We start from the raw sequence: 66,803 nt of genomic DNA, 5'->3' as shown, positions 1-66,803 counted from the left end.
ATTAATGTCCTCTGAAATGCTTCTTTCACAAGTTCCCTCTCTTGATCATCAAAAACTCACTGACTGAGTGGAATTAACCATTTGACAGATGATGAAGCTAAAGCAACGCAGACCTAAGGTCACAAGGTAGGTGGCGTGGAGCCTGGTCCAGGCCTTCTCTTGCTCACATCCTTCCTGCTACCTCTGTGTGTCAGGCGGGGCCCCTCTTGGGGGTGGGTGGGAGTGCTGAGCTTTTAAAAACATCTCTGTGATTCTAGGCTCCCTGGTCCCTGCTACAGGAGCAGGCCAGAGTCTCCTGGGTTCTAAACATATTCTGATTTAAAAGGCATCTGTGGAATTCTAAATTAACCAGAATGGCTATGTTTTCCCATGGCTTTCAGGAAAGAGGGAAAGAAAAAAAAAACCTTATAGTAAAATTAGAAAATCCAAAACTGTAAAAAATAAGAGCTAGCCTCCATACCTCAGGGCTAGAATACTGCTCTTATTAGAGGCTGACGGTAAGAGATACAAGACTCTGGTTCCTTGGGGTCTTGGAGAGCACATTGGCAGAGCAATTGAGGTATAGAACAACATAGTTACAGCTGTTACTATGGAACTAAATTTTTATTAGAATTGCCCTTTCAGTTTTTGTTGATGTGGTAGGACTCGGCTCAGGTCTCCCCATAATGGACATCTCGGCTAAGCCTGTATGGAGGGGGCAAAAGATTGGTGCAGATTTATTTTCTTTATGAGAGGAGGGGAGAATTTTAATCTCACTCTTCTCAGATAGTTACTACTGATCATGATTCTACTTTTTTCCTTGGTCACTAGGAAGCTCCAAGCTAACATTTGGCTCACTCCTTCCCTAAATCATTGCTTATTTCTTTTTTTGCCTTTATTCTGTGATTTTTTTTTTTTCATATTCTCCATCCTGTTATTGTCCAAGCCAGACGAAGTCACCCCTTATCTGACCCCTGTAGTATTTTATTTGGGGATTTATGCCTTTATGCCCTGGTCATGACTACTATTTGTCTTACCTCCTCTAATGAACTTGAGGACAGTGATCATGCCTGTCTTTCTGTGTATATTCCAAAATAGGCAGATTGCATCTAAAATACATCATTAAGATCTACAGTAACTTGCTGAATGAATATTGATTGGCCAACTAGGTCTTTGTAAAAGGCAGTCTAGTGACATGAAGAAAAGGATCCAGGAGTCCTTCCTTTGACAATCAGAGCATCTTAACTCATCAGTCACATTTCCCTTTTCACTTTTGCTGCCAGTCACTTTAAGGTAATTCAGCGTCCAACTGTCATAGCGTTGTCCAGGGAGAAGGACGGGACTGTGATAGAGACAGCCATGTAACTTACAAGGCACAAGAGAAATCCTGATTTCTTGGTCCTGGTTGTTGGGAAGGTTCTTCACAGGCCTGCCCAGGGCTTCTGAAGTCCCTCCACTGTTGTTCTGACTGTGCAGGTTTTTGTGTCTGCCTCCTCTGAGCCACCACCCAGTCTGTGAGCCCCTTGAGGGCAGGGACTCCACCTCCACTGCTTGCAGCCCGAGGCCCTGGTCCTGGCTGACCGGGCAGCCATTGCTCGGGGAGGATGTTTGCACAAAGCCAGGAGCTACGTCCAGAGGATGAAGCCGGCGGAGTTCTGGTATTGTTGCTGCAGCTGGTGTTGTGAATCAGGCCGACGAGCAGCGCATCCTCTTACCCGGCTATTTCACGACACCAGGGTTGCATCATACCCATCCTCTCCAGGCGAGCCTCGTGGGACCCGGGGCAGACACGGACGTGGGGATGAGGTGGGAGGGGGTGCAGGGTGTGTGTGTGATGGTCCCTTTAGCCCCTGGAGCTCAGTCTGATGACTCCTCAGGAGCACCTCAGAAGTTTTTCAAAAATCCTGATGCTCCTTCTTCATCCCCTACTACACACCAGGCCCGCAGCCTTGCCGGCGTGTACCACAACATTCATGCTTGTTAGAGGTCTCTGTAGGATGTACAAGGCCATGCGCTGCCAGTGGGCCCCAACGCTCGACCTGGGGTGCTTGTCTGTTCTTGCCTGACTGTGCTGTAGCCCCTCTCAGCCCACCCTCCTCCCCTACCCTATTTCTTTCTGTGCTCTGTCTATACTGCCCACCTCATTGGGGCCACTGGCTGATTTCTAGGAACAGATAGGATCCTGCTATTCCAAGGTCAGACTCCTTACCCTGGCCCCCAAGGCCCTTCACACCAGGTTTCCAGACTCAGAAGTGATACCACCATTTCCCCCAGAATCCTCCTGCATCCCTTCTCTTGAACCCCTTGCAGGACACAAGTCCTGCACTGATTCTGTCAGAATATATCTAAACTCCCAATGCTGCCCACCACCCAGCCACTCCACAGCCACTCCCTGGCCTGGCTACCACCATCGCCTACCTGTGAGGGCCCCTGATTAGCCTTGTCTTGCCCTTCAGTCCCTGAGTCCCTTCTCCAAATAATAGGTAAAGTGATCTTTGGAAAATACAAATCTGACCATCACATGATAGAATGTAAGACTTCTATATGGATACAAGACCTTCATTAGGGGGGCCCTATCTCCTTGGTCCCTCATGTCATACAGGCCTCCTTGCCCTCTTGAAACTCAACCACAACCCTGCCCCAGGGCCTTTGCACATGCTTTCCCCCCTCTATTTGGAACCCCAGTGCTCATACCTGCTTGTATAACAGTGGTTCTTTCTCATTGTTGGAGCTCAGCTCAAATTTTTCATTCTCAGAAAGCCCTGCATGGCCCTCAAAAAAACACAAAAACCCCAAGACATTGTTAACACTTATCGCTAAATGTATTATATAATGATGGCTTGTTTATTTATTGTCTATCTCTTCCACTAGAATGTGAGCTCCAGGAGGGCAGGGCCTCTTGTCTTGTTCCCTATGGTGACTCTCTTGCTTTTCACAGGGCTTGGTATGCAGTAGGCACTCAATAAATGTGTGTGAATGAAGAAACTATCAGATCCCTTTCAGTCTCCTATCACACTACTTTTTTTTTTTGACAAGATGATGAATTTTCTTTATTTTTTTATCTGACTTTTCTTCATTTTTTTTATTTTAACATTTATCATTTTTTACATTTTTTAGACAATATTTGCTTCCCCCCACCCCCTCAGATTGAGTCCCCATAGAGTTTCATTCCCCAAGGCACCCGTGCACCATCACCACAGTCCCCTGTGCTCCTCCCTCCCTCCCTCTCACCCCTCTCCTTCCTCCTCCCCTGCAGGATGTCTCTGGTTTATAATTGTCTGGTTTTGCTTTGTTGTGTTTTGAACTGTTATTATTATTATTTTCTTACACAGATATCTTATTTGGTTCCCCTATATTCCTGTTATAAGTGAAACCATCAGCTATTTTTCTACTTCTTCTCTGCTCCTTTCCCCCCACCCCCATGGCATTGGATGTACCATTCCCACCTGCCCCTTCCCTGCCATGACCATGCCCTTCCCAAACTTCATGCCTGGCTCCATCCTAGCCTACCCATCTCCCTTCCCAGATCCCCTCCCTTTCCTGGGTAGCCCTTGATCTCCTGGCTATTTGCCAGGCCAGACTGAGATCCCCGTGCCTAGGGTACAGTAAATTCATAGATGCTGCTGTGGCCATTAACTCAGGAATCCTGAGACTCAGAGGTTGGGCAGGCCCTGCCGTCCTCTCCTTCGAGTCTAGGGTTTTCACATCTATGGAGTTTTCTGACCACTGAGACTTTCAGTTCCTTTACTGCCCTGTTCTCCACCTTTTGAGAACCGGGAAAGACCCAGTGCCCTGTCACTGAGTGCAGCCAGGGCCTGACATGGATGGTGAGCTGCACTTCACATCAGTGTCATTTCCATTTTGCTGCTGCAGAAGCTGAGGCTGAGGCCTCAAAGGTCAGGTGACTTGCTCCATGTCTCACAGAAACTGATAGTTGAGATGCAAGCCTAAGACTCCCTGAGGCCAAACACAGGCTTTGTTCTGGGTATACCCGTTACCATTTCCATGGTGCCAGATCTCATTGCTGAGGGGCTCTGGGGGCCCCCTAGAAGCCAGTAGCAATTGTGTGTGCCCAGTACTGGCTTCCCATCAAGAAGAGTGCCTCTGCAAGCATTCCTCAAATTGATGGAATCCCATCTAAGTGCAAGAATCCTCTCTTGGAGCCCTGGGCTTCGGGATAAAGTGCTCTGGCAGTCCCTATTGATGCACCTTTTGAGGTCTTTCTTAAATCCTCCTCTCCCACCCCCCAGAGATGCACAGGGTCAGGAAAGGCTTCTAGAAGCAACAGCCTCTGTAGGACTGGAAGGGACCTTGGAGCTGACCCAGGCCTGGCAACTGCAGAGGAAGGAGGAAGTGACTGGCCCAAGGTCACCCTGCAACTTCGGGCCCTAAATCTGGCCCTGACCTCAGTGCATTTGGAAACCAACCCGGGCCCCCTCAGACTCCTTCCTCTCCTAAGATCTTAATCAGGAATTTTCCACCTCAGCTCCAGGGTCAGGGTGTGTAGGAATGGTGTGAGGGGTGTGAGGCAGCTGTGATTTTCTTCAGTTGAGTGGCTGGTCAGAGGGTGATAAGATCTGCCCCAAGGCCTCATAAGGGAATCAGTAACTCACAGGCCTCCCCACCAGACCAGACAGCAGGTGGGGGCTGCAGGGAGGGGGAGCTTTGACCATGATGGGCCTGGCCTGCAGACCTCACCTTGGAGCCTCTGCCCTATTGGCAGCTAGTGTGGCAGCACTGGGTCTCCAGGGAAGGTGGCAGGCAAACCGGGGGAGATTAAGAGGAGCCCTGAGAAGATTTGATTTTTTTTAATTAGCACATATAGTGAATATATAAACTTTGCAAAAAGGTAAACAGTGATCCTTACTATTAGGGTTATCGTCAAGGTCCTTAGTCACTGCCATGCCTGTCTGAGGTGGCAGAGCCCTAGGTAGCAGCCCCTTCCACACACCCCAACCCAGGGTAGTTCTGTCCCCAGTTTCTATGTCAGTCACTCTTTGCCCTCTGAACCCCAGTTTAAGCACCCCCATCTTGGAGGGCGATTCCCTAACATGGTCAGTATTTCCACCTGCCCCTCTGCCTGGCCCTTCAGCTGGACCCCCCTGGACAGGAGCTGCAGGGACCAGGTGAGCCAGTCCTTTCTGTGAGTCCTCAACCCACCAGTGCTGACCAGGTCTAGAACCCCAGAACACCCCGCATCTGGAGCTGGTGCTCTGCGGACCTCTGTAGGCTCTGAGAGGCCAGGGGTGGGGGGTGAGAAAATGTGTCCTTCCGCGTCCTTCCCTGGAGTGGCTGGAGCCTGAGCAAAAGCCGCGCTCAGACGCTGGAGTTGGTGGTCTTGTGGCCTCCCTCTGTCTCCTGCTTCCCAGGGGGGCAACTCATCCTCCAAGAGTCAGGTCAGGGGTATCTCCCATCCCTGACTTGTCCCCACCACTTGCCCTCCCCCCAGGGCCTCCCGGCCATGGCTGCCCCCACCACAGAGCTGGGCAGGCTGTGTCCGTTGTCCCCACAGCTCAGCGGCACTGGCCCCCCATTGTCCCTAGAGATCTGGCAGGTGGGTGGTCAATCAAGCTTTGTTGGGTGAATGACTGAAAGGTGCAAGACTCTGCAGGGGTGACAGAGGGGTCAGTGTGAGGCCTTGTCACCTGTGGGGAGAAGGGGAGGAAGCAGGGCGGGCCAGAGGGATCGGTAGGCTGCGGAGTAGACACAAAACCTCAGCCAATCTGGGAGCTCTGGGGCAGCGGAGGCCCTACAGTGTTGGGGGCAGGACACCAGGACCTTACACCCAACCCCAATCTGGTCAGTCATGGATATGGGTCCCCTGGGGGGAAAGGTGACACAGGCCAGGTGGTCGCCCTGGGGACTGACGCTGAGAACCCTCACCACTGTGGCTCCCAGGCGCCCACCACACTAGCCGTCTCCCCAGCCCCCCCCCCCCCCGTCTGGCCCCCTATGGCTCCAACTGCAACCCTATGTGGCAACTACTTAGATGCCTCTGGTAACAGTGTGGCTCCCCAGGCCCTCAGTGTGCACTCCCGGCAGGGCCTCAGAGGCCCTGACAGAGCTACCTAGCCCAGTGCTGTGGTGGGGCCTGGGCCCCTGGGTCCCCCCGGACCTGGGGTGCCCTGTCTGGGCTGGTCTGGGGAAGACACCCCATGTCCTGTAGGCAGAGCCCTGGGAGGCTCTGGGGTGAGTGTATGGAGGGGGGGCCCTGTCGCCCACAGTCCTCGGTGACTCAGCACACCTGGCTCCTGCTGAGCTCTCCGGGGCGGGTCTGTGTCCACCATGGCTTGTGTACACTGAGATGTCTCTGGAGGGACATGGGAGGCAGGGAGTCAAGCATCTGAGTGAGAGAGACCACTCTCTTATACACATGTGTATCCTTTACCATGTCAACCCACTCATCTCTTCAAAAACTCTAAAGAAAGAAAGTAAATACCATAAAATAAAATGAGAGGTTTTGAAGTCAGAGGGTCTTTGAGGGTACCAGCCATCGCGATGGTCCCTCACAGGGTCCGAAGGGTCCTCTCTGGACACTGTGCCTGCCAGGGCCAGGGGTGCAGTGCCCCGCTGCTTAGCTCTATGTGGGGCACAGAGGCAGCCCAGCCCTCCCTCTTCAAGGCGGGGAGGCTCTGTCATCCGTGTGGGAAGGGCCTCCGTGCACGTGTCCGCAACTCTCACCCTGTCCGGGACCTTGCTTGCCAGCTCCGGGCGGTTTGGGCCAACCTCCTTGGCCCCTCTGCTGTGGGCCCAGCCTATAAAGCCACCCTGAGTGTCCCCACCGACCCTGGCCCCTCCCCTGCCACCCAGACTGCAATGGCGGAGCAGCTGGGCTCGGAGCTGCCTGGGGACCCTGCTCTGTGCAGCGGGCGCTTCACCATCAGCACTTTGCTCGGGGGTGAAGAGCCCCCTCCACCAGCAGCCTATGACAGCAGCCACCCCAGCCACCTGACCCATGGCAGCACCTTGTACATGCGCACCTTTGGCTACAACACCATCGACGTGGTGCCCGCCTACGAGCACTATGCCAACAGCGCCCTGCCCGGTGAGCCCCGCAAGGTCCGGCCCACGCTGGCCGATCTGCACTCCTTCCTGAAGGTAAGCACCGTCTTAGGAGACTTGCCCCTGCTTGGCTGTGTGACCTTGACCCAGTGACCTAACTTCTCTGAGCCTTGATTCTGTTATCTGAGACATGGGGACAAGAGTCTTCTTTATAAGTCAAGAGGCACAAATAAAATGTGGGTGTGGAAGCTTTAAAGCTCTGGACACAGGTTGTAATGTCTATTGTACAGTCACTGGCATCCCAAAGACATGAGCTCCCGGTCACGGGAGATATAAACAGACGTTCACACAACTGGAAGAGTTGGGGAGAGAAGGGGCGAGGAAAACCTGTATCACGAAGGGGGTTCACTGGGTTTGCTATCTGGGAGGCTGGACTGTGGAGAGTGTGGGCTGGGCAGGCCCAGGAGCTGGACTGCCTTGACCCCTGCCGGCCTGACCCAAGGCCCTGGGCTCCCAGCAGGAAGGCAGTCACCTGCAGCACGCGCTGGCCTTTGACAGCCGGCCCAGCCATGAGATGACTGATGGGCTGGTGGAGGACGAGGGAGCCGCCAGCAGTGAGAAGACCCCTGGAGAGCCTGTGCGCTTTGGCTGGGTCAAGGGGGTGATGGTGAGTGGGGGTGATGGGTGTTGGTATCCAGGGATGGGAGTGGGGAGACAGAGCTCCTTCCAGGCTCAGTGTTGACTCTTAGACCTTAGAGACCAGGGCAGACCCAAGGCCTAGCTGGGGCCTTGATTTTCCCATCTCATAAGAGACCTCAAATTTTCTCTGGTTTTGTGTTTCCTGACCTCCATATACCCCTGGACTGAGACCTGGCTCTGGAGCAGATCTCTACTCAGCTACTCACTAGTTCCATGAACTTGGGAAATATATTTAATCGGTCTGTGTCTCAGTTTCCTCATTTGTGAAGTGAAAGCATTAAATGAAATGAACAGACATAACCTACTAGTTAATTTCTGCCTGGACATTAGAAGGAACTGTTTCTCCAAAAAGCCACCAGGGGGCAGCACTAACACACATCCAAGAAAGTATTTCATTCTCCATGTTGGGAGGGGGTGGTTTGCTGTAGTGAACAGCACAAACAGGTCACCAGACAGTGAAGAATCAAGTGAACCTGGCTTTAGAAGACATCATGGGACTTCACAGAGGGGATCACGGGATCTCAGATAACTCTTAGTCCTGCTCTGGAAGGCAGGAGGCTAGCATCTGACCTAGTGCCTACTGGTTGTGCTTAGTTTCTCCATCTAAACAATGATTCCCTTCTCCATCCCCAGAGGCTCATATCCAAAGTCTGGATCTCCCTCCTGGACTGTGCTGACCAGAGCCTGGCGTGGTCCTGTTCAGTATCTCAGAGCAAGGGAAGGGCCAGCGAAATCTCCCCCCTAATAAATGTCACGTCCCACCCCAACACTTGGCTAGGACCCAAGATCACACCAGCCACTCCCACCTGAGAATTTCAGCCTCAGCTGAAGCCCCTTGACCGGCTTTGCTTTAAACTTGGGAGCTGAAGTCACAGCAATCTGAGCCCTGATTTCTGTTTGCATGTGGCTCAGTGGGCATTTGCTGAGCCCCCTAAATGCCAAGTCTTCTAACAGCTGACCACTGGGGCCAGGATCCTGAGTGTGGAGCGGGTTGAAGGGCGATAATGCTGGCAGCCTGTCCTCAGGCCTCCAAGGAAGGGCAAGAGAATGGATGGGAAGTGCGGTGGGGGCGGGAGAGCCTGGGTATCCCTTCCCTCCCTAGGAATCCAGAGAAGTAAGTAAGGCAAAGAAAGGACCCAGGCATCTCCAGGCATCTCCAGGCATCTCCAAGCCTCCATGCCTGAAGGCACGTAGGACAAGCCCTTGTGCATTTGACCTTTGGGTATCCAGCCCAGCCAGGTGGCCTCTGACCCTCCTCTCCTCCAGATCCGGTGCATGCTCAATATCTGGGGTGTGATTCTCTACCTGCGGCTCCCCTGGATTACAGCCCAGGCAGGCATCGGTGAGTGGGGCTCTGGGGGACAGGGAAGGTGTACACAGTCCTGGTCCTCTGAGCCCCCAGGGACAAAAACTGCAGGCACTGCAGTGACTGAGGATGGGATGGTGTGGCAGGGAGGCAACTGGACTTGGGGTCAGCAGCCCGAGGACTCTCCTGCCTCTGTTTACCCTCCATAAGTCGGTATCTCTTTGAGCCAGTTCCTACAGCAGACCAGCAGGGTTGGGGTACTCTGGGTTAGGTACTTGAACTCTGGGCAGGCCAGGTTTCCAGATCCTAGCTGTCTATTCTGCTGTGTGACCTTGCACAAGTTTCTTAATCTCCCTGAGCCTTGGATTCCTTATCAGTAAAAATGGAGGCAAGCTCATCCAAACCTCATAGGCCCTACTGTGGGGCTTCTATGATGCACCTAAAACACAGCCCAGTATTTGACACCCAGAGGTGCTTATTAAGTAGCTATTACTTAATTTTTTGTTGTGAGAGAAGCATCCTTTCTCTTCCATGCCTGGGATCCTTTATGTGCTGCTGTGTCTGCTCGGCTACTGAGGATGTCAGGAGGTAGAGACCCATTTCTCAGATGAGAAAGCTGAGGTTCCAAGAAGGGAAGTAATTTACATCACGTAGTGAATTTGTTGGCTGATTCGTGTGGCTCCCCACCTGGGAAATGCCCAGCTGAGTTTTGGAGTGACCACATCCCACCCCCACAGTCCTCACCTGGATCATCATCCTGCTCTCTGTGCTGGTGACTTCCATCACGGGCCTCTCCATCTCGGCCATCTCCACCAACGGCAAGGTCAAGTCAGGTGGGCCCCACCCCCGCTACTGTCTGGCCCACCCCACCACCAAGGTCTTCCCTTGCAGGCTCCCCAGCCACCAACCTCCTTCTGGTTCCAAGTAGAGGCTTTGGGAGGTTTCCACACCTCTGGGAGGGCTCCGCTGCTCCAGAGGCCTTCTGGGTCCTGTGGGACCCTCTCCCAGGCTCAGTTTCCACCTGCCCATGCCCACCCCAGCCCATGGCTCTGCTGGTTTCATGGCTTCTGGCTCTGGTCCCCATAGGTGGCACCTACTTCCTCATCTCCCGGAGTCTCGGCCCAGAGCTAGGGGGCTCCATCGGCCTCATCTTTGCATTCGCCAATGCCGTGGGGGTGGCCATGCACACCGTGGGCTTCGCAGAGACTGTGCGGGACCTGCTTCAGGTAAGGCTGCGCGGGGCTTGGGGAGCCAGCCTCACTCTCCTCCACCCCCAGGCTCTGCCTGCCCCTGCCCATCAATAAGCAAGGCCACTGTCCCGTCTGTGTGGGTGACAAAGGCAATCGCATGGAGACATCCCTAGCAGTCCCCTTCAGGTGGCCTTTGGGGTCAAACTGCCCGGGTAGCAACTCCCGGGGTCAAACTGCCCGGGTCAAACTCCGTGGTAGCCGCTTTGGGCATCTGATGGCTGGGAAGGTGTTTGTGTTTTCCTGTGAGAGGGTCACCGTAAATGTCGAATCAGATCGGGGGTGGGCAGGGTGGGAAGGCAGCTGGCCGGTCTCCACCCGCCCCAGGAGTACGGCTCGCCCATCGTGGATCCCGTCAATGACATCCGCATCATCGGCGTGGTGACTGTCACCGTGCTGCTGGCCATCTCCCTGGCGGGCATGGAGTGGGAGTCCAAGGTGAGGGGGCGCGGCAGAGAAGGGAAGAGGGTGGGCGAGCAGGAAAGCAGGAGCTGTGAGGCCTGGGTCCCGTGCCCGGTTCTGCCTCTCCTGATTTGCTGGCCTTGACATTGAAATGTGATCAAGACCCCGAGGAAGACCACTTCCCAGCAGTGCTTCTCTCTCCTGTGACAGTCCAGGGCACGTGGGCTGGGCACTCAGGCAGCTGGGCTCCTTCCTTTCTGTGGCCTCTGTCCCTGGGGTGTGGCCCTCTTCCTCCTGACCCATGACGGCCACCACCAGGTCCACAGTCAGTCAGCGGGAAGGGGAAGTTGGGGACAAGGAGGGAATTCCCTTCCCCTTCTGCTCTCGGCGCTGGTCATGTCCCATCACGAGGGTTTGGTCTCCTGGCTGATAGCCCGGTCGGTCGTTCTGCTCACCCAGCTTCCTCCTCAGTTGTGTTCAGTTGTCTCCCTGGAGACCCCTTCTCAGTCTACCATCCTGACGAAGTAGCCCCCAAACCAGTTCCACCACACCCCCTGTTCTTTTTCCTTATCACCGAGACGAGAGCCTTGCTGTGGCTCCAGCTCCTGGCACAGAGCTGCACCATCATGGGCATCGAATGAGGGAATGAGGGAACAAGGCACCCTGGGTCAGCTCTCCCACTGGGACTCCCATCTGACCTCTCGGATCCTTCATCCCCAGGCCCAGGTGCTCTTCTTCCTTGTTATCATGGTCTCTTTTGCCAACTACTTGGTGGGAACCCTGATCCCCCCATCTGAGGACAAGGCCTCCAAAGGCTTCTTCAGCTACCGGGGTACGTGCATATTGGGGCCCCTGCCCCTAGCTCTGGAGGCAGGGATCATCTGCCTGCCATTCTGTAGTCCCTGGAGGTTGGGACCCTTGATGCCGTGGCCAGGAGGCTGCCAGGCTTGCCAGGCCCTCCAGGAGGCTCTAACTCAGGCCTTGGTTTTCCAGCTGACATCTTTGTCCAGAACTTGGTGCCTGACTGGAGGGGCACGGACGGCAGCTTTTTTGGGATGTTCTCGATCTTCTTTCCCTCGGCCACAGGCATCCTGGCAGGGGCCAACATCTCCGGGGACCTCAAGGTGAGCAGGACACCATCCCTCCCCTTCCTGGCACCTGGCACCTGGCGCCAGAGATTACTGGTACAGACCAGCTAAAATTCAGTCCATCCAATTCAACTCTATCCAGTCCAATCCAATCCAAACCCCTCTTATCCTTCCCTTTCCATCCCTCGTACCCCATGCCTTCTTCAGGCTGTCATTGGCATAGTTGGTCTCTAGGCCTTGGTCCAATAATGAACTGGTCCCTCCCTAGTTCCCGGAACTCTCAGCCTAAGCGGAAGACTAACCCAGCTCGACCTTCCAGAACTCCGAGGCCACGCACATATTTGCTGGCCCAACCTCCTCCCAGGGCCTCCACTCTCTCTTTGCAGCTGATGCAGCAGGCACCTCGGCTTGGCATTCAAAGCCCAAGCCCCACCATGTTGCAGTTCCCATGACCCCTGTCCCCAGCCCTGAGGCTCTGCAGCTTTACCCAGGGGACCCTGTCCCTCCTCCATGCCTCTGCTGTGATCCTACCTGGGACTCCCAACCCTCGTTTCTCTACCTCAAAAAGGTCTGTCCCTCTTCCTCCACTGTTAGGTCTCTCCCGTGACTCCCCAGCATCTGGAGAGCTGAGGCCTCTGTGTCCCGGCTCCCAGCAGAGAGGCTGACATGGGTGAGGTACTCAGTCCATGTGTGCTGAGTGGTCCAGGGTGAAATGCTGCAAATGGGAAGTGTTAAGGCAAAGGGCGGGGAGAGGGAGAGACCCCAGCAAAGACAAGCAGAGTCTGTGGCGGGAGGGGGTGTGCAAGTCGGTGAGCGGCTGGGGCCCCTGCCTGCTGCTGGACTCCGTGACCTCCATCCCCTGCCCCACTTAGAGGGGCTCCTTGGTGCGGTTTCTGAACTAAGAGAAGAACTATGCATTGGAGACAATCCCAGGCCCCTCAGGGTCTAACTGATATGTCCCCAGGCTCAACACGGAGCCCTGAAATCAGAGAGGCCTTGTTTGTCGGACTGCTCGCCCTTCTCTGGGGAGCGGCCCTTGCAGGCCTGGTCTGCCTCCCTGAGGTCCCTGCAGCGGTGAGACTTGTGTTGAGACTGGCCGGTTCCCTCCCAGCTGAGGTACAGATCTTTGCAGCCCAGGGATTTATCGAGAGGCTTCATCCAGCTTCTTAGGTTACCCTGCAGCCCAGGCCCAATGCGCCTGTGCCGGGAACAGGCAGCTGCCTCAGAGCTGGGCACCTGGCACCTAATGGTGCTCAAGTCTTCAGGGGCTCCTGGCCCTTCCTCCGTCTGTCCAGGGTCCTCAGTGGAAGAGTGTCTCTATCTCCTGCTTGTGGGTTCTTGCTATAAAACTTTGTGCAAGGCCCTAAACTTGGGCCTCCGCTTCACCCTCTTCAGCAGGGTGTGATGAGGCCCCCCACAAAGTGCTGAGCACAGAGGCAGCCTGAGGGCTGGCTGCAAGGGGCTGCCCCTCAGCCCCTGATGCCTTCTCCAACACTGTCCTCAGAGCGGCCAAGCTCAGGGAGGGTCAGTGCCGCACACACAGGTGGCAGAGGAGCTGGGCCCTCCTCCCAGGCCCCTGGCCTCAGCTCCCCCTCCAGCTGGGCAGAGCCACCTGCTCCCTTCCTAGGAAGTTATATGACAAGAGTGGAGCATGTGATGTGAGTGTGAGGATTGGCTTTTTCTGTTAGGAAAATACAGCAGAGATTTTTCTCTTAGAGGGGAGGAGAGAGTCGGGGGGCCTCTGTCTATGTTTAGACAGATCAATGGGTGGCTAATGCGATTAACTTGCAGTAAACCCTGCCAGGAGCCTGGCCTGGTCTAGGAGCGCCACGTGAATTAACTCATTCTTTTACCAGCATCCCCGTGAGGGGTGGGAATTTTTTTTTAAACTTTATTTATGCATACAAGAGCTGGGGTACAGGCCAGAGATGCGGGGGGTGAGAGGATCCACCAGACACAGAGTGGGGAGCAGAACAGGCAGATAGACTGAAATCCACTGCTGAGGGGAGCAGCAGGCGAGACAGGAGAGGTCTGCTGCGCCATGTGGGTTCTTCCCTCGTGCTGCAGAGGCTGTGGATTTCTTCATAGTGCAGTGCTTAACCCCTTGTACCACCAGGGAGGCCCCAAGGGGTAGGAATTGACCCCAGTCAGGCTGACCCCCTGGGGGGCCCTGTACACTCACCCCACCCTAACCACCACATCGCAGTTGATGACTGAGCATCTCTGACAAGCGTGGAACTGCTTGGAGTTTCCCTTCTGCTTGGGCTGCCAGGGCCCCAGCTGTGCTCTCAGTTTTGGGCCTGGTGGTATCCTGCCCTCTTCTGTGGGTCCTCGATTTTTAGGTTCCCCTCTCTCTGTGCTAGAAGAGGGCTCTGTGATAGCAAGGTCAGGGGTTGTTGCCCCACCCCCATCTCAGACAAGGGCCCAAGACTAACTGATGCCCTCCCCACTGGGGTCCATCAACTTCTACCTTCTCCATCCCCTCCAGGACCCGGCCGTAGCCATCCCCAAGGGGACACTCATGGCCATTTTCTGGACCACCATCTCCTACCTGGCCATCTCAGCCACCATAGGTAAGTGGCCAGCCCAGACTGCTGGAGGGAGTCAGGGGGTGCAGGGAAACATGACCACCCCAGGCAGGGGAGCCTCAAGCCTTGTCTTTTGGGGCACCACCTCTTCCGGTGGTGACTGCAGGGTGTTTGCAGTAAAGGTAGGGAGGGTCAGACCAGGCACCTCTGGTCCCTTCAAACCTGAGGTTCCAGATTCATGGGTGTGAAAGTCTCGCAGGACAAGTTGCTCCAACTGCAGGAACGATGAGGAGGAGGCTGGTGGTGGGGTGACGTGACTGACTTGCTGCGTGCCCAGCCCTTTCCATGCCTGGTCACATTTAATCTGGATGCTGTCATGTCCACCACTTTATGAAGGAGAGACTCAGAGAAGTTCAGTGACCGGCCCAGGGTCACACAGCCTCTGAGTGGTGGAGCCTGGGTCAGATGGCTGAAGGACATGGCCCAGGTGGCAGCCACTCAGGCCTCCAGCCCCAGGTCTTCACTTTTATGGGGGACATCGTGACTTAGGTCACTTAAACTCCTGCGCCTCCGAAGAAGAGAACGGCAGAAGTCATAGCAAAAACCGCTTCCCAGGGCTGTTTACAGGGCTTAGCCCAGTGCCTGGCATGTCGTCCCCATCACCATCACAGGTGAAGAAGGAGCTGGGCCAGCAGCCCCTCCCCACTGCAGCAGTGGCCAGTATTTGGGGGAGGAGGGAGGAGAGTGGGGTGCCCACAGTGCCCTCCTGCTCCTTAGGCTCCTGCGTGGTTCGAGATGCCTCCGGGGTCCTGAACGACACGGTGACCCCCGGCTCCGGCACCTGCGAGGGCCTGGCCTGCGGCTATGGCTGGAATTTTACAGAGTGCTCCCAGGAGCACAACTGCCGCTATGGTCTCATCAACTACTACCAGGTACTGGGGCTCTGCCAGGACAGCTAGATGCAGGGGCCACCAAGCAGGGGCTGGAACAGGCTCGGGCAGATCTGGTCCACCCCAGTTTAGGAGAAAGGAGTTGGGTTTCAGGTGGGGACCCCTGGACCCAGTCACTACCCACAGTGGGACTAGAGCCCCCCAGTTGGGAGCTCTGGGCCCAACTCCCCATCATGGGGCCCTGAATCTTGCATCCCTGCAGACCATGAGCATGGTGTCTGGTTTTGCACCCCTGATTACGGCCGGCATCTTTGGGGCCACCCTCTCCTCTGCCCTGGCCTGCCTCGTTTCTGCCGCCAAAGTCTTCCAGGTGAGGCAGCAGGGGGTGGGGGTGTTGATACCTAGGAGGCGCATATGCAGGGTCCCTATGTGACTGCTACAAAGACATGGAGGTGTCATGTGACAGGGGCCTCCAAGAAATGGGGGCTAGTTGGGGAGACTCTTGCAGGCCCCTGTAACAGGCAGAAGCAGGCCCCGGACTGGGGACGGGCCTCCTGCTGGTGTGGCAGAGGAGCCAAGCAGGGACAGGAGGTGGTGGCCACAGGGGTGGGGAGGGAACAGGCCCCAGCCAGGGGGTGAGCACAGCACCCTCTGCCCACAGTGCCTGTGTGAGGACCAGCTGTACCCCCTGATCGGCTTCTTCGGGAAAGGCTACGGCAAGAACAAGGAGCCAGTGCGTGGCTACCTGCTGGCCTACGCCATTGCTGTGGCCTTCATCATCATTGGTGAGGACTGCCAGGGCACACAGGGGGCCCTAGCTGGAAGGTATGGGGGGGCATGTGGTGCCTCCCCATGCTCCACCTCCAGACGGGGTGGCTCCCACACTCTGCCAGGCAGGTGGGCCCATCTGTTTCGTTAGAAGGGACCCTGCCAGCTCTCTCCAGTACATTCCCACTTCCCGGCAGCTGGGCATCTCCCCTCTCCCTCCCTGCCCAGGTCTGGATTAGTCCTCAGGAAGCCTTTGGTGCTCAGGACAAGCTGATTGATCCCTCCTTGGGAGCTGATACAAACTGCTGGATCAATATCTCTGTGAAAACTAGAAAAACTTCACATGTCAGACCTTGAACTTCTAGACCCAGTGGGTTTCAAAGTCGGGAATGCCTTAGGAAAAAGACCCCAATGAACCATTTGGATTAGCTTTCTGTCCTGGCTTTGGCACATGCCTGCATGTGACTCTTTGCCTCCCTGGGCCTCAGTTTCCTCATCTGCAAAATGGGACTAAGTGCCACAGAGTGGCAGGAAGAGACCCTCACACATGCATACCTCACACATTCATACACGCACACACTCACATGAGACACACCTCAAGATGCCCTGGTCTGCTTAGTCAAGGAGGCAGAACTCACTGGAGAGAGATGGCCATACCAAGCAGGCCACTGGCCATGGCATGAAGTCCCCAGCCCTGCCCCTGTGCATTGGCCACTTACCTGAAAGGCCTAGTCACTTCCACACAAGGGAGTGGATCCACTTGGATCCTAAAGCAGATAGAGAGGCAGCAGGGCCTCCCGCAGGAAACAGAAATGTCCAGTGAGACCTGGTATTCTATCTCCACCCTTACCCCAACTCAGAACCTGGGTGTCTCTGACTGAGGATTATGATCCCAGATGCTGGTGCAGGGCCCAGTGGTGGTCACGGGAATCTTATACAAAGGCTAGCACATAAATGGTGCTTGTCTTGTTTATCTACTCCCTGCCCCTCACCCTGCAGACCCTGAGATAGGGGTCCATGTGCAAAAGCTTGTCTGTGGGTGCCGGATGGGTCGGTGGCAGGATGGGTGCCAGATGGGGGACAGTGAGCCAGGGAAAGGAAGCAGTCACTGCCTGAGTGGGTTTGCTCTGTGGGCAGGACTGTGATTTGGTCTCAGTGATTTGATGGCTTGTGTCCTGGGTCACATTGCAAAATGTATTTCTAATTGGAATTTGTGGGCCCCCCAAAAGGTGGGATTGCTAAGCCACTGTCCTCGGTCATCCCTTTGCCTGGTGGGATATGTTCTCACACTGTGATCCATGCTCGGTTCACAAAACACTGGTCTTTGTGCTTCACAAAATGATGGGCCCAATTCACAGATGAGAAGGTTGAGATTCGTGAAGGCCTGGTGGGCGGGCAGTAGGCGCCTGGGTGGTGTTGCCTAACAGGCTGTGCTCTCTCTCCCGGGTCCCTGAAGCTGAGCTCAACACCATCGCCCCCATCATCTCCAACTTCTTCTTGTGCTCCTATGCACTCATCAACTTCAGCTGCTTCCACGCCTCCATCACCAACTCGCCTGGTAAGCAAGCCTCACCCCTCCCTGGCGGAGGCCCTGGGGGCTGGGTTGTGGAAGGGGAGTGAAAGGCACAGATGGAGGTGGAAGACCGAGGTCATGTCTCCAGAGTAAACCATGAAAGGGATTGTTCAAATAGTGATGACATAATAACTAGTACAGGGCCTCCCTGGTGGTGCAAGGGGTTGAGTCTCAGCACTGTGAAGCTGTCTGCAGCATGACAGGCCAGGGAGGTGATCTACATGGCACAGCAGACCTATCCTGTTTCTCCCACTGCTCCCCCAGCAGTGTATTTCAGTAGATCCGCCTGTTCTACTCCCCACTCTGTCTCTGGTGAATCCTCTCACACACACACACCACCCCCCCACAGCTCTGGCCTACACCCCAGCTCTTGTATGCATAAACAAATAAATCTTTTTTAAAAAATAATAGCTAGTACATTATGGCACCACCATCAGGGCTCAGCCCCGCAGAGGCCCCAGAGCGCTGAGTGTGCTGCTGGCCTGTGCCCGCCCAGGCTGGAGACCCTCCTTCCGGTACTACAGCAAGTGGGCGGCGCTGTTCGGGGCCATCGTCTCCGTGGTCATCATGTTTCTCCTCACCTGGTGGGCGGCCCTCGTCGCCATCGGCATTGTCCTCTTCCTCCTGCTCTACGTGATCTACAAGAAACCAGGTATTTGGGCTCAGGCGGCCAAGCGCTGGGGGTTGAGCAGACGCTATGGTCTCCCCTGCCACCTGGGGCTCGGGCCGCCCCACTTTCCCCAGAGGCTGCCAGGACTCGCTGGCTTTCAGCTCAGCTACAGGCCTGCACGGGGCTCTGTACTCACAAAGGCTCCCTCTGCCCTCCCCACAGGAGCCCAAGGAGCCCATTGGAAAGTGCCCACCCAGAGGCCACCCTTTACTTGTTTTTTATTATCCCTATTTATTTTTTATTTTTAAATTTTTTTTAAACCATTGATCATTTTTAAACAATATTTGCTTCCCCCACTCCCTCAGGTGTAGTCCCCATAGAGTTTCCTTCACCAGTGCATCCAGTGCACCATCACCTTAGTCCCCTGTGCTCCGCCCTCTGATCCCTCTCCCTCCACCCATGCAGGATGTCTCTGGTTTATAATTGTCCGTTTTTGCTTTGTTGTGTTTTGTACTATCATTAATTTTTTACACTGATGTCTTATTTGGTTCCCCTATATTCCTGCTATAAGTGAAACCATCTGATATTTTTCTTTATCCTTCTGGCTTATTTCTCTGAGCATAATTCCTTCTAGCTCCATCCACGTTGCTGTGAATGGCATGAGTTTATCTTTTTTGATTGCTGAGTAACATTCCATAGTGTATATGTACCACATCTTCTTGATCCAGTCATCTATTTTTGTGCATTTGGGTTGTTTCCAGGTTTTACCTATTGTAAATAGTGCTGTGATAAACATAGGTGCACAGGTGTTCTTTTGAATCACTGTTTTTGGGTCCTTTGGGTAGATCCCCACGAGTAGAATTGCCAGGTCATATGGAAGCTACATTTTTAGTAGAGTGAGGAACCTCCAGACAACTTTCCATAGTGGTTGGACCAGTTTGCACTCCCACCGGCAATGCAGGAGAGTTCCTTTTTCACCACATCCTTGCAACATTTGTTGTTGCTTGTTTTTTTGATATGTGCCATTCTTTTTTTTTTTTTTTTTTAAGGATTTATTTATTTATTTATACAAGCACTGGGTACAGTCAGAAGCGCGGGAGGGTGAGAGGATTCACCAGAGCGGGGAGCAGAACAGACAGACTGACGAAATACACTGCTGATGGGAGCAGCGGGCAGCAGGAGAGGTCTGTCACGCCATGTGGGACCCTCACCCGGCAGCCGGGGATCAAACTGGTGCTACAGAGGCCGTGGGCAGCTTTGCAGCCCAGCGCTCAACCGCTGCGCCACCAGGGAAAACTCGATATGTGCCATTCTTACTGGGAGTCCACCCTCAACTTTTTTTTTTTTTTAAAGATTTATTTATTTATTTTTTATTCAAGAGCTGGGGTACAGGCCAGAGGCACGGGAGGGTGAGAGGATTCACCAGAGACAGATTGGGGAGCAGAACAGGCAGAAAGACTGAAATATACTGCTGAGGGGAGCAGTGGGCATGACAGGAGAGGTCTGCCTCATCATGTGGGATTCTTGCCCACCGGCTGGGATTGAACTTGCACTGCAGAGGCTGCAGGCAGCTTCACAGCATGGCGCTCAACTTGCTGCGCCACTGGCGAGGCCCCACCCTCAACTTTTTAAAAATAGATTTATTTTTATTTATTTATGCATACAAGAACTGGGGTACAGGCCAGAGGTGTGGGGGTGAGAGGATTCATCAGAGACAGAGTGGGGAGCAGAACAGGTGAACTGACTGAAATACACTGCTGAGGGGAGCGGCAGGGAGACAGGAGAGGTCTGCTGTGCCATGTGGGTCAACTCACTGGCTGGAGATCGAACTCATGCTGCAGTGGCTGGCAATAGCTTGATAGCACTGAGACTAAACCCCTGTATGACCAGGGAGGCCCAGCCACACTCTACATTTAATCACACCTCCTGACAGCCAGGACCCTGGACTTGCCCAGGCCCATCCTCCGGTGATTGCTGGGCACACCTAGGCCTGGGGCATGAATGGCAGGTGGGCCAAGTGTGGACACACAGGTGTGGGTGTGTACATGTGTACAGGCAAGGATCCTGGGGTGACAGTCAGGGTGAAGGGTGGTAACAGAACTCCAGGAAAGCCTAGAACTCTGAATTTGCACTCCGCCAACTAGATCCCTGTGAAGGCCTGTTTGCTGGCCAGAGGTCAATGCCTTTGAAATACATAGATGTGGTTGGTGTCCATATTAGGAACAGACCTGCGGCTGCCCACCCCCGAGGTGGCCCTATTCCCATGGGTGCTCAGTTCCCAAAGAAGGTCTAATACCCCCACTCCTGACTATCTGTTTATTCTGGTGATTTCTAATCTTACTCACTCCATCCTCAGAGGTCAACTGGGGCTCCTCAGTACAGGCCGGCTCCTACAACCTGGCCCTGAGCTACTCAGTGGGCCTCAACGAGGTGGAGGACCATATCAAGAACTACCGGTGAGTGACGCCCTGGACCCAGGCAGCCATGGCCCTGCACCAGGAGGCTCCGAGCAGATATAGTGTGGGCACAGCCCCTGCTCAGAGAGGGAGCAGGTGGAGGAGCAGCCTGAACATCGGGCATCTGGACTTGACACTGCCAGAAGCGGACATGCAAGTTGGGTGACCCCCTGTGCCTCAGTTTCCACAGGGGAATGTCCTCTGTGAATGCCAAGGGCTCTCCCAGCTGGTACTGTCATTCCCTGGTGAGGCTGACTGAGAAGAGCCTCTCCTGGACACCCTGCAAAGCTGACCCCCTCCATGGCTTGGAGAATCATGTGCCAATGCTACCCCTCTCCCCCCAGGTTTCAGTGCTCATTATTGGTTCCATTTATGTTGCACTTATGGTGCGGTGCTAATCTCCTCACATAGCCTCACAACAATTCTCCTAACCCCATTCGTAGAGAAGGACATTAGAAACAGCAATGTTAAGTAACTGGCCCTGGGTCACACAGCTGGTCAGTTTCATCAGGTTCCAACTGAGTCTGGTTGTGGCCTTTGACCGTGACCCATAGTTGCCTCTCAACACAGAGGCTGAGTCACCCATCCAGGTGGCACAGAGAGCTTGTAGGTGACAGGCCTCCCCTTCATTCTTCTCAGGCCGTGCTGGGTGGGGCCAGGGCAGAGACACCAGCTGGAACAGGGAGCTGGGCGCTTGCCCATGTGGTGTGTTTAGTGACCTGAAGAGAGGATGAAGGACACCCGATATGGTGGTCACAGGACAATTAATAGGGCCCTGAAAGTGTCCCTTGAGTCATGGGTGGAAGAGGAGGCCCAGGGTGGTTCACCTGTCTGGGAGGGGAAACCTGGGAGGAAATGGAACTCTTTGGGGTGTCTGAGTTTGACATTCAGCCTCACCCTGTCCTGATGGCTGCTGCCCTCTCCCTTCCCCAGCCCCCAGTGCCTTGTGCTCACTGGGCCCCCCAACTTTCGCCCAGCCCTGGTGGACTTTGTGGGCACCTTCACCCGGAACCTCAGCCTGATGATATGTGGCCATGTGCTCATCGTGAGTGCCCCCTGGAGGCGGGGCACAGAATGACTCCTGAAGGAACCACCTGGGCACCTTATCCACCCACGTGAGGGGTGGGGTGGGGGGAAGAGGGGTTACAGCTGCTTCCTCCCCACCACTGCCCTTCCTTCCTCCTCTCCCCTCCTCCCTCCTCCTTTATCCCCACTTTGCCCCCTAAGGAAAACCGCCCCTGGTGCTGCTGAGCCCACAGGGAACCCTTCAGGGCAGGAGGGGGTTGGGTCTCAGGTCAGTAGGAGGGTGACGGTAATTGATGATGTGTCCGCCTGTGGGGCTGTGGCAGTGATGACCCCCACCACACACAGGGACCCCGCAAACAGAGGATGCCTGAGCTCCGGCTCATTGCCAACGGGCACACCAAGTGGTTGAACAAGAGGAAGATCAAGGCCTTCTACTCGGACATCATCGCGGAGGATCTCCGCAGCGGAGTCCAGATCCTCATGCAGGTGCCTGGGGCGGGGGCGAGGGGGTGCCCGCAGGACTGATTACCTGGTGTCACACCTGGAAGGGAGGACGACCTGAAGGTCAAGTTGAAACCCCTTTTGCAGCAGCAATTCTACCCTTTTTGCCTCTCCAAGGGCACTTTCTTGGGGTATCCAGGTCCTGGGGAAGCTGACTTGGGACCCTGTGGGGTGCTGCATGCCTTTGGGCAGTTCTTGGTTTTTTTCAGACAAAATTTATAGATAGCAAAGTGAAAAAAAAGAAGTGTATAGTTTGATAAATGTTTACAGCTACAGACATCACTCAGTGGTATGAAACCACCTAGAAGATCAAGATCTAGAATGTTCTACCACTGCTCAATTTTCTCATCTACATCGTAGGGCACATAGATAGAAAAACAATTGTTAATTCTGAATCAACATATGGAAATTCTTTTCAGTCGTTTTAAATGTTTCACAAAATTAAGAAAAAAGAGCGTACAAGGTCTCTGAGGTTATAAAAATATGCTGGGAGTAGACAGAGGTCATATGCCAAATGTCACTGAATTGTACACTTTAAAATGGTTGCTTTTATGTTATATGAATTTTATCTCAAAAATGTTTCAAAATTGAAAGACACAGAAAGGAGGCACGGATGGGATGACATAGGAATACCCCAATGTTGACATCCCAGACCAGTGGGACAGTCTAGTCATTAGCCTGAGCTTAGAGAAGTCAAAGGGGTAACTTGGGCTATAAAGTCACTGACCTCCAGGGTGTGTCCAGACAGACAGGACTCTGAACTGAGGGATGTATTTCAGAGCCCTCACCACTAGGTGGAGAGAGAGGCTAGAGCTAAATAAGAGCCCCTCTCTGGTCACGGCAAGGAGTCCCTGCAGAGCTTGACCCTGATCACCAGCCCTGCCCCTCAACTGACCCCTCCCCTCTCCCCACTACAGGCTGCAGGTCTCGGGAGAATGAAGCCCAACATTCTGGTGGTTGGGTTCAAGAAGAACTGGCAGTCAGCTCACCCGGCCACGGTGGAAGACTACATAGGCATCCTGCAGTGAGTGAGGGCACCCAGAGGCAAGGCCTAGGGTCTGTGGATTTGGGCTTTGGGGGTTTGCTAGGCCTTGGGAAAATACTATAAGAAGCTGAGTCACTGAGAAATAAACAGACAGAACAAGGGTTCCCCACTCTGATTTATGGGTCATGGACACCAAGATCATCAGGGATCTGGCAGGTAGCACAATGAAGTGAGCCAGATGTGGTACAACAGGGACCAGTGGAGACTGTGGCAAACTGAAGAGCACAGCTGCTCCTTGACTCTGTTCAGTTGTGTCCAGGCAGACATGTAGAATTAGTGTTGCTGGATCTAATTTCTCAGAAAGTTAAAAATGTGGTTTTCAGACGAAAACCTTGTGTCCCTCTATCAACAGCTAAAGACTTGCCAAGAGCCAGCTGTAGAGGTAGTGTCACTGAGCAAGAAATGAAACCAGACCTCCAAGGAAGTGATAAATTTGGGGAATGGGGCTGGGTTCTGAACTCCCTGGAGATTTCAGTTATCTCCTTCAGTTCTTACTGTGTCAGATCTAGAAATTACAAGCCTCAGTTGCTTTTCTGTGTGGAGTAGAGAGAGGTAGTGTGCACTACCAGTTGAAGAACACGAGGCTGATTGCTAGACCCCTGGGAGCTGCTTCTAGTTGCGGACCAGCTGTGTGGCTCTGCGTGGTGCATCTCAGCTGCTTCTAGCAAAGTGACAGCAGGAGGTGGCGAAACACTTACTTTCCAGGTTCTCCACCAACATTCCAAGATGCAAAAATGCCAGGGCCTGAAAGGTAAGCTGCCCCAGAGACATGGAGTTGAAGGAGTATAGGAGGGCAGTGCTTAGCCTGTTAGACTCCTGGGCACTGTGTCAACCAGGCAGTAAATATACTTCTGGGACAGGAATTTTCTAGACATTCCATGTAGACAACTAATTGGTGCTTCATGAACAAGGTGATTCCTTTATGCATGTCTGCCCTGGAGGATTGTTTAATTCTAAGCCAACTGGCCACTTTTTAGTGTGTGATCATGAGCAAGTTCCTCCCCAGACTCAGTTTTTCCATCTGTAGAATGGGGATAATAAGTCCCATCCCCATGCTGTTGGCTGAGTCGTGAGGATTATCCACAGGGCCTGCCGGAAGGCTGGCCTGACCCAGCTTCACCCTGAGTGTGGGTAACCAGGTCCGCAGCACCGCAGGCCATAGAGCCAGAGGAGTCGTGGGGATTTCTGGTTCTGCCTGCACGTTGCACAAGGAGGCCCAGCAGGGAGATAGAGCTGGTCAGAGGCAGGCCAACTCTAGATGTCTGTGGGGCTGGGTCACCTCCCTTGTGGGGTCTGGGGCAGGGAGGAGCATGACCCACCTCCCCTCTTCCCAGCGATGCATTTGATTTCAACTATGGTGTGTGCGTCATGAGGATGCGCGAGGGGCTCAACGTCTCGGATGTGATGCAGGCCCACAGTGAGTATGGCCCCGCCCGCTCGGAACCCCCATCAAAACCAGAACAGGATTCCAAAATATTCTAGAATCCTTTGTTTTTAAGTAATGTTTTTAAGTAATCCTTTGTTTTTGAGGAGAAGAGAGGGAAATTTAGTGGGAATCAAAGGCTACGGGCTCTTAGAGAGTCGGTGTTCAGTGGTTCCTGGAAGTTCATCATGTTTCCAAGTAGGGAAACTGAAGCATAGAAAGAGGAATGACCAGTTTAAAGTCATGTCTCCAGCTGTGGGCAGACTCGGGGCTGGAACTCAGAACTCCTTGACTTCCCATCAGTCACCAGACGGGTTAATAGGTCAAATAGAGAGGAAGAGAGGAAAAGGGGGGAGGAGAAGGCCCAAAAGAAAACACTAAAATACTAGAATATGGACCTCCCTGGTGGCTCAAGGGATTAAGTCGCAGCACTGTGAAGATAACGGCAGCCACTGCAGCTTGAGTTCGATCCCCAGCCAGGGAGCTGACCCACATGGCGCAGCAGACCTCTCATGTCTCCCCGCTGCTTCCCTCAGCAGTGTATTTCAGTGGGTCCACCTGTTCTGCTCCCCACTCTGTCTCTGGTGAATCCTCTCACCCACAACCCCCCACGCCTCTGGCCTACACCCCAGCTCTTGTATACATAAGTAAATAAATCTTTAAAAAAAGAAAACACTAGAATATGAAAACTGGACATCTGAGACCATCATCCAGGCACCAAATAGAGACTTGTTTCACTTTTTAAACTCACGTGAATTTACAGACTTTGAATTAGTAAGAGTAGATGTGTAAATGAAATAACATGTTTGAAAACAAATCTGCAGGGGTGGGGGAGGGGTGGGGACATGGAAAGTGTGAACCTGGTGCTTCTTGACAACAGCACCAGCCAGGACACACCTGGCACAGAGAAGTTGTTCTGGGAATATTTGTGCAACCAGTATTTACAGAGCTGCAACTGTGCTCCTGCTCCACATGGTTCTAGGTTATTCTAGGTGCTGGGGTCGCAGCAGGGAACAAAACAATGGCTGTCCTTGGGGAGCAGATGTTCCATGAGAAATGCAGATACATAATAAGTGGCCCTGTTTGCCATTTCAGATAGCGACAGTGTCCTAAAAAATTCGACAGAGAGCTGTAGTTAGGGAAGGCTTCTCACAGGAGGAGGTCTTTTGCTGAGAAGGGAGCTTTGGGAAAGAGTGCTCCTGTCCCAGGGAACGTCCACCACCACTGAGGCCCGGTTGGGAATGAGCAAGCCTGAGTGAGGAGAAGAAAGAAGCTGGCAGAGGGGGCTGAAGTGTGAAAGGCCAGGTCCAGGGAGCAGGGACAGGTCAGGCAGAGGTAAGAGGTTGGGGACTTCCTTCCTAGTGTAAGCAGAAGTCCGACTGGGGGAATGGGGAGGTGCCCTGGGCTTGGAGGGCCTGGGAAATGAGCTGGCCCCTCTCTTGCAGTTAACCCCGTGTTTGACCCTGCAGAGGACCGCAAGGAAGCCAGCGCCAGCAGGGCCAGGCCGTCTGTCTCAGGCACACGTCAGTCCCCACCCCACTCAGAGGCTGGCGGGGTGGGGGCTGGTGGTGGGCTACTCAGGAACTCGGGCAAAGGCAGGAGGTTTTATCCTTGTGACAGTGGTACCCAGGACCCCATGGGGTCAGATAACTGGGCGTTTGGGTGCGGGGTAAAAGGGGAGCTCGGACAGTATGAAAGACTGTCATTGCCAGCCGTGCTGGAGCCACAGTGGGAACACATTCTGTGGGCTCTGGGCCCGTGTCCTGCCTCCTCCAGGGCCTCTGGCCATGATCAGATGCTTCTGGGGGAGGGGAGAAGATTCTCTTCTTCAGTCCTTTCCCACTTGAGAGGCTGGGGAAACCGACAGTGCAAGAACTGGGAGCATCCTCAAGGCACTTTTGCGGGGCCCAGAGGAAATTTTAGAATATAACCAATGCTCATGAATCCTGGGAAGGAGAAAGTGGGAGGGGTGAGTCCCAGCACTGAGCCACCAGGACCCTGCTCCTGGTTGACCTACCGAGAATTGGAGATTCAGCAGCAGCTGCAGGGCCCTTGGTAGTGGTGGTGGCAGTAGGGGGGCTCCCCCAACTTCTATCTCCCCGCAGCGGGCTGCTCTCCAAAGGCCAGGCGAGAGCCAGCCGGCTCACAGGGCAGCTGGCTTGGTTTCAGCCCAATGCAGGCATTGCCTGTGCGCTGCTCTGGGGTGACCAGCCCCTCTGGCCCTGCAGTGGACCCCGAGGCCCTGGTGCGGGAGGAGCAGGCCAGCACCATCTTCCAGTCGGAGCAGGGCAAGAATACCATCGACATTTACTGGCTGTTCGACGATGGAGGTCAGTCTCCCCAGGGTCTGCCTGGCTCTCCCGGGGCAGCTCCCTCCAGGCCTCTATCTCCCAGGCCCGTCCTTCCTGCCTGCTCTCAACAAGGCCACTGGTGGGACCCCAAAACTCAGAAGAGGAATTAGGGTTCTCAGCCTACCACTGGGCTCAGACTGGCCCCTCTCTTGGCCTCCAGGTTTTCAGTTGTAAAATGGGGGACTTGACAGGGGATATGGAGCCTTCAGACTGGACGGCCTCAAGGTCATAGCACATGACATAGATGGGGAGCTGGGCCGAGGTAGAGGAAAGCTGAGAGAATATTCTTCACTTCTCAAAAAAATATGCTCTCTCATTTTTTTCTTAAGACACACAACTCTCACTTTTATTGTCTGACCTTTGATAGGGTAGAGGCAGAGAGACCTTGTTTCTGCTGTAATCGGACAGGCCCTGTTAGCCTCACTAGCAGAGACCGGGCACTTGCTGTGTGCTTGACACTAAGTGCTTTTCACAGGACAGCATCCCTGGGTAGGCACTATGAGCCCCTTCACAAATAAGGAAACTGAGGCACAAAATGGGGAAGTAACGTGCCTAAGGTTATGCAGTGACGAGTGACAGTTGTGGTCCTTGGCCTCACGTGGGGAGATGAGAGGTTGGAAGACTCCTGCCCACTGCTAAAATTCTCAGTCTCCAGGAAATGCCGGTGATCTAGACTTTCATGTGAAATCCCCTAATTATTAAATACCAGCTCGCTATGGGAAACATCATACAGCTCCAAATGAGCCCCGGCTGAGAGGGTCCTCTGTGCCTCTCCAGTCTAGTCCGGTGTGCTCTATACAGATGGGTAAACTGAGGCCGAAAGAAGGGAAGGGGTTTGCTGGTGGCTGAGCATTTTCCTCTTGACTCATGGGGACCCTCCTTGCCAGGCCTCACCCTCCTCATCCCCTATCTCCTCGGCCGCAAGAAAAGATGGGGCAAATGCAAGATCCGCGTGTTCGTGGGGGGCCAGATCAACAGGATGGACCAGGAGAGAAAGGCGTAAGTGGGGAGTGCTGGCGTGGGGCCCCTGGAAGACCAGGGCCATGCCAGCTCCATCTGAGGGTCCATCTCCTGTTCCCCCTTCCTTCCAATATCCCCGTGGGCCCAGCTCTCTCCAGGTCACAGCAGTGGTGGCAGGGCACTGGGCAGCAGTAGGTTTCTTTCCATTTCAGAAGCTGCCCATACCCTACCCCTCCTTTAGTACCCATGCAGCTGCCCTAGACCTGGCCGGGGTGGGTATGAAAATTTAAAAGCACAGACTTTCTCAAGGAGAAACCTGTGTGAAATGAAGGAGGGAGAAGCTCAGAGCTTCGACTCTCCCAGGGTGACGCTCCCTGAGCTTGTTCCCTGGTGAGAAGGGTGGTGACATTCGTGGCCAGGACACAGGACAACCTTCCACCAAATCTCTTGGTGAGAAGTGACGTTTAATTGTCCTCCAGTCCTGCAGCTGATTCTGCAGGTCTGTCTGCTTGATAACGCAGGCAAATCTCCCCATCTAGGCCTGGCCCGGGGTGGTAGGCAAGGACCCACGGCCAGAATTCAATGACACTGGTTTACTTGGGTTTTAATACTCATCTCTTTCTGGCAAGAGAAAATTCTGATATGAAACTTCCTTTCAAAATGTGTCCGGGTAGGCTGTGAGTGGAAAGGGGAGTAAATAGCAAGGCAGGTTAACAGGTGTGGAGGCAGCAGGAATTCAGCCTGGGCCTAGAGCTGGGCAACTGCTGCTTCAGAGCAAGGTCAAAGGAGGTCAGAGGTCATAGGGTGGAGGGTCGCTGGAGAGTGCAGATGGGCTGGGGCTGGGAACAATGGGTAGTTTCCCCAAGATCATGCAATGAATTAGCCAAAGAGAAAAAAGTCTCTTCATTCTCCTACAGGCAGCGCCTGACTTTTCTGATCTGTAAAAGTTAAAGAAACCGTGAAGCCGAAGGTCACATTGACATCTCAGCTCCTGGCCCAGCTCCCAGGGACGCTGGGCTCAGCAGATTCATTTTAACTCAAGGCCATCAAGGCCTGGGTTGCCAACCATTATAGAAGGTTGTGAAGCTGCCTTTGCCGCCCCCCTGACAGGGCATGTCTCCCACCCTCCTGGCCACCCCGAGGCCAGACCTATTCTGCCTCCTGCCCAGGCCCCACTCAGGTTTGCCAACCCCATGCTGCACACCCAGATGTCTGCCCACAGCCCAGCTTTTTTAATTCCACTCCCACATCCCGGGGCCAGCAGTGGCCGCAGCCTGGTCCTTTAGGCTCATCTCCCTCACCTTCCTATCCCCCGCCCCCTCCTGCTGCAGCCCCGCCCCATGCCTTTGCTCATTTGTACTCCCTTGCATCTTGACAGCCTGTCCTGGGCATCACCGAACTTATGTCCCATCCAGGGATTCTAATGCAATGGGTGGGCTAAGGCCAAGGCGGGTATATTGTTTAGAAGGCTGTGCGGGGTTTCAGTGGGGCCCCCCCTTCCCCTTTGCCCTATCGCCATCTTACCCAGCTTGCACTGCCCAATCAGATTGCCACCTCCTTTGGGGAGATTCCCCAGCTGGCACCTTGTCTCCTGGTGGAAGCATGTCAGGGCCACATGGCTTGCAAGTCCCAGTGCTGTACATAGATCATGTGTGCTGGATTTGTTTCCTCAACTACCCCGTGATGTGCTGCAGCTCCAAGCCCTTCCCTCGCTGCTCGAAGTGTGGTCTGTGGACCAGAGCATCGCACATCATCTGGGAGCTTGTTAGAAATGCAGAGTGCCAGGCTCTACCCCAGACCTGCTGAATCTGAATCTGCTCTTTAACGAGATCCCCAGTAGGGTCCTCCCTATTGGCCTAAGGGTTAAGTCTCAGTGCTATGACCATATCTCTGCTGTGGGCTGAGTTCAATCCCCAGCCACATGGGAACTGACTCACATGGCACAGCAGACCAGTCCTGTATCGTCTGCTGCTCCCCTTAGCAGTGTATTTCAGCAGATCTGCCTGTTCTGCTCCCCACTCTGTCTCTGGTGAATGCTCTCACCACTCCCCTGCACCTCTGGCCTGCACCCCAGTTCTTCTAAGCAAAAAAATATATATATATAAAACCTTTTAAAAAAATCCCAGCCGATCGTGACACATTAGAATGTGAGCTGCTTACCACAGAGGGACCACTAAGTGCTTGGGAAACACTGTCACTTACCCATGTCACCTGCCATCCTCCGACCTACTTTATCAACACTCGCCTATTGCCTGCTCCCCTCTTGAGTTGGAACGTAAACTCCACGAGGGCAGGGTGTGTTTTGCTCACTGCTATGTCTTCAGTGGGCTCTCAAGAAAAATTCATTGCGGGCCTCCCCGGTGGCGCAGCGATTGAGCGCTGGGTTGCGAAGCTGCCCGCGGCCTCTGCGGCGCCGGTTCAATCCCCGGCTGCTCCCCGGCCACCGGAGGAGGGTCCCACATGGCGCGCAGACCTCTCCTGCCGCCCGCTGCTCCCCTCAGCAGTGTACTTCGGTCCTTCTGCCTGCTCTGCTCCCCGCTCTGGCTCTGGTGAATTCTCTCACCATCCCGCGCTTCTGACTGTACCCAGTGCTTGTATAAACAAAAAAAACGAGAGAAAGAGAGAAAGAGAGAAAGAAAGAAAACATGCCTCTATATAAAAAAAAAAGAAAAGAAAAGAAAAAAAGAAAGAAAAATTCATTGCATGAATGAATCCATTTTAAAAAATGTCTTTCAGGATCATTTCTCTGCTGAGCAAGTTCCGACTAGGGTTCCATGAAGTTCATGTTCTCCCCGACATCAACCAGAAGCCCCGGGCTGAGCAGTGAGTGCTCTAAATTCATTTAGTTTCCAAGCAGAAAGGCCCGCGGTGTGTCCTGCCGATTCTGCAGCCCCTTGGCCCCTTTCTCTAGGGGAGCCGCGGCAGGGTGTGCCCTCCTAGCTGCAGGCTCATGGAAAGAAAAAGGAATGGGGAGGGGGGTTGGGGCCATTTATTTTTATTTCATGTTTCCCCTCCTCCTCCCTGCCTCTGGTCCCCGGCATCCAGAGCCCTGGTCTCTGCCAGAAGCCCCTGTGTGGGGGGCCATGCCTGTCCCTGTTCGTGCTGGCCTTAGAGCCAGCATTTTTAGGCCCTTGCTGTTCTGTCACTTGGACAAGAGGCTGATGTCACGTCTCATCCTCAGGGGCCCCTGAAACCCACCCCCTGACCTGGGGACTAAAGGAGTCCCTGGTGTCACTTTCACGAACCCAAGCTGCTGGATACTCACAAATGACTGATTTTACCTACGAAGGGGACTGGTTTCCTAAATTTTCTCTAACCCCAGAGTGTTTTCACAAAGCAGTGGTTCTCCAACCTGCACATGTGTCAGCATCACCCAGGGGACTTGTGAAAACAGCCTGCTGGGTGCTACCCCAAGATTCCATGTCAGTAGGTCTGGGGCAAGGTCTGAAAATCTGCATTTCTAATGCACTCTCAGGTGCTGGCCTGGGCACCCTACTTTGAGAACCACAGTATTACAGACAATCCTTGTCTAGGACGTAACTGGCGTCCGGCCCAGAGCCCGTGTTCAGTGCTTGCTGGGTCTGTGGCTCTGCCCACTGTGTCTTGACCTTCCCTGCAGTGCCAGCTCCACTACAAACTGCCACCTCCTCCAGGCATTGCTTGATTTAAGTACCTAGGAGGGGCCAGCCCATCCCTTCTTGCGGGCCAAGGCGGAGGTTAAAGTAAAGCCCATATCCTGGCTACCTCTGACTCAGTTGGCAGTGGCCCGGGAGGCAGAGCCACCTGCCCCGAAGCACAGGAAATGCGGGGCTGGGGAGCATCTCCTCCTTGGGGCCCAGGCAGAGGCAACCCTGCCCTGGGCGGAGGGGTGCTAGACCCCTGGCTGCAGAAGGAAGGCACCCTCGGCCCCTGAGCTCTGTGAGGAGGGGGGACGTTTGCTGGTTTGTCATGCAGCACAGGTCCTGGTGCAGAGCAGGGCTCAGTAAATATCAGGAGGGTCGGGGCGGGTTGAAGCCAGATCCTGGTCAGGCTCCTGGATACCTATGGAAGTTCAGCTGCGTGCCAGGCTGAGCTCACCACAGAAGCTGCTTTGATGTAAATGGCAGGGTCAAGGTGGGCGTCCCTGGGCACCCACTTCCGATCCCCCCAGGGCCAGCTCACCCCATCTCCTCTGTTCTCTCCATCCCAGCACCAAGCGGTTTGAGGACATGATCGCGCCCTTCCGCCTGAATGATGGCTTCAAAGACGAGGCCACTGTCACCGAGATGAGGAGGGACTGCCCCTGGAAGATCTCGGACGAGGAGATTAACAAGAACAGAGTGAAGGTGCAGTTGAGAGGAGGGCCTTGCTGGGGAGGATGGGACAGGAGTGGCTGCAGCCACTCCATCATCAGAGCCAGGGGTCCATCTGTCCTGAGCTTCTTGATCCCCCTACACCCTACCCTCAGGGTATCCTCAAGCCACAAATGCTGGGACTGGCAGGTGGCCTAGCGGTGGAGCAGAGCCATCCCTAGCATGAAAGCAGATCTCCCTGCCTGTTCTGAGTTCCCCAGAGCTGTGACAATGGCTTTCCGGAAGCCTTCTCTCTTCCCCCAGTTCCTTTTTGCCCTGTGGGAGGGATTCATGAGATGGTACTGAAGGTCAAGGTAGAATTTGTCCAGTGGGTCAACACAGCTGGCTGACCTTCCTCCTAGGCCTATAGACTCCTGCCTCAGATACCCCGTTCCCAGAAGCTTCTGCAAGAATCAAAGGAGGGTAACAGCAGCATGGTGGCCACTGTGATCATTTAAAGGGGTCCCCACAGTCCTGTGTGCTCTGGGTCAGTGGCCCCCTCCCCTGACTGGGGGCAACTGGGTCCTCAGAGGACATCTGGGAGTGTCTGGAGACTTTTCTGGCTGTCACCCCTGGGGATAGAATTTGCTACTGTCACTGAGTGAGCAGATGCCAGGCTGCTGCTGAACAGGCCAGAACCCACCAAACAGTTCTCCCAAGGAAGAATATTCCACCCAAAATGTCAGTAGTGGGAGGTGGAGAATCCCTGATCTAGGTTAACTTACTTCCCCTCAGTTTTCCATTTTCTAAAATGGGGGTTCCATCCACTGTGAAACCCTGAATGCCAATCATTTCCAAATGTGGGAACCTGAGGTAGGAGGGAGCTCCCCACATCCCAGCCTCACACAAACTTAGGGAGCACTCTGATTCATCAGCCCCGAGCTGCTGCCACCCGGGGTTTACCCAGCTCCTTGGAAAATGCTGGGTAAAGTATAGCATCCAAAGAAGACTCTTGCCTGCCCTGCCACGGAGGTGCTGGTACATTCTACCCCTACACCGAATCCACTTTTCTTCCATGCTTTCCACTTGCCAGGCCTCTGTTCAGTGCTTCTGCAAAGTTTACCTCTTTTGAAGCTTTCAATTCTCCTGGGGAGGACATCATACCCACTTTAAAGATGGAGACAGTGAGGCTCAGGAAGGCAACGTGACTTGCTCGGGTTTGCTCTGCTATGAACTGTCAGAGCTGAGCTCCTAACCCAGCTCTGACACCAAGTAAAGTGGTCTCTCCCCCACCCCGTTAGCCTGCTGGCCATGGTTATAAGGTCAGGCAAGGAAAATCCAAGGAGAGCTTCTCAAAGAGGTGAGGCTCCCTTCCTTCTCAGAGGCAGGAGAGTCTAATAATTCAGGCATCCAGTTTGAAATGTTGAAAGAGGCCCCTAAGCTTAGTTAGGGGCTCACTCACCAGGATGTGGGGAGTGACCAGGTGGCTTTTGTTGCCCAGTCCCTCCGGCAGGTGAGACTGAACGAGATTCTGCTGGATTATTCCCGAGACGCTGCCCTCGTCGTCATGTAAGTAGCATGGGATGGGAGGCTGTCGCCAAGGCCAGGAGTGAGCTCTGGAAGGGGCTTGAGGTCTAGCCGGGCCCCACTGAGGACCAGAACCTTGACCAGGAGGCCCAGTGGCCACAGCTCCTGTAAACAGCCCAGGAAGCCTCTCAGCATGTGTGCAGGCCTGCGTCTGCCCCATGACCCTCACCTGTGGCCCCACTTGTAGGACTGCAGGGCCTCAGATGTGATGTCCCGGCCTCATGACTCCTCTTGTTGCTGCTTTTTTCTGGTTTGTCACCTTCCCCTGCCAAACTCGGCTTGGCAAAGGGAGCCCAGCTCATTCCAGAAGAAAAGCCATTCCAGGTTGTTTGGAATCACCCAGCACTTTTTGGCCATCGGCCACCCTCAAGTGACGTTGTTGCCAAGCCCAGGGCAGCAGAGGTCACACTGCCCAGTCCCGCTGTTCCCCAGCTCCATGCGCGAGACCCTCAGCTCCCATGGCTGCTCCCTGTGTCCAGTTACGTGCCTTGCTGGTAGGAATGGGCCAAGGCTGAGTGAATGGAAGGTGACAGTGGCTCAGAGAGGGCCCCAATGTGGCTTTTTCTTGGAGACCAGGAGGAAGAACGTGGTCAGCCAAGCCCCTGACACCCCCTCAGAGGGGGTCCCAGCTCAGGAGGAATGAGGGTGTTTGCTGGCTGAGGCAAACAAGTGGCCTTTCTTACATTTCCCCTGAGGCCTAGCAGCCTGGGAATTCTGCAGGATAAGCAAGAATCCTGATGAACCTGTTTTCTCATACCCTGAAGCCAAGAGTATAATTTTTAGGGCTGTTGAAAATTGTGATTGTGGAATCCCTTGTTGAGAAATTGTTAAGAATGTCATGGTGGTGACAGCAGAGTGTTAACCCCAGCATGGGACCCAGTTTAAGTGAGGAGGGGAGATGGCAGCTGTGGCTGTGCTGCCCACGAAGCTGGCTGGGCTTGGGTCAATGCTACCTGGGGCTTTGAAGGACATCAGTTTTTGCACAGAAAAAGTGCTCCACGGCTCCTTTGATATAGGAACCATGACAAGGAAGGGGGTTGAATTTATCTCCAAACCTCTGGCCAATACCTTGCAGAGAATGAGTGTGCTTAGGGCGAGGCTGGCCTGGCTGTGGACTAGGTCAGAGTACAAGGCAGTGGGAAGGCTTCCCCAGCAAGGGCATCTCCCCAGATCTTTTTTTGTGGGAGGTATCTGGTGGGTGCCCCCTGGGGCATGCATAAGTGCCAAACCACCTCCTCATGATGGCCCCTCTGTTCAGAGAAGCAGGCTGGCTTGGTCTCTGTGGCCTTGGGCAAGTAACTCCACTTCTATGATCCTTCCCCGATTATAGAGAAGACTACGGAGAAGTTATTTTCAAGACTCTTTGATTCCAACAACTTATGATTCTAAGTTTAGTTGCCACTAAAAGGAGTGAGTCTGTCAAGCCCTAAAATGAGAAATTTCACCCTGGAGGTCACCACCTGCTGACACTGCTGCCCTCCCCCAAACTGCCCCCACCTCCTGGGGAAAGGCAAACCCCACCCACAGCCTTTGTGCGATTAGCTGTTACCAACACTGGAGATCCAGGTGCCTTCCTTCGAGAAGACACCTGAACTTGTGGCCCACCCGGAGCGGGCAGCTACAGCTGTTGCCAGGAGGGGCCTGTTGTAGGCCCGCTGCCTTGGGAGGGGACAGCAGCTGCCTTGGGAGGGGACAGCAGCTGCCTTGGAAGAGGACAGCAGCTGCCTCTGATCTCCATCTGGGTCCTTCCAAAAGTGCCCTCCAAGGGACTCCTGCATCAGAACTACCGAGGATTGTGGAAAATGGCAAATTCCTCAATTCCTTCCCGAGTATGGGGATTGGGCTCAGGAACCTGAATTCCCCAGAAATTCTGAGGACGAAAATGTCCTCCCAAACCTGAGCAAAATGACAGAACAACACCACACGGCATCTCAGGGGGCACACTGGGAGCTGGTTGCTCAGCCTGGGCGGTTGCCTGAGACCACCAGCTGCTTCATGTGCCTGTTGCCATCAGCTGCACCCACACAGATGCAAACCAACCCTGTGGCCAGCCCAGCAGCTTTGAAAAGACCAACAACTTGTCCCTGGACTAATTTTCAGACCTAGACACTTCTTTTTTCTGAAAAGTCTCCTCCTTGAAGTCAAATATAAGAATCACCTCAGTACTGCACTGACCCCACGGGCCCTGGAGCACCCAGGATGACGATGCCAGTGATGGTCGTGGCCTTTTATTGACTGAGCCTGTATGACATACTGGGCTTTGGGCTTTAGTCATTCTCCAAACACTGTGAGGTGGTTCTGTTTTAACCCTGCCGTCTCCTGGGAGAGACACATTTTGGAGATGGGGAAACTTAGTCTCACAGGAGTTCAGCAACTTGCCCAAGGTCTCACAGCTGAGAAGAGAGGGTCAAGTCTTGAGGCCTGGGAGACAGTTCTGCCACAGGGTTATTGTTCTACACCCAGGTTAGCTCCAACTCTGCCTTTCTTCATGGCAGAGATGCAATTCTGAACAAAATAGTTTCTTTGTTTGGAAGCAGCTTTATTTCCAGATAAGTAGCTTAAAGCTTGCACAGCCCTTGAGCAGGAACAGAAAGTCTTTGATTGGCCTGGGTGCGTGTCAGGGGTGTCGGTCTCTGGAACTTCATGCCAAAGCTACAAGGCCAGGACAGGAGTGATGAGTGTTCTCTGCCCCTACTAATGCAGCCACCAGCCCCTTGTGGCCTCTGAAGTCTCTGAATTCCATCCCTGAGACATGGAGCAGTCCCCAGAAGGCATTTTCAGCCTTTAGCATAACTGTTAAGTCAGCAGGATTTGGTTTCAACCTCCCTATCTACTTCCCTTCGCCCTCATAAGTCAGCAAACACCAACACATTCTGGCTGAGGTGAAGCAAGTGTAATACCGTAACACCCCACTGCTCCCCAATCCGGGAACCTTGCTTTTTTTTTTTTAAAGATTTATTTTATTTATTTATGCATACAAGAACTGGGGTGCAGGCCTGAGCTGCAGGGGTTGAGAGGAGTCACCAGAGACAGAATGGGGAGCAGAACAGGCTGATCTACTGAAATACACTACTGAGGGGAGCAGTGGGCAAGACAGGAGGGGTCTGCTGCACCTTACTTTTTAAAGGAGGATAGTGGTTGTCCCAAGTGAAGTTTCCAGGATGGTATTTTAAGTCAAGGGCAATTCTTGAGGGGCCTCAGGTTGCCTTCTCGATGGAGCTGGGGGCTGCAGTGCACAGAGAAGCTGCTGGGAAGAGCTCAGGGCCTGTGTTCAAGCACCGGCTCAGTCACTCCTGGGTGTGGTGGCCTCGAGCTGGTAAGTAATGACAATGGCTGCCGCTGAGAGGAGGCAATCACATCCTTGTGCCAGGCGTCCCTTGGCAACTCCTGGTGCTCTGTCTTCTTAAGAGCTCACAAACATCCTCAGAGGGAGGGTTGTGTGTCCTCATTTTAAGGAACAGAAAACTGAGTCAGTGAGCCGTTTGCTAAAGCCACGTGACCGAGGAAGTGGCATTGCCAAGACTTGTAGCTTCTCTGCCCTGTGAAGTGACATCACACGGCATCCCTTTCTGCTAGTTCCCTCGACTGGAGGAAGGGCAGAGTAGTGCCAATCTCCAAGGTAGTTTTGAGGTTTGGATGAAAAAATGGCTGTGGGTATTCTTTGGGAAAACAAACATATTTAAAGCACAGTCCCACGGAAGGTGCTGGTGCCCCCGACATCACGTGACACTTGCTGGGTCTGTAAGACACTGCTTTCTCCAAGAGCCTGGCAGCTGCGGCCATCCCAATGCATTTCTGGAACCTCAAGAGGGTGGAAAGTCACTTCCTGAAATAACCATGAAAATATGGCTGAGTAGCACCCGCAGGGCATTGTGTTATTTGCACAGCACTGCAGTTCAGACAAGGGACCCTCCAAAGGGAAAGTGGGGTCTCGTATTACCTACAGGGCAGAACCCAGGACAGGGACACTCATTGTTACCTACAGGGCAGAACCACGACAGGGACACTCAGCTGAAATACATGAATGTGTCCTGTTTTTGTGGCCATAAGCGGAGACGTGTGGCTGGAGAAGCAGGACTGATTTCATTCAAGGGGCCTGATGGGGTGGGATCACCCACTTGACAGCCCAGCTCTATGGGGGCCATGTCCTGGGCACACAAGAAAGGGCAGTGAACAAGACTGACCCAGCCTATGTGGGAGTGAATAAATATTCTAGTGGGGACAAAACAGATAACAAATAAATAAATAGAGGATTTTGAGTGTGAGGTGCTATGAGGAATGGAGCAAGATTTATGAATGAGATGGTAAGCCCGCTTTGGAGAGGATGATCAGCTAAACCTGAGTAATTTAAAGGAGCCAACCAGCTTTTCTGCAGGGAGGCAACCTCATGTGCAAAGGCCCTGAGGCAGGAGCAAGCCTGCCATTTCTTCTCAAGAATGGAAAGAAAACCACATGGAGGTAGAAGTGTGAGTGAGGCTGAGGTTGATAGGAGGTGAGGTTGGGGACCCTGTTGTGGACCAGATTATGGGTCTTAGAGTCCATGGCATTGCTCAGAAATGCTTATAGCTGAGGGTACATTTGTAGCATGCTTTAAAGAAGAGCAGAAGGTCACTCGTAGGATGTCTTGGAAGAAGGAGCTTTGAAGGGGATAATAAAGAGAGCAAACCAGGAGCTGGGCTGTGTGGGAAGAACCCTTGGTAATTTCTGGCCTGCTGCTTCTTCCTGCTTTGCAGCACCTTACCCATAGGGAGGAAGGGGAAGTGCCCGAGCTCACTGTACATGGCCTGGCTGGAGACGCTGTCCCAGGACCTCAGACCGCCAGTCATTCTGATCCGAGGAAACCAAGAAAACGTGCTCACCTTTTATTGCCAGTAACTGCAAGATTGGGCAAAGGCTTCCAAGCTGAGGGTATGCGGGCCGTGGACCACCTCTCCAAGGGACCAGATGCGTGCTCTTTGCACTTTAAGCAGTAGCAGCTGATAAACCAACTGAAGAAGCTACTGGATCTCCAAACTTTGGCTGGACTCCATTCCCATCGGACCTGTCCTCTGGGTTTTATTTTATGGGCTGGAGAAATAGCAGAAGGGGCTGCGTGGAAAATTCTCTAGCAGATCCATGTTCCACTTATATTTTCTTTTGACAGTGATTACAAAGAATTTAGATTCCAGTCTTTGATTTATATACACATTTGAGTTGGAGAGCTGGGTGTGACCTGGGCAGTCTCTACACACCATCCCTCTGAGCTTCCCTTCCCCCACCTCACTCTCTCAAATGCCTGGAGAATAGGCCCACCTGGAGCCCTTAAAGGAGGAACCAGGGCTCTCTGAGCACCCATAATAATGCAAATTTCCTTAACCACCTCCCCTTAACCGTCCCTTCACTTCCAATCATTTATCTTGAGGGTTCTGGTTGGTTCTCTGGTAGATCAGAAGAGTTTCAAACATATTTTGACTGCACCTTACAGTTAGAATAGTTCACATTGAGATTTGAAACAAACACATATACACAGAAACAACCAAACCAAAAATGTCACCAAACAACACGTATCCTCACTACAGGTCACGCCCTCTGTTCTCGTTCGTTCGTTCTTTTGCTCTTTTTCATATTGGTTGCAATCCACTAAATTGAGTTTGGGAACCCTGCTGGGGAATGAACCCCCCATTCAAAAAACACAGCTGAGATTTTCCTTTGTGTCTGTGTTTTTTCTGTACTGCAGGAGCCCTGCTGTTTGGGGGAATGACTGTGGACTCGCTGCCAGTTCCCCAGCTCATCCCACTGGGAAGGGAAGGGAATTAGAGAACCCCCCTGGGACAGGTAGTGACCATGGCCTGGGCAAGAAAGAGCTTCAAAGGAAAGGGGAGATTCAGGGGGCCTCCTGGAAAGGCTCTGTTTTGGGCTTTGGTTGGGGAATGGAGGGTGGAGATTTGCTTAGGGATGTGGATTTGGTAGATCAGGAATGGGGAAACTGAGAGGGTGTGAAAAGACGGTAAGACTGGGCAACAGATCAGAAAGGAAGGCCCAGGAAAGGACAGGGCAGGAGGACACACCGATCAGAGATGGAAACAGCAAGTGGCTGAGGGGCTGTGGTGGAGGGAATGGGCCAGAGATGAGAGAAGGGGTCAGAGACCAGAAAACCTGGGGAAGACGAACCTTGCCTAGATAAAGGTGTTCAGATCCTGTGGCTTGAACTCCGCAGTGTGTTTGCACCAACCAAACTGCAAGAGCGGAACTATTGGGTTGTCAGAAAAGTCATGATGCTTGAAAAACAAAAAAAATCATTTTTCTGACAACCCAATATATTACGTGATGTCTGATGTTGGTGGGCAGGACCTGCTAAAAAGGCATTTTAGCACTAGGCGCACCCAAACAGTATGGAGTTGAGCATGTTGGCGGGGGTGGGGGGGTGGGAGAGTGTTATCACTGGCTGGACTTTCTTCCAGTAGCACCAGAGAGGCAGCTCTGGGTTTGGTCGACCTCCTCCAAGCCCCCTGAAGTCCCACCTAGTCATGAAGATGAAATCTCTTGGGGTTAAAACCCAAATGAATTTAGTGTCTCAGGGCACTAAATGAATTTAGTGTCTCAGGAACTCTGTAGAGGGGAGCTCCCAGGAGGTTACAAGTCCCTGTTCTTTTACTGCGTTGGGGTTTGCAGAGAGAAACCAGGTATCTGAACGAACTTGTTAGGGACCTAGAGGTAGGCCGGCCTCTGAGTCATGCATTGCACCCCAGGCCCAGCCCTGGCTCCAGACGCAGTAAAGCCTCACTCCGAGCAGGCTTGCCTCCCTTACCCACATGGAACACCACTGCCAGGCACACAGGTGCCCCCTCTTCAGTGCTCGGTGACACCCTGGTCCAGGAACAGGGGATGCTTTGACTCCAGGCATTTAAAAAAGAACAATAAATTTTTTACCATGTTGGGAACTGAATTTTTAACCATGATAGTAACTTTGTAAAAATAACAACAATTACAAGGTCTTGGGTTAACAGTAAGGTCAAAAACAATGAAATGAATAAAAACAAAACTTATTTGTTTTGGAACACGCTGTTTTCTAACTGTGCTGAGCTTCGAAAAAATGAACTGCCTTGTTTCTTGGCCCTGGATTGAACTTCTCTGAGCTTGCACTGGGCCGCAGATCTCTTGCCAGCTCTCACTATGAACATGCACAGGAGTCACTTGCTTTCTCTTTGCATTTCTGACTGTGTTCCAGACTCACGGAGAACCCATTTTCTTCACCCTTGTGAAAGTGTCCAGGTATTTTCCATCTTGCTTTAAACCGAGAACTGGAGATGTTGAGTAGGAAGAGCCACAGGCTGGCCACCAAGAGACCTGGATTTGTATGACTGGCTGTGTGACCTTGGACAACCCTCTTAACCTCTGTGGGCCTCAGTCTGTGAAATGAGACAACTGGACCAGAACAGGTGTCACCAGCCAGCCCGCCTGCTGATGGTTGCGCTTTAGCCCACACACAGCTGATCAAAATTGTGAAATGGACAGGAAGGGCACATTCTTCAGTCCCCTCCACCCCCTTGATCCACCACTCCCTCCAATCCTGATGTGGGATGCGGGGTTCTGAAAGCCCTTCAGGTCATTATTTGAACCTACTGGGCAGTGGGAGGCTGAGATTCCAGCTCACACTGCATGTCTCTCTGCCTTTGGATGATAAAATGCTCCACATTCGTGGGTCTCGGTGGTGGGAAGTGTTGCCCCTGTAGTCCCCAACCCCCCCAACCCCCCCCCAAACACACATGCAGAAGTCAAGGTGACTTATCACAAGGATAAGCGGAGACTCCTTGTTTCTCTCTCTCCCAGCAACCACTGCCTCATTAGTTCCTTGTTTTTCCCCTTGGCATTTTAGCCTCCAGATTTCATATCCTCCTTCAGTTCCTGCCCAGACTTGTTGTGGTTTTGAAGTAAGCACAGTGTGGTCCCTTTCTCACCCAATAGGCGCGCTCCATCTCACCCTTTTCCCCTTTTACATACCTGCATGGCCCCTCCTGTGTGGTGAGGGAGAGTTGAGATTCACAGGGATAAGACCAGCTGGAATGTTCCAGAAGACCCACTTGGCAGAGAAGCCCCCAAAGCACATGCAAAGCAGCCCACTTTCACTCATAACTGTGTATAGCTCAAGATGTCAGAAAAAAATCACTGCCGACTTCAAAAGTATTCACAGAAAGGGGGCCCAGGAAAACCCAGCCCTTGGCCTGATTGGTAATTCCCCACTTGCAGTGAGGGTTAATCCTATGACTGAAAGCACAAGCAGGATGTAAGTGCTGCTTCCTGAAAGGGGAACCACAACAAATTCTGTTGCTAAAAATACTATGTGGGTAGAGCCTTGAGGAGGACCACCTGGCTGAGAGGCCAGACAGCTGTCAGACAAACAGACGACACAGTGACAAGAAAGGAGAAGTGTTTTTCTTTCTTTCTTTTTAAAGATTTATTTAAGAACTGGGGTGCAGGCCAGAGGTGCGGGGGTGGGGAGTAGTGAGAGGGTTCACCAGAGACAGAGTGGGGAACGGAACAGGCAGATTGACTGAAATACACTGCTGAGGGGAGCAGCGGGGAGACAGGAGAGGGCTGCTGCGTCATGTGGGTAGCTCCCTGACCAGGGATCGAACTCATGCTGCAGTCAGTGGCTGTGAATAGCTTCATAGGTTATGTCTTAACCCCTTGCGCCACCAGGGAGGCCCCAGGACAAGTGTTTTTCATTCCAGCTATATAGAGAGTTACAAATGCTACATCAAGCTCTCTAAGATAGCAAAAGAAAGAGCAAACACATCAGGTCAGGGAACCTTAGGATAGCCTCTCTAGAAAAAGCAGTATTTAACAGACAGAAATGGGGACTGGGGTTGGAAGAAGCTATTCCGGGAGGCAGGAATGCCTTGAACAAGCATCAGAATAAGGAAGCCCTGGGTTAGCCTAGAGAATAGGAAATAAACCAGTTTTCCTGGAGCATGAGGGCTGTATAGTGGGAAAACAAGATTGGGGAAGTTGTAAGGGGGAAGGTCCCAATGATGAGGCTGGGAGTGCATAACTGACTCAGAGGCACTGAAGAGCCATCGAACGTGAAGCTTAGAACCATGTGTTAGGAAGCTTGACTGGACAGGTGATGGAGGAAGCCTCAAGAGAAAAAGCAGGGAGGTGGAAATGCAGAATTGCAAGGGCAAGTCAAGAAAGCTCACCAGAGGACCTGAGAGGGAGGGAGGAGATGGCGGAAAGGATGGAGAAATAGTAGCCTCCAGAACTAGGAATTGCTGGACATATGTGCAGTTAAATCTGGTCCCCAAAGTTGGGCCTGGGAAACTGTAGGAAAGAAGAACCCATGCACTATGGAGACAAGGTGACAGGTATACTGCTGGAGGAGAGAGAGAGAGTAGGTGGGTTTAGTTCTGGATACTTTCCGTGGAAGACATCGCTAGCGGGCAGAACTGTGGTCCTGGAACTCAGGAAGAGCTCGGATGTCCTCTGGTAGCTGGATGCTCTTTGATAGCAGAGACCATAGATTTGAAGTCATACTCACGGACAGGGAATCAAAGCCAGTGCTTGGGGGAGATCACCTACAGAGAAAGTACAGTGAGCGGAGGGGGCAGAAGCAGGACCAGGCAGGACCTTGGAAAGTGCTCTATACAGGGGGCCAGGAGAAAGAAGAGGCAGTCAGCAAAGCAGCCTGAAAAAGAGTACAGGAGGGGCAGGAGGACACCTGGATGAACTAGGGCTTGAGAAGGTACAGGGAGGAGGAGCACAGAGTAGACCCTCCTGGCAGCTGTCTTCAGAGGGACTGAAGCCAAACAGCTTGCTGTTGAATTTGGTGTTCTGGGCATCACTGGGAGCCTTGCAGAGAAGAATTTGATCAAGTGGTGGTTCAGGGACCAGGGATTGAGGAGTGAATTTGTGGAGGGGTAGGGAAAGCAGCTCGACATTGTACTGGAGTAACCCAGCAATGGAGAGGAACATAAAGGGAAGAGGGAAAAGGTGGAAACTTGAGGGAGAAGCAGACCCCAGGGAAGATGTTCTGATCATTGTTTTATGAGGCATATCAGTCAGGCTAAGGCTAGGCTGCGCTGCAGTAACCAATTGCCCTCTAAATGTTGGGCACTTACATAAACAAGATGGACTTCTCTTTTACACCTTTTCTTGTACTGACCAGGAACTCTCACAGGCCACTAGTTGGTGATCAGAGCCACTTCTGTCTTGTGAGGTCATAGCCTCGGCCAGTAGCTTCCAGCTGAGGAAGGAAGACGAGCGCTGTGTCAAGCTGTGGCTTACAAATGCTTCAGCCCAGAAGGGACAATATTTCAATTCCAAGTCCATTTGCCATATAAGTCACACAGCCCACCCAACTGCAAGGGGGCTGGAAGTTGGAGAAACTTAAGAGTGTGAATATTCATTGAGCAATGCCTCTGGAACAGGGTGGGGGTGAGTCATAGAGAACTGGGTATATTTATAAGTCAGAGAAGAAAGATTTAAGATGTAAGGAAGAGAATACCTGAGGAAGACGTAATAATGGCCAGGGGGATGTTTGGCCAAGCAGCATGAAGCATACATAGTGAATGACTGGCCAGCAAGGGTGCAAAGCTCTCAGACTCCTGCCCTGTGACTTTCCTGGTGGGCCTCCTGAGCACCAGGTCAGAAAGTAAACAGATGCAAGTGACATGTTTCCCAGAGATGGAGCTGGCCGAGCCAGAAGGGAGAAGGCCAAGTTGGGAGGGGTTAAGGAAAAAAATCGGTAGAAATGGCTGACGGTGACTCCACGGTGGCTAGAGAGGCTGGAAGTGAGTTGTAAGGGTTTAGAAACCTTGAGGGGCAGGTAGCATGAGGACAAAAAGGATATTGAGTGGAAGTGGGAGAGAGGTAGACCAAAATGAACAGAGGGCGTTTGTGTTTGTGCATTTTTGTGCACCAGTGTTTGTGCATTTTGAAGACTGAAAGTTCATAGGATTTCTGAGCAAAGTCTACAGTGTCCACCCTTTTAGCTATGAGCTCCAAGAAGGTGGTAATTGGGATGAAACTTTTAGTTGTTGGAAGCCTCAGGGGAGGGGAAGTTGGAGGGTATTGAGGGCAGAGGCTATTTGCCAGGTCAGTCCTTCTGGTGACCACATCTGACTCAGCTGCGTACCCCAGCACCCAGCACTGGGCTCAGCACAGAGTAGGCTCTCAGTAAATATTTGTTAAGTGGCTACATGAATGGATGATGAAAGAATGACTCGGTAATGGGCAGCGGGAGCAGAGCAATGACGAGATAAAGGTAAGTGGAGCTAAAGGTAAGTGGAGCTAAGCATTGTGGGAGTGTGAGTGGAAGCTAGAATCCTTCGGAGGGGCAAGAGATGAAAAGGAAGCTGGTGAGCTAGTTGTTGAAGATCTGAGATCTCGGGAGAGAGCCTGAGAGGTCAAGAGATGGGACCTGCAAGTGAGTCTTTAGGTGAGAAAAGGCTGCTAAGATGCATAATATCAGCCAAGAAGCAGCAGCTGGGAGAGTGGAGGAAGAGGAGAAAGGCCTGCTTTCACTGGGAAGGGCTCAAGGGTCCTGCCTTGCAAAAAGGCCTAATTTGAGAATTAGAGCCAGATGTGGGGAAAGGGGGTGGAGCCTGCTCACAAGGAACCACAGTGGGGGTGGGGTGTAAATTCCAACATACCTGAGTGAGTGATGGGGCTCAGGCTGCCCTGACCAGGTCAGAGATGGGAGGGCTAGAGGAATGAGTGGAGATACTGACGTGGGCTGATAAAGTCAGGAGGAAAAGCCTACAGTTGATAAAGGGAGGCATGAGCAAGCAGAACTCAATTCATGGAGCTCAAAAAGTCCCACCATTTTAACAAGAATCTTGTTTGAAGCCATTTCTGTAGTCCGTGCACCTTTACTTAAATGCTAAACCTAACATGAAAACCAGTTTGGGGAAGCTGGAGGTTTTGCTAGGGGAGAAAAAAATATAAAGAAACAAGCATGGTACAGGAAAGACAACACTGCGCGTTCATGAAAAGGTATAACAAAACTTCCAATAAATAGTTTTCTTTTCTCTTTAAAATAAAATGCTGGACAGAAATCAGAATATCTACAGGAGGACTGGACAGGTGGATGAAATGAGGACAAGTGGGCCTCTGAGGTTACCTGGGCTCAAGGACACAGGCCTGGAAGGCAGGGCCTCCCGAGCCATGTTTGCCCTAGAGCCAAACCCAGGCAGTCAGGGAGAACCATAAACCGGGAGCAGCTGACCCTGCAGTCACTAGCAAAGGCAAGAATATATTAACCGGTGAGGAAGATAACAAGGTGAGACAGATGTCACCCACCCATCTGGCTCAACCAGGGCCTAGGCCCCTGCAACGCAAGCAACCCATTCAGGGTAGGTTTATTAACGGTTCCAGCAGCCACATGATCTTCGCCGTTGTTTGTAGTCACCAAACGCCTCCGTACATGCCACTGCACTCCTCCATCCTCAATACCGCACCACCACACCGCACTCTGCTGCACCACCCTTATAAACCAGTCTCTCAGGCCAGATGTACCCACCTATGCATGCCCACACCCTACTCCAGGTGCCAGCCATCAGGCGTGCATTCAGGACCACAGGGTTCCGTCATCTATCCTGATGGCGGGAGGGCAGAAAAGCCTGATACTTTTACCTACCCTAAAGCCCCTATTTGGGGTAATTGGAAGGGTGGTAGTTATTGGGCTTGGATTCCTCCTGCCATTGAAAGAAAGGCTGGGAAATAGCAGTTACCAGAACCTAAATAAGCTTGGAAAGTTTTTTATTGTAGTAAATAAACATAAAATTCACCACTAGCACTATTTTAATTTGTGCAGTTCAAGGAAATTAACAATGTGATCAACCATTGTCACTATCTAGCTCCCCAACATTTTCATCATCTGAAAGGAAATCCTGGGCCCACAGCAATCACTCCCCACTGAACCCTGATAGTCACTCATCAGCTTTCCACCTGGAATTTACCTATTTTGAATAGTTTGTATAAATTGAGTCCTAAAACATGCCCCCTTTTGAGTCTGGCTTCTTTCACTTAAAAGTTTGTGAGGATGACCATGTAGCATGTGTCAGTGTTTCATTCCTTTTTATGACTGAGTAATATTCCACCGCAGAGATAGACCATGTTTGTTTATCCCATTTATCCACTGATGGATACCTGTGCTATTTCCACCTTTTAGTATTGTCAGTTAGGTTCCACATTGTTACTTTCCTGCTCCTCCACGTTAAGTTATTTCAGTATCTTTTGCCTCAATATTCGTTGTTCTGTTGCTTTATAATAACCCCTTTAGGATTTCTTTCTATGCAGCTTGGTGTTGAGAAATTCTTTTAGTTTTTGCATTTCAGTGAAGCTCCTTACTCTTCCTTCTATCTTGATTGTTAATCTTGCTAGGGGAAGGATTCTGGGATGGAAGTCTTTTTCTTTAAGTTCTTTGAATATCTCTTTCCAGTTCCTTGATGCTTGTAATGTTTCTCTTGAAAAAATATGCTAATAGTCTAACTGGTGTTTACTTCTAGCTTTTCCTTTTTTCTCTTGATATTTTTAGTATTCTGTCTTAATTATTGATTATCAACAGATTTATTATTATGCATCTTGGTGTGTGTCTATCTGATATATTTTGTTTGGAACTCTTTGGTCTCTTGGAACACAACTTCTGGTTCATTTCCCAGAGTGAGTCAACTCTCAGGGCACCAAAGATCAGTTTTGATTGGCCACGCCCCTTTCGGGTTGTCGTTTATTTAGTATTTTTGTGCTGTATTATCGGAGTAAGGTCAGAGCAGGGTCATTTTGTGTTTATCTTTCTATTCCTGCCACATTTGTTGATTTAATGTGATGTTTTTCTAGATGTACTATAAGCAGATTCATCCAAGTCCTTTAAAAAGACCTATCTCTTTGGGCAGAAATTGGACTGTCTTTTCTCTAGGGAAAAAGAAAACCCCTTTACTTTCTTACTGCTGTGTAAATGCCCTGAGGGGCCCTGGGGTTGCTGCTGCAGGCTGGAGGAAGGCAGGCTGTAGGACTTACTCAATTTCTCAAGAAGCTCTTGTATCTCCTGCCTCAACACCTCCTCCAAGGTCTCTGCTTGTTTTATCTGATCTAAGAGGAGGTCAGGAGGCTTTGCCCTGTTGATTAGCTTCCAGCTAGTTGCAAGACTATTCCAAACTATAACCAGTCATTTCCTTCCATCCCAATGTATGAAAAGCAGGACCAGCTACCTAATTTTTGGGATACAGGGCAAAGCAAAAATGCACAGCCACTTGTTCAAAATGTGTTCAGAATTTCAGGCAGTAACAGCAGAGCATTAAACCAGGCGAGGGGCCCCGCGTGGCTGCCCAGGTCTCACAGCCATGAAACCAGCCCTGATGGAAAGAGATAGAGCATTCCTCTGCAGACAAAACCCAATCACAGAAAGCTGAGCACTGGCACAACTTATTGCCAAAGCCTTTCACCTGCCTTCTTGGTATAAAGACAGCCAAAAAAGAAACCACCCATATTCTATGAGACTTTAAAGCTATAATAGGTTGAACTATGTCTTCCAAAATGATATTTTAGTTCTAACCCCCAGTTTCTATGAATGGGACATATTTGGAAGTGGGGTCTTTGCAGATGATAAAGTTAAGATTATTTGGAGTCTAGGGCCTCCCTGGTGGTGCAGGCGATTGAGCGCAGCACTGTGAAGCTGTCCGCAGCCTCTGCAGTGTGGGTTCAATCCCAGCCAGCCGAGGAGAATCCCACATGGTGAGCAGACCTCTACTGTTTCATCCGCTGCTCCCCTCAACAGAGTATTTCAGTCAGTCTGCTTGTTCTGTTCCCCACTCTGTCTCTGGTGAATCCTCTCACCTTCCTGCACATCTGGTCTGTACCCCACCTCTTGTATAAATAAAACAAAATCTTTAAAAAAAAGAGATTATTTGGAGTCTAATTCAATATGACTGCTGCCTTTTTAAGAAGGCGGGCAATTGAGACACAGAGACTGGCACACGTAGAGGGAAAATGATGTGAAGTCTCTAGCACAGGGAGAACACCATGTGACATGATGACACTGATGGGGTGACACAGGTGCCACCAAAGATCGCCAGCAACCCAGCCTAAGTTGGGAAAGAGACCAGAGACAGATTCTCCCCACAAAACTCAGAAGGAATCAACTTTGCCCAACACCTTGATCTGACTTCTAGCTTCTAGGACTGTGAGACAATAAATTTGTCAACTTTCTAACAGCACACAAGTACACACCTACCAACCAAACAGCAGCCTCCCTCCTGTTACTCTCCTGCCCTTGCCAAGCTCCTGACACACCTGGAAAAACAGTTGTCCCAACAGGATTGGGACAAGGATGGGGCCTGCACCAAGTTCGTTTTGCTTTTCAAGATCTTTTTTTCCTACAGAGGGGAGAGAGGCAGTGTCTCCATCAGAGAGGCCTTTGTGGTCACATTTTCAAAAACTGTGCACCCTACCCTCTGTGTCTCAGCCCCAACTTGAAGGAAGGTTGGTATCCTATAAAGGGAAGCCCTTCCCCAGCGTCCCTGGGTGGGATCTGGACTGGGCGGGCATGCCATTCCCAGGGCTGATGTCCCACACTTGGGTTGTTGGCAACAGACGCTCGCCAGTCAGTTCAGGGAGAATCGGCTCTGCTTCTTCCTTGCCCTTTTAAGGCACACGGGGCAGCCTCCCCGGGGTGGGGGTGGGGGGCTCACAAACGGGGTCGCCCAGCCCTTCTTTGAGTTGAGGCCTGGGTAGGGATGAAGGGGCCTCCCTTGTAGAGCAGGCTGTGCGCCTGACAAGCCGGGCCCCCCAGGGAAGGGAAAGGGGAAGTAGGCCTTGGCATATGGGGTCAAAAAGGGTGGGGGTGCTGCTTTGTGAGGGAACAATTTGCAGAGCCTGGAAAACCGGGAGTGGGCCGCACTGGCCCTCTGCAAGGTGCCTTGTGCAACCCGAGCTAGGGATTGCTAGCAGCGATCCAAGTTCCCCTGGGCCGCGGAGGCAGCGGGGGCGCAGCACACCCAAACATGGCCGCCGAACCCCAGCTCCGGGGCCGCAGCCGGCACTCGGGGTGACGCAACCGCGACGGGTTGCATCAGCCCGCGCCCACGAGCTCGGCCCGCCTCTCCGGCCGGGATCCGGCGCTGATTGGGCCACGTTGGGGCAGTGCCTTCCCCTCAGCCAATGGGCGGCAGCCACAGAGGGCTCTGTCCGCAGCGCTCGGGCGCGGGGTGCCTATAAAAGGCGGCCGAGGCGGGGGGCGCGCGCCCCAGAGACTTGAACCGCCGTTGCGGAGGTTTTGGGCGACTGCGACGCCGACGGCCTGGCTTCTCGGAGCGCGGCCGCCATGGAGCCGGAGCCCGAGCCCGTCACGCTCCTGGTGAAGAGCCCCAACCAGCGCCACCGCGACTTGGAGCTGAGCGGCGACCGCAGCTGGAGCGTGAGCCGCCTCAAGGCCCACCTGAGCCGCGTCTACCCCGAGCGCCCGGTGAGAGGGGTCCCCCCGGCCGCGGCCCCCCGCCCTGCCCCTGGCTGTCACCCCAAAGCCTCCTCGCGCCCGCCGCGGGATGCCACGTCGGCCCCCGCCCGGCTGCGTGCAGCCTCGCCTTCTGCGGCCCTGCCCCGGCGCCCGGGGCGCGCCGGGTCGCCCCCTCCGGGGCCGTGGGGTGGCCCCCACCCCTGCCCCCGCGTCCTGGGCGCGCTCTCGTCCGGCCCCGCGTCTCCACCTCTTCGGCTGGGCCGCCTTCGCCCCCCTTCCTGTCGGGCTCTTCCTTCTCCTGTCACCTCACTTCCTTGTGTCCCCAAACCTTTGCGGCCGACACGCTCCTGCCCCATCTCCCCAGACCCCAGACCCGGCTTCCACCCTGAGCCAAGCCCCTGAAACAGCCTTTTGACCTTGGGTGAGTCGTTTCACCCTCCAAGCCTCAGTTCCCTCAAAGGACAGGGTGACCCTCGCTAGGGTTGCATCCAGGGGCCAGAAATAAGAAAGCACAGATGCTGTGAAGTGAGTTTTCTGCGCGTCGCTTCTCCAAGCGGACTGGGAAGGGCAGGTGCCAAGGCCGGGCTGGGGGCTAGAGGATGGCGGGGACCGCCCAGGCAGGGTGTACCCAAGGTCCCACGCCCAGGAGCCAGACGTGGCTCTTCCTCTCTCTGTCCACCTTCGGCCAGGGCCCCTCCCGGTCCCGCTGGACCTCACGGCCTGTGCTTGGTCCCAGGGAGGAGGTGAGGGCACTTTCTGGTGCAGAGTGACTTAGAAGGGAGACGGGCAAAAGGAGTCGCCTTCTGCAGTCTGGGTTTCCCTCTGGCCCCTCCATTACTGAGACTTCCTCACTTTGTTTTGGTTGACACATCTGTCAATATCACTCCTGGCGCCGCCCTCCTTACCACCACGTGATTGAGGCGCCAGCCGGACCTTCCTGTATTTAACTTTCTACCCTAAGATTATGTAAGTGTCAGCAGTGTTCTTTGCTGCCCACAAGTGTAATTCTCCATCGAACAGGAGAGGGCATCGGGGCAGGAAAAGATTATGAAATGTTCCTTGTTATCTGAAGGGTTACACTTGGGACAGCGCTTGGATCTGGTTTTGGTTCCGTATTGTCAAGGATGTAGGAGTGCCTTCTGAGTTGTTCTTTTGAAATTTGCTTATTTATTTAATAAGCTTCTATTCCTTTAGCACTCACCTGGGAACTCCTTGCAGTTTCACCATAGCTGCTTCCAGGAAACCAGGTGGCTTGTTGCTGGGAGAATGGCTTTTAGGTACACAGATGGGTGAAGCAGGTGCATCTCTATTGCCTCATTTGGTAAAGGTAGTGTTTTGGAGAGCATTGCTTAGGGACTTCCTTTGGTGAGAAACAACACTGCTATTAAGTATAAAGACCCTAAGTTGTAAATGAAAGGTCTCTCAGATATGTAAATTTGTGTTAACATTAGGGCTGAAGAGCACTCATTTGTTTTTGAATGCAAGGAGCCTTGCTTTATAATAGCTGTTTGCTTATGTTTTTTCAAATCAGCCTCCTGGGTAAAGACATTGTCAGTTCAGGCCTTTAAGAGGGAAGACAATTCAAATCACAGGCAGCTGTGATTTTCAAACTTGTTCTAATGTGGAAGTCTGCTGTAATGCGGGATCCCACCTTAACATTTTACATACTCATGTGGATGGCATTCAGTCAGTGAGAACAACTGTGAACATCTAACATATTTCTGTAGTTTGTTTTAGTTGCAAGTGTGCAAAAATCCTGATTTATTTAGATTAATAGATGTAGTTATTTTGTTTTGTTTTAAACAGTTTGCTTTATAGTCTCAGGCTTCTTAACAGGAGCAACTTCATTCTACATTTTGTGTAATTGGTTATTGTGGCAGGAGTGGGTTGACAAGTTGGTGGTGCTCTCCAGTGTGCTGATTTGTTTGGTGCATACCTTTGGGAGTGTTATTTTTAAGTACAGTTTTTAAAGGAATGAAAGTAGATGTTAAGAGTGAGATTTGCATTAGTGTGGAGTCATTGGTTTTAAAATCACTGGAATGAAGAAGAGGGGCTGACATCTTGCCTTTTTAGCAGCAACTGACCTTGGACATTTTCAGATTCCCCTTATAATGGGGTTACTAAATCTTACAGGATTGTCATCTGAAATGTTAGGCACACACACACCCCCCCCCCCTTGTAGCTGCATTTGTACACCAGGGAAAATCTCTGAGGACTTAAGTTTATCATAGCTTCAGGTTACTTGGGACAATGCTAGGTGTTTTTGGTGAAGATTGACCTTGAAAGTACCTTTGAGTTTTCTCTGAGACCAAACCAGGTTTTGAAGTTAACTATTATACGAGCCCCAAATAAAATTTGGGTATTTGGTGACAGAAATTTCCTCTGGGAGTTGAGAAGTCAAATAGGTTTCTTTGGGTTTTGTGGACTAGACCAAATTTATTTGCATGTTAGAGATCAGTTTTATTTTTTAAGATTTATTTTTATTTATTTATGCATATAAGAACTGGGGTATAGGCCAGAGGTGTGGGGATGAGAGGATTCACCAAACAGAGTGGAGAGCAGGACAGGTAGATCTACTGAAATACACTGCTGAGGGGAGCAACCAGAGAGACCAGACAGGTCTGCTGTGCCATGTGGGTCAGCTCCCTGGCTGGGGATCGAACTCATGTTGCAGTGGCTGGTGATAGCTTGACTTAACGCCTTGCGCCATCAGGGAGGCCCCAACAGTAGTTTTAAATTAAGCACTTTCTAAATAAAAAGTTTAGTATAGGGAGATTTTGAAGAGAAATCTTTTTCTGTGATACTGGAGAAAACCACACATACTCATTATTTGTATAAAAGTTTCTCCTGATTTTGGGGACTTGTGGGCTGAATGCTGACCTGTGCTGCTTTCTCCCCATGCCTAGCGCCCAGAGGACCAGAGGTTAATTTATTCTGGGAAGCTGTTGTTGGATCACCAGTGTCTCAGAGACTTGCTTCCAAAGGTACACCACTAACATGTTAACTTTTTAATATTTTTAAGCAGGTTCAGATCAGGTCCTAAAGTCGCTCCTTATTACTTTCAGCAGGAAAAACGGCATGTTTTGCATTTGGTGTGCAATGTGAAGAGTCCTTCCAAAATGGCAGAAGCCAGCACAAAGGTAACGTCTGCTTTTTTGGACAGTAACAGCTGTATCATTCAGACTCTCAGGTAGAAAGAAAGGAATTTGGGGCAAAGGAGAGCGGCTCCCTAGCCTTTTTATCAAGTAATACTTTTTCCTTTTCTTTGGAGAAAATTAGGATCAGAAATTGTTACCAGTACAAACGAGAGTTTATTAAATAGCGGTAGACTGTTTCATCAGTGCTGTAGTGGAAAAGTGGAGTCACCTTTCTCCTCCTTCTGGGGTGGGAATTGACTTGAAGTGGCCTTGAGTCCAGATAAGTGAACTAATTAAGACACGTTGTGGGTCTTTTTTTTTTGAAGATTTATTTATGCATACAAGGGTACAGGCTAGAGGTGCAGTGGTGTGTGTGTGTGTGTGTGTGTGTGTGAGAGAGGGGGGGGGGATTCACCAGAGACAGAGTGGGGAGCAGAACAGGCAGATCTACTGAAATACACTGCTGAGGGGAGCAACAGGCAAGACAGGAGAGGTCTGCTGTGCCATGTGGGTGAGCTCCCTGGCAGCTGGAAATTAAACTCATGCTGCAGTGGCTGCAGATAGCTTCACAGTGCTGTGCTTAACCCCTTGTGCCACCAGGGAGGCCATTAACAAGTTTCTTCTAAGGAAGCTTAGATGCTTCCTCTTTTTTATAAAGAATAAAAACGTGAATGTTTCACTCTGGAAATTTTCGTTGTGATTATTTAGTTGGATAGGAAAAGACTACAGTCTGTCAGGTGACCGCTAAAGACTTACGTTTGATAGTCAAACTCATATTTTTTTGTTTCACAGCATTGATTCAAGTACGCAGTGTTATATTCTAATGTGGTGAGGGGCTCTACATTTGCATTACAACGTGGTTCCTGAAACATCTGAACATAGCTGTTTAACATATTTAACTTATTTTTTTTAATAGTTTTAAAGATTTATTTATGCATATAAGAGCTGGGGTGAAGGCCAGAGGTGGGGGGAGGGGGGTGAGAGGATTCACTAGAGACAGAGCAGGGAGCAGAACAGGCAAATCTACTGAAATACACTGCTGAGGGGAGCAGCAGGCGAGACAGGAGAGGTCTGCTGTGCCATGTGGGTTAGCTCCTTGGCTGATAGCACTGAGACTTAACCCCTTGGGCCACCAGGGAAGCCCAAACATATTTTAACATTTTAAATAAGAAATATTTTAACAAATTCTTAAACTGCTGATTGGGTGATATTTATAAATCTTGCTGGGCAGATTTAATTTCTTCATTGAGTAAATTCAGCACCATGTGTAAGCTTTCTCACAGTGATAATTTCAATAGAAGATTTTAATGAAACTACAGGATAGTTACTCTAGGAAAAAAATAAGGATTTTTTAGTATTTATTTATTGAAATTGTGTTGAACAAATTTTAGATTATTGCATCTGTTTATTGTCAAGTACACAGGTTGGGTGGGTGACATACACATTCATAGCAAGATCGTCCTTTAGCTGGATTTCAACAGTTGCATCAGACCCTTTGTTCTGATATTCCTGTATTACACTTATTTAGGTTGCTGAGTCCACAGAGCAGCCCACTGGACTTAATCAGGGACAATCTGCTGGGGACTCCTCAAGTGATGGTGTGAGGCAAAGGGAGATTCTTCGGAACCTTCCTCCCTCTGGAGGGGAGAACGTCTCCAGGTAAGTATGATAATAAAGAATGTGGACCATTTCCATCAATTGAAGAATAAAGTGTGTTTATACTGTTTGGTCATATACTTTATAATGCACAAAATTTTGCTTTATTGGGGACGTATTTTAAAGTTCTCATATATTTAAATTTCTTAGACACAGTCTTTTAATATTTTTTTAATTTATTTATTTATGCATACAAGAACTGGGGTACAGGCCAGAGGCGTGGGGGAAGGGAAGATCCACTAGAGACAGAGCAGGGAACAGAACAGGCAGATTGACCAAAATACACTGCTGAGGGGAGCAGCGGGCGAGTCAGGAGAGGTCTGCTGCACCGTGTGGGTAGCTCCCTGACTGGGGATTGAACTCATGCTGCAGTGACTGCGGATTGCTTCATAGGTTGTGTCTTAACCCCTTGAGCCACCAGGGAGGCCCAAGACACAGTCTTTTTTTAAAGATTTATTTATTTATGCATATAAAAACTGTAGTTTAGGCCAGAGAGGGGTGGGTAGGGAGAGGGCGGTGAGAGGATTCACCAGAGAAAGAGTGGGGAGCAGAACAGGTGGATCTACTGAAATACACTGCTGAGAAGAGCAGCAGTGAGCGAGACAGGAGATGTCTGCTGCACCATGTGGTTAACTCCCTGGCCAGGGATTGAACTCAGACCTCAGTGACTGCACTGACTGATGATAGCTTTATAGAACTGAGACTTTAATCCCTGTGCCACCAGAGAGGCCCCAAGACACAGTCTTTTAGAAACATATAAAAAGTAGAGAATCATATATTGAAAGTGGAGGCATTTCCCCTCCTACATGGATGTACTTTGCATTTTGTTGACCTCATGATAGGAAATTAGTGCTGCTGCAGAAAAAATAGCTGTTGTAAGCACAGTGCAGCTGCTTTGCTGAGTGGCTATGTGCTTTGTTTATTGTAACAGTGAATGACAAAAGGTGAAGAGACTGCTTAAGAAATGTTCTGCCAAGGACTGTGTTGGTGGCACTAGGAAGAAAGGCCATTTCTTTAGAGCAATCAGAGCTTTTCTTTAGCACAAGAGCCAGAAATGACTAAATACTCTGAGGTTTGAATTTCATAGTTCTTAGAACACCACTTTATTATGAAAATTCCTATGGGGAGAAATAATTTATTGACTACATGTTGAAATTCTCTAACCTTCCCCTCCCCCTGTTCGCCTTTTCCTAGTAATTTTATTTATTTATTTTTTAAAGATTTATTTATGCATACAAGACTGGGGTGTAGGCCAGAAGGACGGAGGGTGAGAGGATTCACCAGAGACAGAGTAGGGAGCAGAACAGGCAGATCTACTGAAACACACTGCTGAGGGGAACAGCGGGTGAAACGGGAGAGCTCTGCTGTGCCATGTGGGTAGCTCCCTGGCTGGGGATCAAACTCATGCTGTAGTGGCTGCGGACAGCTTCATAGTGTTGCATCTTAACCTCTTGTGCCACCAGGGAGGCCCCTAGTAATTTTAATACTTGATTGTTGATCAGGCAAGGAGGTTAAGGAGTTGTGTGGTTTTTCATTCATGAGAATTTCAAATATATACAGAAGTAGAGGGATATCCACATAGCCATCACCAGGCCCGGTAATGCTTAAGGTTTTGCTGTATTTGTTCCCTCTTCAGCTGTCATGTCACTTCACACCCACATACTTCAGCATGTAACTGAAAACCCTGTAGTTATTCCACATACCTGCAGTGCCATCATCAGGCTAGTGAAGGCACATGAAAAAGCACTCTTTTTCATGTGTTATAACCCTCTTGAATGATCAAAAACAGCACATTAAGATCTGTTTGTACTGGGATAGTTTCAGAAATACTCTGGGTGTGGAATTTGATTAGAGGACTGTCGGTGTGTGCATGGATGATTGCATTCATTGTTGGATAGAAACACTTAAAACTGTTTCCCTTGGGCCTCCCTGGCGGCCTAGGAATTAAATCTCAGCACTATCACTGCCATGGCCTGAATTCAATCCCCGGCCAGGGAGCTGACCCACATGGCACAGCAGACCTCTCCTGTCTCGCTCACTGCTCCTCTCAACAGTGTATTTTAGTTAATCTGCCTGTTCTGCTCCCCACTCTGTCTCTGGGAAATCCTGTCACCCCAACCACTGCACCTCTGGTCTGTACCCAGTTCTTGTATGCATAAACAAATCAATCTTTAAAAAAAATGCAAGTGATGATCCACAGCCTGCAAAGAAGGTCCAGCTGGTTCGTACCTCACAGTGTGGCATGAGGAGAAGCCAGTGCTGCACGGAGCTGTGGTTTTCCCGTGGGCTCTGGACTGTAATGTGAGGACTTTGTCACTGCACTGTGTGCTCATGTTACCAGGATATCACACAGCCATCCGTCATGTGATTGTCATAAAGCCTATTCTTTGAGTTGCATTCCTGATTGTAATTTAAATTTAGTTTTTATTTATTCATACTAAATCAACTCAAAAGGAACATTTAAAAAAAATCTTATATGTGGCATTGTCCTGGCAATAGTTTCCATGCTTATCAATATATCATAATCCTTTGTTACCCAGATAAATATTTGATATGCTTTAAAAATAAATAAAAATATCTGTCATAGGCCTGAAGCTACCCAGCTGGCGTTCCAAGGCCTGGGGCCTGGTTTCTCGGGCTACACAACCTACGGTTGGCTGCAGCTTTCCTGGTTCCAGCAGATCTATGCGCGGCAGTACTACATGCAGTAGTAAGTCCTTCCCCACAGGCCGTGTGTGGCTGGGGCTCCTGGGGCAGAGGAAATCCATCCACATTAGCTGGCAAGTTAGGAATGGAGTTAGAATGAGTGCTCTGTGGTCTGTTTCTGTAGAGCCTGCTCTGTCTGGTTCTGTGGGCAGAGTGGAGTGTGACTGGTAACACTACCTAATTTATATATTGATGCAGGGATGCTTGTATCGGATACATAGTTTGATGACTTGTTTTAGAATGTGTTACTTCCTTTTCATTTTGTGGTATCTCTGAAGTGTTTAAATTTTTAGTTTGCTGCTCTACCACTTTTATAGTGGCCTTGATGTTTAATTTCAGGTGAAGTTTATCATGTGATTTCTCTTAGCAGAAAAAGGCATTTGTTTTTAGGTCTGTTAGTAAAGAAGTTCACTAAGTCCATGTGTACCTACTTAAAATTCTTAACTGGGAAGGCCCCTACATAAATAAGGTTATGAGAACCACAGTCTTCACGGTGCTTTGCTCTCACAGTACCTGCCTCTGTCATTTTTTTTTAGTTTAGCTGCCACTGCTGCATCAGGGGCGTTTGTGCCCTCACCAAGTGCCCAGGAGATACCTGTGGTCTCTGCACCTGCACCGGCCCCCATTCACAACCAGTTTCCTGCCGAAAACCAGCCAGCCAATCAGAATGCTGCTCCTCAAGTGGTGGTGAATCCTGGGGCGAATCAGAATTTGCGGATGAATGCACAAGGCGGCCCGATTGTGGAGGAAGATGACGAGATAAATCGAGATTGGCTGGATTGGACCTATTCGGCAGCCACGTTTTCCGTTTTTCTCAGCATCCTCTACTTCTACTCGTCCCTGAGCAGATTCCTCATGGTCATGGGAGCCACCGTGGTCATGTACCTGTAAGCACGTGGTTCCACCTGCTTGTTCTCTCCCTTGACTATGAATTACACTACACAGCCGCTAAGTTAAGCGCAGATGTTGCTCTGTTTTGAGCAACCTCAGTCATTACTGAAGGAAGTATATTTAAATAGTATGTCATTTCTGGCACTTTCCACACAGGGAACTGTTACAGTGGTTGTGCAAGAGTGTGTTCATTGTGCGTTTATACTAGAAGAACATTCTCTTCTTTCCCTCTATATAAGGTACCTGCCAGGCTTATGATAAGCCTCAATAATACAGCCATACTGAAGCATGGAAAAGAATATTCTGTTTGTGTTACACAAAGTCCTATTTACCTTTATTGCCTATGGCTGCCTTCCAGGATGAGAGTCAGCACTGACTGTTAGCATAGCCCTGAGAGGCCAGGGAAAGTTTACAGACCTGGCACGGCTGAGAATGGGTGTTCCGAGGGGTGATTTTGCACCATGCCTAGCCCCCCATCTCCTGACTTGAGGATCTTTGGTAATGTTTGGTGACATTATTAATGGTCACAAACTACTGTGGCATCTGTTGGCATCTAATGGGTGGACTCTAGGTATGCTGCTAAACACCGTGCGGGGCACAGGGCAGTGGCTGCAGGAAGCAGCCAGCCCAGCAATGTCAGTTGTGTCCATTGGGAAACCCTCATCTAGATGACATGTCCTTGCTTGTGGTTAAAACCTAAAGAAGAAATCTTTTCTTTATAGTAAAAATGCATTTTTATTTTAGTTTTTAAAGATCTGTTTTAATGGAGAAATGTTTAGAATAAAATAACAAGTACTCATATGTCCAGAATTAATCATGCTAATATTTTGTCACATTTGCTTTAAGATTGGGGTTTAATTAGATTTGCCAACTAAAACTTGTAGTTGATTCTTTACATTCTGTAGTCTCTACAGTCATATATTTAAGTGACCAAATTTAGGTCTTACTCTTATATCTTACATGCATTATAACCACAGCTTTGTGTGCATGTACAAAATTTCCCCATTCTGTTCAGGTTTTCAAGTGGAAAGTTTAGTTCAGATGAGCAAGAACTTAAGCATGTTACTATGCGCCAGGTGCTGCCTTTGTTTCTGAGCAAGCAGAGGCAGCTAAAACCCAGCCTCTGAGTGCAAGAGCCTAACAGGCCAGCAAGGACTTTGAGCCAGGGGTGTGATGGAATGTCTCTGCAGACAGGCTTGACCCTGAACTTCTAGTCAGGATGCTCTGAATGGGGGAGGGGAGTGAGCCAGGTCTTGCCTAATTCAAATGACCTCTAGATTCACTGTTATGTCAGCTAAGATGGACCTCCGTGTGCTTCCTTTGAAGGCATCATGTCGGGTGGTTTCCATTCAGACAGAGGCCGGCTCAGAACTTCCCAAATGATGGTCCGCTTCATGAAGCTGTGAATCAGGACCCCAACAATAACTTACAGGTATGAGACTTCTGGAGGAACCCAGACAAGCTTGATGTGAGGCCGGGCTCTCAAGTCCTTGGTCCTTAGATATCCAGTGTTGTGGTTTACCATTTTATCAGGGCACATATTTCAAGATTTAAATATTTCTAATCTAGGAGCAATAGCTATTTTTTTAAAAAGATTTATTTATTTATGCATACAAGAGCTGGGATGTAGGCCAGAGGTGCTGGGGGGTGAGAGGATTTACCAGGGGACAGAGCAGGGAAAAGAACAGGCAGACTGACTGAAATACACTGCTGAGGAGAGCTCAGGCAAGACAGGAGAGGTCTGCTGTGCCATGTGGGTCAGCTACCAGGCCAGGGATCGAAATTGTGCTGTAGTGGCTTCATGGTGCTGAGACTTAATCCCTTGTGCCACCAGGGAAGCCCTGGCAATAGCTATTTTTAAAACATTAAATGTGCCATAAAGTCTATCAGGTCTTTGTCATATGTGCTACGGCATATGTAAAGGACATTTCTCAAGTGTCTGATGGCTGTAGCATGTCACACCTTGGAGGCTGCTGAGAACGTCTCCGGCACAGTTGTGCCCTGGAGGCCTGAGGAGAAGGGCTCCATCCAGCCCAACACCATTCACTGAGGTCCTGCCTGCCCAGCTGCTTTGTATATAGGGCAAGGAAGCAGGGGCTGACGCTGCCTTTCTTAAAATTATTCGCTCTTTATCACAGTCCTGATTGTGTTCTCCTTGTGTCTTGTCACCTACAGGAAGGTCCTGATCCTGAAATCGAGGACCCCAACCATCTCCCTCCAGACAGGGATGTGCCGGGGGAGGAGCAGACCAGCCCTTCATTTATGAGCACAGCCTGGCTCGTCTTCAAGACTTTCTTTGCCTCTCTTCTTCCAGAGGGCCCCCCAGCCATTGCAAACTGACGGTGTTTGCTCACTGGCTGTTAGAGACTTTGATGGGCATGGACTGGATCACCTGACTCCAGATAGCTGTCCTCACCCGGACGCGGCAATGGCACAGAATTAGGAAAAGAGCCAATAAGAATGATGTGCTTTTGTGGCCAAACAAAAGCAGAAAGTACGACATGAAGCCATGATACATATTGATGAACAAAAAAACGCTCAAGGCTTCTTATGTCTTTATTCTGAAGAGCTTTAATATATACTGTTTGTAGTTTAATAGACCTTGTAAGTAGAAGGCACTAGTGTTGCATGTTTATGCCTGAGGAGCTGTTCCAGATGTGTGTGTCTGCATGTGTGTGTGTACATAGATGTCATAGATGCAGAAATGGTTCTGCTGGTACGATTTGATTCCTGTTGGAATGTTTAAATTACACTAAGTGTACTACTTTATATAATCAATGAAATTGCTAGACATGTTTTAGCAGGACTTTTCTAGGAAAGACTTAATGTATAAATGCTTTTTAAAATGCAGTGCTTTACTTTAAACCAAGGGGAACTTTGCAGAGGTGAAAACTTTGCTGGGTTTTCTGTTCAATAAAGTTTTACTATGAATGACCCGGGCAGAGACTCGCTGGCAGTTTACTTCGTGTCTGTGGTCACTGGTGGCCCACAGCTGAGTTGCTCATTTTCAAGTAACCTGAGTGTTGTGCTGCTTTATATAAAAGGACTTGCATTAATAATAAGGCCATGAAACTAATTTACTAAGGACCTACTTGTGTTGACCCCCAAATCCTGACTTAAACAGTCTTGGCTTCCAGAGTAACCAAAGCAATCTCCAGATTTAAAGTCAGTAGCATTAAGTACCCTGCACCTTGGCAATTCTGCAGTAGTTTTACCTGCTCAAGTGTCGTCCTTTGTAAACTGAACTTAATCTTGGTGGTTTTAATCCTTGACTCATTCTAAGACTAATCTTCAAAGCACAGTTCTGTGTATTTTTTTTTTTTATAGAGGCATGTTTTGTTTGTTTATACATGCACTGGGTACAGTCAGAAGCACGGGAGGGTGAGAGAATTCACCAGAGCCAGAGCGGGGAGCAGAGCAGGCAGAAGGACCGAAGTACACTGCTGAGGGGAGCAGCGGGCGGCAGGAGAGGTCTGCGTGCCATGTGGGACCCTCCTCCGGTGGCCGGGGAGCAGCCGGGGATCGAACTGGCGCCGCAGAGGCCGCGGGCAGCTTCGCAACCCAGCGCTCAACCGCTGCGCCACCGGGGAGGCCCCAGTTCTGTGTATTTTTCACATGACTAGGGTCTATAATGCTATAATGGTCTATAATGCTAAGGGTCTGGGCAGTGTTTTTGGCAAAGGAAGTCAGTTTCTTCTATCATGGTTGTGATCATTTAAATTCATTACTGGAAACATCATTTACATAAATAATCATTCACTAAATACACGGCAAGATGTGGAGTAGATGCAAAGGTATTATTTTAACTTCTTTTTTTTGCATAGAAGAACTGGGGTGTAGGCCAGAGGTGGGGGTGAGAGGATTCACCAAACACAGAGTGGGGAGCAGAACAGGCAGATCTACTGAAATACACTGCTGAGGGGAGCAGCGGGCCAGATAAGAGAGGTCTGCTGTGCCCTACGTGGGTCATCTCCCTGGCCAGGGATCCAATTCAGGCGTAGTGATGATAGTGCTGAGACTTAACCCCTAGGCCACCAGGGAGGACACTCAAAGGTATTTTTGATATGAATGCTTTAGAAAGTCAACAGATAATTACCTAAAGAAAGGATGTGTGGCATAAAGTTTTAAGTACTGAAGAGGATTATCAGAAGGCAGGGGTTGTTAACAAGCTGTGCAGGCAATATGTGCTTGAAGGAAGCACACATTTACACTTTCCAAGGGAGAAGTGGTGGAATCAGAGGAGATGGAGAGCAGGATCTGAGCAAAAACAAAAAAAGCAAAAGTACTGAAGTAGACATCCTTTCCCACAAGCTGGATGTTGGCATGTTAGTTCTTGTAATTTATGAAAATGATCATTCATAGCCTTGGGTGGAAAATCCGAATGATTCACATCATTCCAGAGACATTTTAAAGTCGGGTGGAGAAGCCTGCTGCTTTCTGAGAAAGAGGCATCACCACCTGGCGAGGGGCCTAGAGCCCCAGGCAGCTGGATACATCCCATTTCTAAAGAAGCAGAGTGGGAGTGCTCTCCCAGACCATTAAATGCCAGACTCCATGGGGCCTAAAATAGTTCAAGGAGGGTGCTTCTGAGAGCAGCTGACAAACCCCACAAAGAGGGGAACCTTCAGACAACAGGTGAGCTGTGGGAAGCTTGACAGGTGGGGGATGTGGCAGGAAGGTCAATGCTGCCATGACAGTCCCTCAGTGTAGCATAAGAAGCCACATACCTAATATATTTAGGAAATTATTGGTTTGGGTCTCCATTATCTAGCAAATAGCTAAAAATAATCCCCAAATTTCAAGTCAGTCCATTGCAGCTTTTTAAGTTTGCTTTTTTCAAGGTATGTTTTCTTCAATCCTAGTTCAATAGAAGAAACTCCCCCAAAAAAATGTGCTCAAGGTGAAGTTCATTTGGAAACGTGAGGTTCATTGCTTTCCTCTGCCGGAATGCTGGTGACTTGAATATGTCTGTGTGTCTGAGTTGGGGGCTGTTGTCTGTGCCCAGACCCGCCGTGAGCTAAGCAGTGCCCCATTTTGGGAAAGGTTGTTAATTTACTACTAACACCTCATCTGGTATTCTAAGAAGCAAACATACTGGGTTAGAAGTGACATTTTACAGAATCAACAGTGAAGATAAACATTCTTTATACAGCCAGGAGGGAGAAGAGAAGCCATACTCACCAGACAAGAAAAATATTCCAGGTCATCTGTAGGTAAAACCTGACCTTTCACTGATTTCTGAGGAAGGAAACACTTTGTCTGAAGAAACGGCAATGCCCTCCCCTTGGAAGGCACTTGTGCCCACCTTACTCCTCAGCGCTTCTAGGCCTATAACTAGACTCAAGTCCCCTCAGACCTCCAAGGACCTACTGGGCCTACTCCAAGGCCCTACACAGCCAGGAACTATGGGATTTTCCAACTTATACAGATAAATATGGAGGTATGCGTGTGAATGGTTAGTAAGTGTGCAGGCTAATGGGGTCCTCACATACTTTGTAGGCACAAGTACTCAAGTCCTACTGTGGGCCAGGCTTCTGCTGGTGGGTAGCTCCCTCGGCTGCCAGCCTCAAGGACTGAGGCCTCACGGAGCAGACCCTACAAATGGGCAGCGGTTTTTCTCCATCCAGAGAGGACAAGGAGGGTGGTGCTAAGATGGCCGATGGTGGGCCAGGTCTACAGTAAGAGTTACCTCATTCTCCTCATAATAACCTCAGGAGACCCAACAACTCAGCTCCTTTTATGGTTGAAGAAACTGAGGCCCAGAGATGAAGTGATTTACCTGCGTCTCACAGCAAGTGAGTTTCTGTGCTGGGAGTGACAGGCAGCTTGCTCTCTTTCTTTAGAGACCCCAGACACAGCAGCCTGGTGTTGGCCTGTGACCAACACAAAGGAGCAAGGCAGCCTCTGGGTGTCAAGGGTGGCGTGATCTCCCTCATCCTTGCCCACCCCACTTCACCCTCAGTGAGCGAGTCAACAATTGAGTGCGTCCTTCCAGACAATCCCATACAGACCTACATACACATGATGGTCTTGAGCTTGTCGTCATGTGCTTTATGGAAGAGGATGGTGTTACCTGCTTTTCTCCCTCAACGACGTTGCAGTAAGGTATTATCGTGCCCCCTCCTCAAAAGATAACCCCATCCTGATCCCTGGAACCTGTGAATATTATCCTATATGGCAAGAAAAGGATTTTTCAGATGTGATTAAATTAAAAATGCAGAATGATTCTCCTGGATTAACTGGGTGAATCTTTTTTTTTTTAAGGTTTATTTATTTATGCATACAAGAGCTGGGGTGCTGGCCAGAGGTGCGGGGTGGGGGTGGGGTGAAAGGATTCACCAGAGACAGAATGGGGAGCAGAACGGGCAGACTGACCGAAATACACTGCTGAGGGGAGCAGCAGGCAAGACAAGAAAGGTCGGCTGTTCCATGTGGGTCACCTACCTGGTCGGGGATTGGACTGTGCATAGCTTCCAAGTGCTGAGACTTAACCCCTTGTACTACCAGGAGGCCCCTAGTTCGGTGGATCTTAAAGTGACAAGTGTCCCTCTGAGAGCAGAAGAGGGACACAGAGGCAGAGGCTGGAGTGATGTGGCCCCAAGCCAAGAGGTTCTGGCAGCCACCAAAAGCTGGCAGAGGCAAGGAATTGATTCACCCCCAAGCCTCTGCAAGGAGTGCAGCCAATTTCAGCCCAGGGCTACTGATTTCAGACTCCTGGCCTCCAGAACTGTGAGTGAACACACTTCTGTTGTTTAAAGCCACCTTGTCATTTGTCACAGCTGCCACAGGGAATGATTCCAGGCACCAAATAAATGGGAAAAGCATTGTAGTAAATAATAACATCAAAAATAATTTTTAAATAGCCCGGTTCAGAAGAACACATGCACTCTAAATTAAAGTTTGTAGAAGATGTGATGGGGGGGGGGGCGGGGGAAGTGCACCTGCCCGGAGAAAAATATTGGGAATAAAAATTCCAAACATGCTCATTGTCCAACAAGTCTTCACTCTGGTGATTTATACTAAGGAAATATACAAAACTATATCCGAAGGCTTTGAGAACAAAGATCCTGAGCCCAGGACCAGTCACAATGGTAAACTGTTGGAAATAATCTAGATGTTTAATTTGGGGTTTTGGATCAATAAATTATAATGTAGCTACAGAGTAGAACATTATACAGATTTTTCAACAAAGCTCTTAGATAAAATGCACTTATTTCCATGGAAGGATTAGCACAGTCTAGTAAGTAAAAGGCCGTTATAAAAGAATTCATATAGTATGAACCCATTTAGAAGTGATAATTATCACCTAGGTGCAGGAGGAAATGTGTGCAAGATGTACACCAGGGTAGGGACAGCAGTCACTGCTGGAGAGACAAGTGGGATCATTAGTACTGTACGTTTTTTCCTCACTTTGAATTTTTTTATAATGAGCATGAATTATAGTTGTAATAAAAAGTATTATTCGAGAAAGAAGTTTACAGGGACGAAAAAGAAAGGCAGGCTAAAATACAAGGACAGCTGCATGAGGATAGTGATGTGAGAAAGAATTTTAGGCTGGTAGGCAAAAAAAAAATCAGGGAAAGCTTCCAGGAAGAGGTGCCATGGGAATTAGAAAGAAAGCATCAGTGGGTGGAGAAGGCCATGGCTGGTTGGTGCAGCAGAGCTCTGCGAGCCGGTGGCCGAGCAGGACACATCCTGGGCAACATATGGGTCCCAGGCAACTGTGGGTGGTTTGCTGGCAAAATTGGGATAGGGCAGTAAGTTTCCTTTGTAGCCTTTGCTGATTTCTGGGGTGTGAATACTCCCTTCACAGCTCCCAATGTAATGCCACTGAAGCAAATATCTCTTTGAGTCTCTAATTTAAAAAAAAATAATTTTTATTTATTTATGCATATAAGAATTGGGGTACAGGCCAGAGGTGCAGGGAATGAGAGGATTCATCAAAGAGTGGGGAGCAGAACAGGCAGACTGACTGAAATAGTGCTGAGGGGAGCAGTGGGTGAGACAGGATAGGTCTGCTGCACCATGTGGGTAGCTCCCAGGCCGGGGATCGAAATTGTGCTGCAGTGGCTGTGGCTAGCTTCATAGGTTGCATCTTATCTAATTTTCATTTTTAAAACTGTTTCCTTAAAGTATTGATCTTGACTGCTGAGTTTTCCTGGTGTCCTCAGATTTTATGCCCACAGTGCCTCATATGATTTTTGCCCCAGTTCGTCCTTCTTGTGGAGGGCCTGAATCTGCCACCTCAAGATGGAAAAGTATAGCAAAGCAA

General features: G+C 50.9%; 2 protein-coding genes across 3 annotated transcripts; both read left to right on the top strand.

Moving 5' to 3' along the window:
• Positions 1 to 6,795: 6,795 nt before the first annotated feature.
• On the top strand, positions 6,796 to 38,587 carry SLC12A3 (solute carrier family 12 member 3; the record flags this gene model as incomplete). Of its 2 annotated transcripts, XM_084257256.1 has the most annotated exons (26): positions 6,796 to 7,077; positions 7,499 to 7,648; positions 8,947 to 9,022; positions 9,724 to 9,819; positions 10,073 to 10,212; positions 10,561 to 10,671; positions 11,356 to 11,467; positions 11,629 to 11,759; positions 14,212 to 14,296; positions 15,029 to 15,183; positions 15,404 to 15,511; positions 15,803 to 15,926; positions 17,366 to 17,467; positions 17,979 to 18,134; positions 20,449 to 20,548; positions 21,482 to 21,593; positions 21,920 to 22,060; positions 22,993 to 23,099; positions 24,455 to 24,537; positions 25,989 to 26,066; positions 26,772 to 26,873; positions 27,782 to 27,893; positions 30,591 to 30,677; positions 32,044 to 32,179; positions 33,627 to 33,694; positions 38,446 to 38,587. In XM_084257256.1, 26 exons carry the CDS (start codon positions 6,796 to 6,798, stop codon positions 38,585 to 38,587), a joined length of 3,096 nt encoding a protein of 1,031 aa, XP_084113382.1. The 2 variants fall into 2 exon arrangements, with proteins under 2 accessions (XP_084113382.1, XP_084113383.1); XM_084257257.1 differs by lacking the exon at positions 25,989 to 26,066.
• An 11,416-nt stretch (positions 38,588 to 50,003) lies between these two features.
• On the top strand, positions 50,004 to 60,871 carry HERPUD1 (homocysteine inducible ER protein with ubiquitin like domain 1; the record flags this gene model as incomplete). The annotated part of the gene is made up of 8 exons (XM_084257462.1): positions 50,004 to 50,150; positions 53,048 to 53,125; positions 53,207 to 53,281; positions 54,807 to 54,937; positions 57,522 to 57,644; positions 58,177 to 58,527; positions 59,858 to 59,963; positions 60,707 to 60,871. Exons 1-8 carry the CDS (start codon positions 50,010 to 50,012, stop codon positions 60,869 to 60,871), a joined length of 1,170 nt encoding a protein of 389 aa, XP_084113588.1. The 5' UTR covers positions 50,004 to 50,009.
• Between the last annotated feature and the right edge of the window lie 5,932 nt (positions 60,872 to 66,803).

Source organism: Talpa europaea (genome assembly GCF_964194135.1).
Source record: "Talpa europaea genome assembly, chromosome: 16".
NCBI classification, from domain to species: Eukaryota; Metazoa; Chordata; class Mammalia; order Eulipotyphla; family Talpidae; genus Talpa; species Talpa europaea.
The sequence above is the reverse complement of the archived record's forward strand: the minus strand, read 5'-3'. Positions and strand labels throughout refer to the sequence as shown.